Here is a 71,795-nt window from a genome sequence, read left to right as displayed (position 1 = left end):
AAAAAGACAGCAGATAAGAAAGGCATTCCAGGTAGCAGCTGGCAGTATTAGCGGTTATGTCTCCTACTGCTAATTGGAAGAGTACCAATAGTGAATTACCAGGCAGGATATTGGCACCTGGTGAATCAGCCATAGCATTTCCCATAGGATATTGGGCTTTCAAAGGCTGTCCCTTGTCCAAATACTTACAAGGGCTCATCCTGTGTTCAGACATATTATGAATGCATAATCCATAGTTGTCTTTTAAAGCCAGAATGTAAAAGTCCTGTCAGAAAAGAAAAGGATTTAGAATAATGTCAGAAAGGTCTAGAGGTTCATAGATTATTGCTGGAGGTGAAGAGGTGTAGCCTATTGCTACAATACTAAGCATTTACAAAACCAACCAACCAAATAAAAAGCCCAACAACAACAACCAACCAATAAACAAATAAAAAACCCCACCCTAACAAAAAACCCCAGCCTTTAACAGAAATACCATTTAGTTTCCAGTTCCAGGCCATAAAGCAACCTTTAAGAAACTGAAAGTAGTTTCCCGAAGTTTCTTATCTCTGACCATGCTCTGCCACCTTACTTGGAATGAAAAATCTAGCAATAGCTAGTGGCTGGGATTGTCAGGGCACTATGATGCTGTAAGTCAAGGCTCAAGTTGAAGTGATGATAAATTGTTTCCCACCCATTGTGCTTCCTCTTTATTCTGCATTGTGTTTAGTGGAAACAAGCACGAGGGTCAATTTCTGGCTTTTCAAGGCTTTTTGTTTTCCTAGGGGCAGAACAACAAAAAGAACTATGATGGTGATTTATGTATTTTTAGTCTAGAAATTACATACCCAAGTTCATTTGGACCTCTGAAACACTAAAAGATAAATATGTATCTGTAAGTAGTAAATAATTAATTGCATGTTTTCAGGGAACCACTGATGAAACTGAATTAATTTTTAATTTCAGATTATTTCTAGCTATATGCATCATGAACTTACTGGTTAATTTCTCTGTAGTGTCTACAGGAAGGCTACAGCAGAAAATGCAGCTGGCATTTTCATCAGAGCTATGGTGTTTTTCATAGATGCTCGATGTCACCGAACCAAGATTTGTATTCATTTCTGTTTCACTCACTGTCCAATGTGTTCAAGCAAAATAGACTCTGTATTAAAAATCACTTTCTCTCTGTAGTAATGTCATCAACTTGTGAGAAAGAAAGGATATGTTCAGACTCCTTAGAGCATCTTAAGGCCTGCCAGTAAGATTTTGCAGAAGGAGAAACAAGTAAGCCATGATGACTCTTCCCAAATGCGTATGTCAGAACAGCATGAGTCAGCTTGCTGAAACTTTTCACTTGAGGCCCTCCATTTCCAGATGGACAGGAGTCCATCAGTCCTTGGGTCTGTTGCCTGTATACTCATATAAATACACAGTAACCATGTCCTGCTGGAAGTCACTCCGTGCACAAGCTTTGCTTAGGGAGGAGGTTATATTTAATCATGTGCTCTGGATGCTCTTTCAAGGCAAGCATCCTAAAATGTCACAATATCTGGAAGTCCAGCTACAGAATAGGGATGATGATGATGAAGGTTCCTCTCTTCTGCCATGAAGAGAAAATGAAGCCTTCTATGGTCATCCTTACAGCTCATAAATCCTCCTTGCTTTGTCCTGGCTGTGCAAAGCAGCCTTCTGCAGTGGTAGAGGCTACCTAGGAGTCAGTGCTCTTCATCCCCTGCGCAGCTGAAGCCAGGTCCAACTGGGAGCCATAAAACTTGTATGCAGATCTGGTATCTGCATGATGCAGTGGTCATATATCACTAAGAAGCAGGGGCAGATGTGCAGTGTGCTTCTGTAGCTCTCGCCTGGCAGTGCCAGTTCTTCTGATCTTTTCATTATGTGAAAACTGATTATATCCCTACGATACATTCACAGCTCTGAGCAAGCCAGGGAGTGTGTAAGCAAAGCCAAGCTACTCAAGATACCTGGAGTAATAGAGCTGATTTAGTACAATTCTGTGTCCAGGCTGGTAAGCAGCATTTGCTTGACCTCAAAGGTCTCCATGCTACTATGTCTCCGTGCCTTGTAGTAGCCAAGGAAGGCAATGTGCTCTTATTTTTAATCTTTTCTGATAGCATAAGCCATGCTTCTTGTGCACACGCCTGCCCTGTAATTCTAGTCATTGGGAACATAAGAAAGAATTAAAAAGTATAGTTGAAAAGTGTGAAACAGGCATGCGAGACAGTGAGATAATCACATATATTTTCTATTAGTCATTATCACTCATGTATTACCTGTGCTTTGGCCATTTTAACAATATTCTTGATCTCATTGTATACTGCAGATGCTGGAAAGTGTGGACCAAAGAAATAGGCTGTGTCCCATTCTAGTTCTAGTTCTAGTTCTAGTTCTAGTTCTAGTTCTAGTTCTAGTTCTGTAGGAACTTCTTACAAATTTAGTTACAAAATGCTAAGGAATTCCCTCTAATGACAGGAAAACCACTTGGTTCCATGGTTCAAAAATTATGCCTAGCCAGATTTTTCAAAATTACTCTTCCCAGAAGCACTACTATAACTGGACTGACCAGCAATCAGAAGCTTGGGCTCTGTTTTGCTCAGGAAGCTCTGTACATGTGACTCCCCTTATGAAGGATAAATTGCAAAAAAATTTGAAGTGAAGGGAGCTGTATCTGGACCGTGGGTTCATCATCACCTTGTGACACCTGATAGCAGATGGAGGTACCCTTTCTTCTCTCTCCCAGTGGGCATCAGGACCCAGACAAGCAAGATCCTTGTCAGGATTTTGGTTATGGCTGTCTAGACAGTAAGCACACCCCTGATGGTGGGGTGGCATCTGTCGTTGTTTGCCTAATTACACAGCAAGTAACCAGAGGCTAGAGCTGGGGGCTCAGTGAAGTCTTTCCTGAGCTGCTGCTGCTTTCTGCACCCTTCAAAGTATGACCTTTCTGAGCACAGCAAAGCACATTAAGTATCAATGCTGCTCCATGCAGGATTACAGAGTTCGGGAGAAAAAGTATCGAGAGTGGTAGCTGTAAATAAAGCCAGCATATATTCAGAACTGTCTTTTCAGTACAGCCTCACAGCATTTATTCTGTGAAGAACAGTTGAAGCAAATGTAAAATCTTCAGATCCATGCCAGGGAAGAAATATGAGACAGGACTTTGGGACTTCATTGAAGATATATTTTCTGCAAAGAGAGACAAAAAATAAAAATCACCATGACTGTCTTCAATTTACATTAATCTTTTTCATTGCCAAGGTAGTTGAAGAAGGCATCAGGAACACAGAACAGCTATTCTGGGCCACATCAAGGTCATTCTTATGTAGCAGTTGTATTTGTTACAGAAGTTAGTTGGGCATTCTTAAAGAAAGGGCAGAAAAAGTAAAATGACCTTCCCTATGCTGAACTCTCCCAGTTTCTGTTAAATTGCAGACTAGGCACTTCCTGAGACAGTGGTTTTATCTTCATAAATAATATCTGGTGGATTTTTCTTCTGGGAATGTACCTAATTCCTTTTGAAACTTTTTTATGCTTGTGACCTCCACAACTACCCTCTGGCAGTAAGTTCCACAGCCAAGTTGTGTGCAAACAAAAGAAAGTTCTTTTTTGACCAGTTTAATCCTCTTTTTCACAAGTTTTTGAAGCTATCTACCTTTTGTGCTTTGAGAAGCACTTAATAAGAGTCCCCTATTTTCTCCCCATAATTCATGATTCTTTATGCATTAAACATGTTCTTCCTCAGCTGTTTTTATTCCAGTCTACAGTGGACTATTCTATTTAATTTTTCTCCCAAAATGATCTTTGGTCATTCTGATTGCCCTTCTCTGTACTAATTCTAGTTCTTCTCTACCTTGAAATACAAGAGTTTGTGAAGATGAGTGAGTACATGGGAAAAGGCAGCATGAAGATTTGTACTGTAAAAGCTCTCTTGCTTCCATCAGACTCCCCTGGAAAGGCTTCAAGGGACAAGAAAATTACAAGTAACTGTGAAGTTAACCTTAATATCACAAGAGTTTCAATTCAGTCAGAAAACTAAACTTTAGAGGACTCCTTCTGTCCCACTATTCTCCCCTAATCCAGAGGATTCCCCTAGTATTAAGCTGGGGAAGGAAGTTAAAAATGCAGTCTGTTCAAAAGCTGAATACAAAAAGATTGTATCATCTGGCCATCATATGGAACATGTAAAATGGACAAACCTAAACTCTCTGAAGCTGTCTTTCAAAAGTGACTGAGCTGGTAACTTGTCATGTAGCTGTATGAAATGTAGGTCACTGAAAATTGCAAATGTATTATACATATTTGTGTTCATAACCTGCTTTGAAATCTGTTATGGCCTCTCCTCATTATGAGGAAACAAGGACATTGTCACATTTGCAGCTGTCAGAGGCTTGTGTTACAAAGCCAAGAAAGGTCAGCAAGGTCTGACTAAATACATCTCTACTGGCCAGGAAATGGATTGTGATTTCACTGCCTGTTTAGTGTTAAGCATATAAATACATGAGTTGAAGTACTAGAAATACTCCTAGAAGAGCTAGATATTATACAAGTTTTCAACTCACTATGCTCTTTTTGAAATAGATAAATAGATTTTCCCGCTACTGTTACAAATTTTAAGGTAGGAGCACTCCCTGACAAATCCCTGAATTTGTTAAGTATGGTGCTAAGTAAAGAGAAACACAAAGGGACGGGTAAAGTAGATGTTTAAATGTAGATTCTGTTCTGCCACAAATAGATCAATCTGAAATGAGTTCCCTGGTTTCAGGGCAATACTCGCATGTTTACAATGCAATAGTGGCAAAATTCAATTCAAAGCCATCTTTTTATGCAGCCATATAAAACTCAATATAAACACAAGAAAAAAAAAATCTCCTTCTTCTCCATGCTGATCCCAAACTCTCTGAGATATGGGACCAGACGGGATCCACCCTAGGGTAATGAGAGAGCTGGCAAATGAGATTGCAAAGCCACTCTCTATCATTTACCAACAGTCATGGCTTACTGGTGAGGTTCCAGATGACTGGAAGCTGGCCAATGTGATACCCATTCACAAAAAAGGTGCAAAGGAAGATCCTGGCAATTATAGACCAGTCAGCCTGACCTCTATACCTGGCAAAATAATGGAACAGTTTATATTACGTGCCATCATGCAAAATTTGCAGGACGGCCAGGGTATCAGACCCAGCCAGCACGGATTTAGGAGGGGTAGATCACGTCTGACTAACCTGATCACCTTTTATGATCAGGTAACCCGCCTAGTGGACGCAGGGAAGGCTGTAGATGTTGTTTTTCTGGATTTCAGCAAGGCCTTTGACACTGTTTCCCATAGCATACTCCTAGACAAACTCGCTGGCCGTGGTCTGGATAGGAATACCCTTTGCTGGGTTCAGAACTGGCTGGATGGCCGGGCCCAGAGAGTGGTGGTGAATGGTGTCACATCCAGCTGGCGACCAGTCACCAGTGGTGTCCCTCAGGGGTCTGTGTTGGGGCCAGTTCTGTTCAATATTTTTATTGACGATATGGATGAGGGCTTAGAGTCTTTTATTAGTAAATTCGCTGATGACACTAAATTGGGAAAGAGTGTAGATCTGCTTGAGGGGTGTAGGGCTCTCCAGAGAGATTTGGAAAGGTTAGAGGCATGGGCAGAATCAAACGGGATGAACTTCAATAAGTCCAAGTGCTGAGTATTGCACTTCGGCCACAATAACCCCCTGTACCGATACAAGCTGGGGACGGAATGGCTGGATAGTGCCCAGGTGGAAAGGGACCTGGGGGTGCTGGTTGACAGTCGATTGAATATGAGCCAGCAGTGTGCCCAGGTAGCCAAGAGGGCCAATGCCATCCTGGCCAGTATCAGGAATGGAGTGGCCAGCAGGAGCAGGGAGGTCATTCTTCCCCTGTACTCGGCACTGGTGAGGCCTCACTTGGAGTATTGTATCCAGTTCTGGGCCCCTCACTTTAGGAGGGACATCGAGTTACTTGAGCGTGTCCAGAGGAGGGCAACGAGACTAATAAGGGGCTTGGAGCACAAGCCATATGAAGAGCGACTGAGGGAGCTGGGGTTGTTCAGCCTGGAGAAAAGGAGACTCAGGGGCGACCTCATCGCTCTCTACAACTTCCTGAAGGGTGGCTGTGGTGAGCTGGGGGTCGGCCTCTTTCTCCGGGCGATAACAGATAGAACAAGAGGACACAGTCTCAAGTTGCGTCAAGCGAGATGTAAGTTAGAATTAAGAAGGAAATATTTCACAGAAAGAGTGGTCAGATACTGGAATCATTTACCCAGTGAGGTGGTGGAGTCATCATCCCTTGAAGAATTCAAAAAAAGACTGGATGTGGCACTTGCTGCCATGATCTAGTTGAACAGTTAGAACATCGGCTGGACTCGATGATCTTATAGGTCTCTTCCAGTCTTGAACTTCTGTGATTCTGTGATTCTGTGATTCTGTGATATAGTTTGACTCGGTTAATCAATGGTTCATATTTTTCCAGCTTTAAAGATCAACTTAAAAGATTTAAAGCATAAAATATTCTGGAAAAAGAGAGATAGTTAACTTCAGATCATAGTTTAGTTCCTGTTTATTATACCTTTTCCTTGCAATAATAAGTGGGAACTTCTTTCAAGGGAATTAAGTCCCAGTCTCCAAAAGCTCTTTCAAAGTGTATAAGGATATTTTACACCTCATTTGCTCTTGTCCCTGCAGACACTAGTTTTCATCTCAAAGGTATCACAGAATCAATTAGGTTGGAAAAGACTATCAATTACCTCTACATCTCTCTCTGCCATCTGACTGGGCACAGGACTGGTTTTCTGACTTTGACACTTAAATTGCATATTAGCAGTAAAGTTAACCTGTAAGTAGACCTGTGGTATAGTCACACACTTGGAAGCTTTCTTGGAATGTTCTTCAAGAGGCCAGTTTGCTATAAACTGACTGATGAACTTGTATGTTGAGTGATGTCCTTTTATATTTCACTCTTAGTATTAATCAACATGAAATCAATGCTCAGATTGTTATTGGCATGTACTTTCTGGAGATATAATCAGAGGGAGTAGAGCATTCAGCTTCCACCTTGCTGGGAGTAGACAGTAATTACCTCTAAGTCACAATCTGAAAATCCAATGCTAAGTGATATTGAACCAGACAAAAGCTCTTATTACAGCAATAGTCACAAGCACCCAGCCTTGTGGACCTGAGGGAAAGCACCACTATCCAAATGTATAATTTTTGAAAACTTTTCATGCATTAAATGAAAAATCAAGCAGAAATATAGAATATTCCCAACATGTATTTTGAGGAGACATTTCAAGGAATGGAGTTCTAGAGTTCTGTGTTTAAATTTCAGTAGCTTCCAGATCAAATATACTACTCAGTCTATAAATGAAAAACCTTGGGGGAAAACAGATCTAATAACCACAGGTTCATCTGGTTTCTAGTAGTCAAACTGGACTGCTTGCTATCTTCAATGTACTATGGGGCAGGCAGAAAGAAAAATAAGAGATTGAAATTTTTTGGAGATTATTAAAATGATGGTCCTTTAAAGAACAAAGACTATTTTTAGGGATACAGCACAAATGGATTTTGATGGTTTGATCTTAAATATGCCTTGTACTCTTGCTTTCTATACTACTGTAAGTCTCACTGATTTCATTAGTAGATGGTTGGTCCTGAGCAACTCTTTTCCTTCATGTTTTATCAAAACAATTGCAACCAGCAGAACTGTGGTTTTGGGTCTTGCAGATTTGAAAAGAGAGCAGCTTTTCTACCATAGCCCTTGAGTTTTGCAATGTGGTCTCTCACATTTGATCTGTAAGAACTGATAAAAATGAATCACCTTATGTGTGTAAGCTGATCTGCTGAAATTTGTACACATTTGCACAAGTTTTTGACATGCAGCAAAAAGCATAAGCCAGATACATAAGCCAGTCTTACATTTTACTTTAATTCTTCATGGCAACAAACAGGGATATCTTCTCAAATAAAGGTTATCAGATTGTATTAAAATTGGCACATTATCTGCTCTCTTTTGTCTTGAAATGGTGAAACTGATCTGATTGAAATGCAAAGCAATCACCCCTGCTCCCATCCAGATGGAAGATTTCAGCCCCAGTTAGTATTTGATAAAGTGGATGAGAATGAGATTGTACTGTGGCAGTTGCCAGGTAACCTTGAGGTAGTGCCACCTATAATGCCAGCCAACTTTATAGATGACATATGTATTACAGATACAATATTGATTTTATGCAGTTACATGTAATTAATAATGAGAAAAGTGTTCATTTCATTTATTGTGCCTTTTCTGATCTTTGTAGTTGAAAACATTATCTTCTTAAATACCTAAATACCAAAGGGGCTACTTTGAATAATTTCTTCATTTGGGAAAAAAACAATCCAGTTATTTCCCATGCCAAGGGTAAGCTGATCTTTACGGTGCAGAAGAACAGATCATCATTGACCCATTAATGAATAGTTATGTAGCTATCAGAATAAGAGGATTTAGTCATATTGCTTTAGCCATGATTTATAAGTACAAAGTATATGAAATATAAATATTTTTTAATTAAACTCCCAAATTTAATTTGTTTCCATTCAGCCTTGTGCCAGATATTTTAAGCTAATTTACTGTTATTGGCCATGGAATGAAGACACATCTTCCTACCAGCACTATAGGGAAAGGCTTTCCCTTCAGAACCAGAAGCAAAACCTTTAGCTACCATAACCCTTCCCAATACACAGGTTAACATACCTCACATATTCCATGCAGTTGTTGGATGCTTCAGTGTATGTACATACACTCTCTGAGGAGGGCAGCAGCAATTCCTGTAATCTTTTCCTTCCTTTCTTGCTTCTTAAAGGCTCTTCCTGTGAATTGCAGTTAGCCACTGCAGTACTTGCAAAGCTGTGGGCACACCCCATTGTACCTTACTGCCTGAGATGCCAACAATATAAAAAGTTATTAAGGCCACTCTTTATATAAAGCTCACGTAATTTCATATAAATACATTTGAACACTCTAGTGGAGTCAGGTCTGGTTCAAGAAAATTCCAGCTCAGCAGAAAACTTTTTGTGTTGTGTGCGAACAGTTTTCCTTGTGATTTGTGTCAGAATTATGAGAAAGAACATCTTCAGTGCAAGCTGCATTATTGGTGGAGTATATACAAGCAGTTAAATCACTTTTATCTCCTTGATGTTCTTGTGATTTGTTCTTTTTGTTTGGTTGGTGTGAGATTTTTCCATTTACAATTGGTGGCAGAGCAGATGGCAAAGGCTTAGCTTGGTCTAATATGTCCATAAACTAAGCAAAGCTGTCAGTGAACCTTGTTTCCAGCTGGCCTATTCCACTTTGAGAAAGATTTTTCTTCCACTGGAATCAACCTCAAAAATATAATTTTAAGAAGAAATTAGTATCTCTACTAGGAGCAAAATTTAACAGTTCTGATGTTCTCTCTAAGTTCACTGTAGAACTTCTCCTTTAGGAGAGGAAGGCAATAATTTGGGATTCTCTCCTCCACAAGGCAGTGGTTTTTGGTGAAACTTGTAGGAATTCTTCAGTTTTGCTGTTTCTGCTCTTCTGTCATTAAAAGGTGTTTTAGGGAAGTAGGGAGTGGCAGGAAGCTGGCAAAATCATAGAGACATCAGTTCTGCATGAGTTCATTAAGCAAGTCACATGATTAAGTGCAGTCTCATTAAGTTCTCTTCAAGTTTCAAAAAACAAACAAACAAAAGAAGCAAACAAAATACCTTAGATTTTTGTACCCATTGGATTTGAGCTAATTCCTAAGTGTTTTCTGAAACTGTAACTTCAGAAATTATTTCTGTGGTTATTTCTGCTGCCAGGTGTGCCCACTGTGTGCCAACACAAACAACCTTGCACAGATAGACAGCAAAGACAGGCTTTACCCCAAAACAATATTTGAACAGGAAACACAGGTAAAACATACTTCAATGTTGCTTATTTCTTAGCTAAAGAAATTATGAAATGCACTGCTTAAAAGATTTCCAAAAGTCCACACACCAGGTCTGAGGCAGAGCTGTGAACACAAAACTTCTGAGCCACAGTTCAGTGCATTCACCACTGCTCAGTGCATTCACCACAGCTCATCCTTCCTTTCCAGAGGACTACCATGTAGGAAAATATTATTCAAAGCTGCTGACAAGTCCAGCTAGCTGTTTTTCTAACAAATGAAGGAGTGGCAGTTGGCAAAAGGTGATAATAGTACTGGGCAGCATAGATTGTAACTGCCTGTGCCATACACTGTATTGAACATTTTATCTCTAAATGCTTCCTTAGAGAAGCACAAACAAGAATACAAAGGAAGTGGAAATCTGACACCTGCTTATAATTTATAATACTCATTATATTTTTGGGACAACCATTTTTGGCAAGGTGAGTTATTTTATTTATAGGCAGGAGCTGCTCATGATTTGCATGGTAATGCATTCACATCTGCAAAGCCTATAAATTAGCCTCCAGCTCATTACAGCAATGCCATTGTCCTACTTGCCAGTATGTAATCTGATCCCAAATGTTTCAGATGTCCACAAAATAAAACCAGCCTGAGGGAAGAACTTCACTGTTTCAGTATTAGCACACCAAAAAAATCTTCCTCCCCCTCAAAAAAAGAAAAAAAAAAAAAAAAAAAGAAGAAGAAAATTACTGGATGGGAGAAAACTGCTAAGTATTTCAAAAAGATGAGCCCCAAAGCCTAACACACAAGAAACTGGAAACATGTTGCCATGTTTAAGGTGCTTATGCCAGTTTGGCCAAAAGAATGAATTTATTGCAGCTTTTTGAAGGGTTCCAAATAAAAGCAGCTTCATAGAAGATTAAGTCACTTACTTGGCTGTGCATTCTGATTTTATCCTAATGTGTCATACTTGAGCACTTGTATTATTATTACTGTTTCAAGTCTGGTTGTGCACAGTTCTCTGAAACAGAAGCTGATGTCCTTTATTTTGGTGAACCTTATAAAGACAATCCCTACTTCCAAGTAGTCAAGAGTTTACAATTATGTCAAGATTTTGCCCCTTCATTAAGCCACCAAAAAGATGAAACGCAGCATGGACAAAGAAGGCTTGTGGAGCACATATCCCCTTCCATCCAGATATGCAGATGTCTCCTATGTTAATTCACTTTGTCAAAGGTCACTGGATGGTCAAAGATTGCTGTACCCCAAGTTCAGCTTCTGAAACATCTGAGGATCAGCTTTGCTGTGGTGGGTATGAAGAAGAGGGCTCTCCATTAAACTTGGATAAATGCTGGTTCACTATTATATCTTCCATCTGGCACATGAACATACCCGTCCTTAAAAAAGAGAAAACTGAAACCCTTACAGTCACAAGCCCTGCCTACATCATTGGAAAGGTCTTTAACAGGGTGACAATGCTGCTGTCAGCAAGATCTCACCCACTGCCCAGACTTGCTTCTGCATTACCCTACTGCTTACCTCCTCTGGCTTTTTCATCTCTTCCATCCAACCTCTCCACCTACTCTTCCTTGACTGTAGAGTCCTTGAAAACCTCTCTTCTTTGCTGGGCGACTCTTATAGGTAAATGACTGCAAATGAGAAGAAGGCCTGAACTAAGGGAGCTTCAGCAAAAGCTTCAGAGTGGGAGGGGGCAAGGCACAGGTGACTGCACAAGTGGGATGTTGGATTCAGGATCCTGATATGCCTGCATGCAGGATGTGCACCAGTATATTAAATTTCTGTATTGAATTCTGGTTGATAATAATAATTGGTTATTTATTTATTTACTGTAGCTCTCTTGTTTGTCTCAGTAGGTGGGAGAGCAGCAGAAAAACAGGGCTCTGCATGAGTCATATCCCAGAAAAAGCTCTGCTGAGAATACAGCTCACACTCTTCTGCAGTGTAGCCCAGGTGATAAGCATCAGTGTTGCTATTCTCTCCATGTTGTTGGTCTCATATTGCTATGAATGATACTACTCACTGTAATGTAGTCTAATATTCACTGTGCTGTATTCAAATGGAGCTGTAGAGGCAGATATTTAGGGATGTCCCCATTTCATTTTCTTCTTCTCCATGCTAACATGAGAGAAAGGAATGCAGCATAAAGAAAAATAAATACTTGTTTAGAACAAACATAGAAACATAAAACTAAAAGGTGCTACTTCTAAATCCAGGATTTTTGTAAGGTTTTCAATGTTTCTCTTTTCTGATTTATGAACAGAGATAGCTCAGGGATGACATTTGCTCGGTTTCTCGGCTGTTTTGGCTTGTAAGGTTTTCTGTGAGCTGTTTAGGTGGCCTGGAAAGGCCCAGAGATGGCCTTGAAGAGCCCGGCGCTTCAAAGGACGAGGAGAGACTTCTGATCTTGTCTCGGTCTTGGTGTTTATTAATTGTTTATCTAAAAGATTTTCTTTCAGCCCGACAGAGGTCTGCACAGCAAGTCAGCCATGGGCACACTCCCGAAGCCCCCGGGCGGTCACTTATCTTTATACCCAAAGTTACGTGTACAATATTTATCATTTTTCTCCAATACCTTCTACCCTTATTAACCGGTGCACTTCTAGTAATAACCAATCCCAAAGTGCCACCACCACCACAGAAGATGGAGGCCAAGAAGAAGAAGAAGAAGGACAGGACACACCCCAATTCCTCCATCTTACTTCTTTAGACCCCCCTGTACCAAAATCCTAAACCCTGTGTTTTACACTTTAACTAACTTATCCCTTCACCATACACCCAGTGAATTCCTCCCAGTCCTCATACAAGTGTCATCTCCTGTGTAGGATCAAAGCCCTGCCACCAGACACTTCTGGCAGCATTCCAGGACTCCCGAGCCCCCCAAGGGTGGTCTCGGCCTCTCTGCACCTCCATCCTGAGGTGCTGAGATCCCACAGATTTTGACCTCACTTCTGTTCAGTTGTACTTTTGATCTTGCAAAGAATTGCACAAGGCTAAATCCAGCTATGGGCCCAGAGAGGGTTTATACATCTCTGCTGCATACCCCACTGCATGAGTGGGCAGTGCCCACTTATGAGCCACAGCCTGTCACGCTTGCAACAAGCAGCCAGCTGACAGGTCTTTCTTTTAAACATAGGATAGTCCTTGTGAACACTGTGGGACCTTTCTAGCAAAGAGCTGGGCACAGACTGAGGGAACGAGAAGGCCTGGTGCTCTCCCTGAAATCTGCAGTTCTAGCACATGTTTAAAGGCAGCCTTCCTGCTCACAGTGGGAATCAGGCTGCTCAGTGCTGAGTCTGAAATGAACTTCTCACACAGGGTCCCTGGAGTGGTCACTGCTGGATGTGGATGACTGCACACGTCCAGGGTGCTCTGAATGTGCCAGGCTGGGGATGGCAGCTAGCACTGATCTGGGTACCTCTCACCCTCACATCTGTCTCACCCAGAAACTGAAGACTATTTGGGGCTGCTGAAGTGCCAACCATATCCAGCCCTGCATGTCCCACAGGGAGTGAGCAGGCTCTGGATGTCCTTGGAGCTGCCCTCTTAGGCTGAATTTCTGCACTGGTCATTCATTTCACACACTGGCCTCCTCCTGGCCTTCATCAGACTGTACAAACAGACTGTGAGTAGTTCAAAGGGATTTCAGTATTTGAGTGGTTTATCAATGCTTCCCATGTTTAATGTGCTTCTGTTCTAGGAGAATAGAGTACGGGATACACTTGGTGTTGCTGTTTAGATACTGCACTAAGAAGTAAGGTGCCTGTGGCTGCACAGAGCTGATTCCTGTCCCATTTCTAATGGCATTCACTCTCTAAACATGGCATAATCTCCTTTACAATAGTATGTGTGGGAAAAAAATTTAGTAGCATTTTCATTCAGACCTCCTGTGATAAAGACTCCTTTTCTATTTCATCTGCCTATTGTGCTTTAAACTTTTACTGAACCTATATTTTGTACCTAGTTTCTTCATGCTTTGTACTACTGAGATCCAAGTAATTATTTCTTCACAAATGGTAGCAAAAGAAGCACGAAAATACTAGAAAGAGGCATGCTGTAAAGAGTTTAAAACATACATTTTCCTCTGTGTGTATTTAGCAGTTTCCATCTTTGCCATATGTTCTTTTCCTCATCATTTTGCCTTTTAGATTGTTCTTTAACACTTGCCTGTTTTCTTGCTTCTACAACAGAAGGGGAATTGATCTTTCATTTGTTCTGCAAATATTCCTTATTGTCCCAGGTTTTATAACCCCATCTGTTATTGAGTGATCAATTAAAGTCTCTTGTGGTCTCACTTTTCCAACGGATCATGCTATACCACAGACTATATTTCATAGTAATTGCTATCTACTGTATGATGTGTAAATGAGAGAGAGAGGAGCAAAAAGACAAGGGTATTTTTCCCCTGCCTACCATTCCTCTCTTTCTCTGTAAGCACATATCTTCAGTGCTTATTTTTTCATCAATGACAGCATTTAAACTAAATCCCTCATCTCCACTCTTTTCTACATGGGTCCAATGCTTGTACCTCAGTGTTTGCTACTACAAAGCACAAAAGCTTTGAGCTTTTGAGCTAACAAAATAAGCTCACCAACACTTGAGGGAAATAGGTAGATGCTGTCACACTTCCTTGCAAACATCCCCAAAATAGAAACTTCTCTGCCCAAGCAGTATTTCCCTGTTCTCTCTCATCCATCTCCCGGCCCTTTCTTACTGCTCTCAATAGTTACTCTTGGTCATGTATGTCTTAACTCTGTGTGTAGCTTTAAAATTACTTCTCCCATATTTTTAGGCATATACAACACCATGTTCTGCACAGTCCTGTTTCCTCTTCCTGCACTCAACTGTCTGTCACAGTAAGGAGCTTAAGAAAGACATGCTTTTAAAATTAGAGGTGCAGCATGGTTTCTGCAAGGGGAAGCTAAACCACACAAGTGTGATCAGCCTGGTGTGAAGAAGGTGAGTTGTCTGCAGCAGGACGAATAGATGGAAATTTCTACTCTCTGTCCAGCACAATGGGAGAGAAAACTCAGAATTATAACTATTTATATGGTTATGCTTTTCTTAATAATAGAACAAAGTGGGTCATTGCCAGGGAGAAACACAGAAGCAGTTCCTGGTGGAACAAGGCTTGGGAGAAATTGCGTCAGAAGCAGCACCCCTGATTTGCCCCTGAAAATAATGACTCAAAGTATTGACGTTCATGCATGCTGTGTTAATCCAGTGTCATATCCACATGTGCTGCTAATTTAGAGTTATGATCTCTCATCTGAGTATGTGCTTAAAGACCAGACTGTATCTCTGAAATCAGGCCTCAGTGAGCTGAGCTATTGGGTGAGTCATTTATAAAAGCTCAACAGAGACTTCAATGTGGAGCTGTTCAATCAAAGGTACTCTGTCTTCTTCTGGAAGTGCAGGTGGTGATTACATTTACCCAAAAAGCTCCTGATGTCACTCCTGGGAACCAAGATGCTGTTTCACAAGAGCTAACTGTACTGAGGCTGGAAAGCACAAAAATGGCAATTCTACAATACCATGAGGGCAGCTCTGAGATGCATGTGGCTTTTATGGAGAAGAAGGAGGAATGGAGACAGGAAATACAGATTGATGCAAGCAAATGCAAATGTTGGTGGAAAGAAAAATTATATATCTATCATGCCAATTTTTCCATGAGATTTTGGAATGAAAAACTCTCGGAAATAGGGAGTTAAATGCATACATACATATATACATACATACATACGCACATACATACATACATACATACATACATATATATACACACAGAGGTCTGTCTGGGTGTGTGTATATGTATATAAAGGTAAAATCTCAGGGCTAAGAATGGGCAGCAGTATAGGGGCTCCCATCTCCCTAAATGAACTCAAGCCCGTGGACGGAAGGCAGTGCCACACTCCCACTGGAAGGCATGCAGGTGCTAGGCCGTGCCTTGCACACACCAGTGGTGCAGGTGTCTGGATGGAAGCTAACTCCTTGACCTGGGTGACCCTTCATCATCAGTGGTGAGACAATCAGACACTTCATTTCAGCCTCAGTCTAAAACATCTGAGAGAGAGTAACTCCACTTTAGGTCCTTGGCCTGCAGTTTCAGGGGAGATGAGCACCTAAAAGCCAGAGAGTCATAGAATCATTTAGGTTGGAAAAGATGTGCATGAACATTAAGTCCAGCTATTAACCCAGCACTGCCAAGTCCACCAACAAACCATTTTCCCAAGTGACATATTTACATACCTTTTAAATACCTCCAGAGTTGGTGACTCAACCACTTTCCTGGGCATCATGTTCTAGTGACTGACAACCCTTTCCATGAAGAATTTTTTCCTAGTAGCCAATCTAAACCTCCTCTGATGCAACATGAGGGCTTTTCCTCTTGTATTGTCACTTGATACCTGGGAGAAGAGGCTGACCCCCACCTGGCTACACTCTTCTTTCAGGGACTTGTGAAGAGCAATAAGGTTGCCCTGACCCTCCCTTTCTCCAGCCTAAACAGTCCCAGCCTCCTCAGCTGCTCCTCATAGGACTTGTGCTCCAGACCCTTCCCCAACCTCCCTGCCCTTCTCTGGACTGGCTCCAGCACCTTCTTGTAATGAGGGGCCCAAAACTCAACACAGGATTTGAAGTGTGGCCTTACCAGTGCTGAGTAGAAGGGTACAGTCCCTGCCCTGGTCCTATTGTCCACATTATTTCTGATGCAGGCCAGGATGCCATTGGCCTTGTAGACCACCTGTCTTGTTGCCAGAGGAGCAGAAATAAGGATGGCTGAAAGGGCCTCACTGAGCATGGCCAAGCTGCTCAGGAGGCTCCGGGGTGCTGGGCAGAGTGTCCTGGGACACAATAAGCCCCTCTGCGGGCAGGGGATCTGGGTGGGAGGCCGCCCTGTCCCCTGGATCGCATCCCCTGTCTCAGCTTTCCCCAGGTGTCTCTGCCCCAGGATCCCATTCCCGATCCCATTCCCGAGCCCAGCTTTCCCCAGGTGTCTCCTGCCCCCTGGCGGCAGAGGCGCCGCCGGCCCCGGCCCCGCCCCGCTGCCCCAGACAGCCGCGGCGCTGTGTTTAAATAAAACAGCGTCAGCGCAGGAGAAATCTTAGGTATGAAGGGGGGTTTACGTGAAGAAAGATTTCCAGTTTTGCATCTGATCTTGCACAAATGTGATATTTTCCAAGACACATCTTCTCTTGATTTATCAGATGTGAATACAAAAGTCAGAAGAAACACAAGCATGCTGCTCTGCAAGAATTAACAAATCTTTCCTGTTCTTGAGTAAACTGAAGTTTATCTTTCAAGAAAACAAAGTTAAAAGCCAGAAAAACCCTCTGGCCCCTCAAGCATAAGTACACACTGTACCTTGGGTTTTCTTGGAGTGATGGTTCAAGTGAATAGCAACTTCAGGAAAAAACATTCACACACTGTACCAAGCTCCCATTCCTACAGGAATAGTTCCAGTGTTAGCCAGGCTATTGCTATCATTTTGTAACATCACACAAGAAGATGGCCAATTTGCAACCTTGGAAAAGGGTTTATGAACAAAATTGAAATCAATAAGGAGATCAAGGATGACACGGTTCTTTATTTGATGATTTCTTTTCTTACATTTTGGACATGCAAATGAGAGAATGAGGCAAAGGAGGAAAAGTTGCAGCAACAAGTTCATAGAACTTAGTTGTCTGGAGACCCTCATTATTCTGTGGGTATGATCTAAGTGAGCCTGAGGTCTTTAGAGAGCTTTGGGGTAAAATCCCTGCCACCTGGGGTTCTGCTATTTCCTTTACTTGATGCAGAATTTCACCCAGTACAACTTCAGGACAATAGAGAGATCTTCACACAACCTAAGTGTAGAAAACTTGAGTTGGCAAGCCCATATGCAACTTTACAACTGTCTGGCAACCATGAGCACTGCATGCACAGGAGGACTCTTACTACCCTTTTATTTCTAAGATTTTAGGTCATCTCAGGCTGATGGAATCACACAAGTTGTCCCTTGCAGGAATGAGAAAGGGTTAGTCACACCTCTGCAGGCTGAACTGTTGCCCTAGTATTTCCACAAGGCTTTTGAAGTAAGCTACACAGCACATCAATTGCAGAGAGCTTATTTCATCCATGCCAGCCCCAGAGGAGTCTGTAATATAAACTGAGTTCAGTTAAGGGCTACTAACAAGAACTGGTCAGAAAAAATGCTTTCTTATAAATTGTCAGCTTTTGAGCACACATGAGGAAATTGAAGTTAGATCTGGAAACACTGATGGAGTGGTTGTTGTGGGTTATACAAATTACATCCCATGCCTGTCCTGTTTTATGGGTTGAGTGACTACCCTGTTTAGGTGATGTTAATTGGGTGGCTGTGATGCCTGAAGAGCGATTAAGTAGAATTGGGGCACTTGGACGTGGAGGAAAGTGAGCATAAGACGCTGCTGAAGGACAACACCCATGAACCACAAAGGAATTGGATTTACAACAGATATTCAGTCTGTGGACTTAATTTTTCTGCTTTTTTTTTTTTTTTTGAGAGGTAAACAGGCTAGAAAAAAACATCCACATAAAATGGATAAAGGAAAGCACCCAGTCCCTGAGGGGATTCTGCAGGGCAGAGAGATTCCCTTGGCACTGTGCTACCCACTGTGTCCCACTCCCCTCCCCTCACCCCAAATGCACTCTTGGCAACCAGCCTGCAGATTCCCACTGGTGTATTTCAAAGCCTGTGAGAGCCCAGCCATACCTGTCTGGGCTGGACCTGATCCCTGACCTTCTCTCAGTGCTACTTGGTTTTCTCTGATAGCTAGGTGAATGATTGCCAGCACCAGTAAATGATTTACTACATGTAAAGCACTGCCTGCTAGAGAGGCATATCCCTTGTTACACTGCAGAGAAAAAAATATTTCTATAGGGCCACAAAGATTAAGAAATTAATTTTTTATTTGCATAATAAATAAAGGTAAGGGTAGTGGTGGTGAAAGTAGCTTATGGTTCTTTTTAACATGGCCAAAGATAAAACTGGGGAAAGTGTTCTTATTTTCATTAGTACAGAACATGTAGCTGTGTTCACAGCTGAAGATAATGTACATTTGTCAGTGCAGCTTGATCCAGAATGCCCAGCTACATTCAGGCTGGTTTGGTGTTTAGGAAAGCAAACCTCCTGTTTGTTTTAGTATGTATTAGGGCATCTTTTCCTCAGAATCGCAGCACTACTTGTTTTTCATGCGTGTATCATTGCAGCCCCACAGAGCTGACTCCTACCATCTGGTCTCTGGAAGATGTGGGTTATACAGCCCAGAGGTGAGAAAAGCTGCATATGTTGCTGGAGCTGCCTGTTTTGCTGCAGGAGACACTGGTTTGTTAGTTCTCTAGATCTCTTTGCTAATAAATCCAAGTGTCATTGGGACTGAAGGCAGACAACTTCATTGACTGTGTTATAGGCCCTCACTCATACAGAACGGAATCTTTGGGGTATTATGTTTGAACTTCAGCTGGATTTCCTAGTTGTTGAAAAGCCAAGGATTTAAGGAGAAAAGAGAAGATGGCATTTCTTTCTTCATGGTGTCACTGGGAGTAGGAGGATAGGCCATAGGCAACACAAGCCACGTATGCCAGAGGCGGGTTTGGAGGCTGCCCTCAGAGCTTCTCATCACACCACTGGAGCATCTGGGCACTGAGGCACGCCAGGTCTAGGACAGCCTTGGGAAACCAAGTGATACAATTACTAAAAATTGGAGCCAGCTCTATGCTCCTGTCAAACTGGGGGAACTCCCTTACTTTTGACTTTATAATGAAGACAGCACTTTCCTGAGTGGTGCATTTCATCAGTGGATGAAATTTACTCTCATTTCTTTTCCAACAGTGCTCAATTTCTGAAGAAAGTACTTTCTGCAGAATATCTGAGGAAAATACTCTCTGCTTCTGAGCAGAAATCTCCTTCTGAGGTGACTTGAGTGCTGATAGTGAGACTGCTGGAAAATCACTGCTTGGTACTGCAAAAATGAAGTTCTGTTGTAGTGACAAAAAGGGATCATAGTGCCCAGTTCTGCCATTGCTTCTCCAGCATGCAAAACCTGTGTGCTGATGACATAGGCTTGCAAGTAGTTCTGGCAAATTTTATTTATGGCTCTACTTTATTATGAATTTGGAATGAAGTCTGAACAGTGGGAATGAACATCAAAAGGATGTTGAGAGAGCTGGTGAAACTCCACATGATATGAGGTACCCTCATTTTTTGCAGCTTGCCTATAGTGATATCATCTTATTGTTCTGATTTTAGTATCTCAGGCCATTCCCTAATATTTGGCAGCAGTCAGTACTCAGATGTCACTCCTCACAGGACACCTCCCATGAATATCTCTTGAGGAATTGGCATTGGGCACAGTTTAATTATATGTGACATAGGTGTGACAAATCCCATTTTATACAGTCCAACAAGAACTCACATGCTCCCATTCTCCATGAAGCACATGTAATCCCCCTCACCCACTATTATTTTCAGTCCTTCATATCTCAGAGATTCGTCTTCTTGATGTCTTCTTTGGTGAGGCCTGGAAGCTGCTCCAGGACTCAATCAAATGTGTGTGAGTTGTGTGCCCAAAACACACATTTCTCTAGTCCTGTCATGAGCACATGTCTGCTCAGACAATGAGTTTGCTTTGATACTGGGCAATGGAGTGACACAATGGAAATGTAGATATCTTATTGTGGAGAAGTGCTTCTCCTATGACCAAAATTTTGGGTGCCATTCATGCCATGTGATGGGGAAACATTCTTTTTGGTCATCTGGCATCTTGCAGTGCATTTCCACACACGGAATGGGAAAGGATCAGGGCAGATGGGTCCTGAGTACCACTGCTGGGCTCTGTCCAGTGCCCAGAACAGCCTGCTTGAAAGCCTGAGCACAAGTGCAGTGAAACGCTCATTAGATGGCCATTAGGAAACATGCATTTGTTTAATGCTGAGTGTGACATGAAACAAATTATGGTTTCCTACTTAATAATGTCATATTCCCATCCTCAAATGACACCTTTCTTTAAGGTGTCTCTTTTTTTTGTCAACCGCAAAGGCAATTTTTTGCTAGCTTTAGTACCTGCAGTGGCTAACACCATCAGTATTATCAGTGTTGGGCAATGCTGGTCGGTCTATCAGAGAGGAGGACGATGATCTCCAGCCCCCACGAGGAAGGCAGGGCTGGTGGAACCCCGAGAACCGCAAGGGTTTTCGCTGCGGTTGCGTTTTTTTGCGGTGTCTGTGCCACGACGGCGGAGAGGCAGCGGGTGCGGGAGGGTGGCGGACAGCGGCAGGAGAAGTGCGAGGCTGAGCCCGGGCGGGCCGAGGGAAGGCCCGGGGCTGAGCGGGGCCGGGCCGAGCGGGGCCGGGCCGAGCGGGGCCGGGCTGGGCCCCGCTCCCTCCGCGCTCTCCGCCGGCCCCACCGGTCGGGGCTGCCGGCGGCGGCAGGCTTAGTCAGAGGAATGTGGGTGGAACTCCCTCCTCCCCGGCGCCTTAAAACCCCGCTCGGACCGGCCCGCTCGCAGTCTCCCATCCCGGCGGAGCGTCCCCGCCGCACCACACCCGCGACGCCCGGGCTCGCTGGGCGCGCCGCCGGCCGGGCACGATGGTGGTGTGCGGCCTCGCCTGCTGGAGGTGCAGGTGGCTCCTGCCCCTGCTGCTGGGCCTGGCCATCATCATGGGCATCATCGCCCTGGCGGGCCGCGGCTGGCTGGAGTCCGAGTCGGAGCCCTACGTGCAGCAAGCGTCGCTGTGGGAGAGCTGCACGCGGGGCGAGGAGGACCTCAACTGGAACTGCGAGTCCCTGATGGACTACGGTGAGTGAGGGGCCCGCCGCGGAACCGGGGCAGCGGTGCCAGGCTACCGACCTCCCCTAACTCTGCTGGGGAGCGGCTGCTTTCTGGAATGGAGTATCCTGCTTTTTCGGGGCTTAAACCAGCACCGAAACACAGGGCTAGGCTACTCCTGAGCGACTTTTTTTTTTTTTTTAATCGGTACAACACTGAGAAGCCGGGGTGTTGATACTTCGGGTTTTTCTCAAGTTATTTTACAACCAAAGTAAGATAGCAGCTGGCTCCAAGTCTGTGTGTTTGCTGCCCCTGAGCTCTCATCGGGCTGAGGTGCCAGAGCCTTACCTGGCCGCTCCCTCCCTGTGCCACCGGATTCCCTGGTCAGACGGCCAGTGTGGAAACCTCCATGCAGGACCATGCCTGGACAGCAGTGAAATGGTATTTCCCCGACCCTTTAGGGGAAGAGAGCACCTTAATTTAACCCTCCTGGCCAAGGGAGTGCAGCTATTAAAATGCCTCCTGATCCGCAGCTTAAAATGGTCTGATGTGGGTTCGAAGGCAGGAAAAAAAAATGCTCTTTCCTTTGTACCTCTCTGTTGCACTGGGGCCTAAATCAGGGATAAGTGTGCCTCTGTTTTAACTTGTTTAGCTGCTTCTGTATCTGGCATCCCCACTGTAACATTCTTACTGCACACTCTCAGTTTCTAGGTCTTTTGGGGGACTTTTTGTTTTATTGCTAGGACACGTGGGTCTGATTACATCTGCTTTTCCCTCAAACAAAATATTTCTGGACAAATAAGCAGACCCGCCTTAAGATCTTGGATGAGGGTTCTTTAGGGACTGGGGGGCTGGAAGGGTGTGTTTCAGCTGGGAGAGCTGGGACTGTTTCCCTGCGCAGATCCCTTGCTGCCTGAGCACGGCAGACTCACTTCCAGAAGCTTTTCATTGCAGCACTCATGCGCAAGCTAAATCCTGAGTATGCTGTAAGAGAAGTGGCTTTGTTTCTCAGCTGGGTGATGACTTCAAGCCTTACTGCAGGTAGAAGAAATCTGGCTAGTGAGATGAAAATATCCATCTACCCCATCAGACAGAGAAGAAAAGCTAGTGCAGAGTTGCTGAAATTTGCATTGCACAGGGGAAAAGTGCTAATACAGTGCAGCCACTGGAATTTGTTTTCTCCTGTAGTGACATAGCTTCACACGTCCCTGAGTACTGATGGGTGTGTGCTTTGCGTCAGCCCTCAGCACTGTGGGACAAAAGCAGTTTTCTGCACTTTTTTCCTTGTTAACAGGCTGACACAGAAGAACAGCATCCTCGACTTCACTTGTTTATGTCTTGGCTTATTTAAACCAAACTTATTTAAATCCCTGGTTTATTTATGTGAATTTGCCTGTTCTCAAATTTTCATAACATCAATGCCACTGTCTACTCAAATAGTATTTGCATCTAGAGACAGCATGTAACACATGAATTCAGGTTTGATTTGTTTTGTTTTCTTTTCTTCTATGCTAATGCAATTACTGTCAAAATAGGTGAGGGCATTTACAAAGGAAAAAATGCCTAGCAGGCATTTATAGCACTGAAGCAGGAAAATAAAGGTTAACTAATTGAGATGCATAACTTGTGTTTTGCATACAATAATCGCTGTGCACTAACCATCCTGCATCTCTCCTGATGAAATGAAGACTTCAGAGTGGATCTCCATTAACAGATTTTGCCATTAGACAAATTCTTAATTGAGCTGTGGCATGTGTGTGAGGAAGAGGTAGAAAAAAAAGCAGGCAAGTCACTTATTTTAAATGAGGGGAAAGGGGCAGGAAAAGACAAACAAAGATTTGCAAATAGGTGTCTCCTAAACTGCATAGCTCCTTAATGCACATTTGTAAATACCACATGAGAGGGAAAAAGTGAAAGGGAAAAAGAAGAGTAGGATGTCATGTGGCAGGGAGACAGGGAAGGGATTTTGTTTGGAGTTCTGTGCTGGTTTGTGTCTGGGAAGTGCCTTGGCTGGCAGTGTCTATGTATTATCAAAATGTTGCAACGCAGAAGTGCTGCAGTGCACTAGAATATGACTCAAGATGACTAAGTCTGGACCATTGCAGGATTTAACTGTTGACTGTGTGTTTAAAACATATCAGCAAGCCATCAGCTATGACAAAGATTATTCGCACTGTGTAACTTGGAAAGGATGATTGTCTTTATAGTGATGAGATTGTAAGTTTAGGAGCAATATTTATGGGTGGCTGCACCCTTCTGGTTCTGAATGACTGGACCCAGTGACCTTGCTTTGAATTAACACTGTAAAAGATGGGTGCGTACATATGCAGTAAAGGTAACCTCATTAGGTTAACTCAACACTAAGAGCCAATTGGTATTCATTTGTTATGTACCATCCAACAAAGAAAAAGGGAAGCATTTTTCTGGGTCCTTAGTAAGTGCCTAAAAAAAAAAAAAGGAGCCCAGCCTTTGTGAATCATGTTTCACTGGAGCTGTGCCACTGTACCTATATTCCTAGAGGCATGGACTTTGATACCACAGATTATTGGTGAAACTGAGTGCATGTGAAGACTTCACTGAGGGGCCTGGTAAATAAAGGAGGAATGCGAGGTGTGTGCTTACCTTTTAAATGCACCTCTTTTCAGGCACACTGTTGTCTGATTTACAAACACCAGGATGCATTCAAGACAAACTAACATCGTGTGTAGTGTCAGGCAAGTGCAGGCACTTGGGAAATGCTGATGGGAAAGGTGTAGCAGTTGGCGTTCCTGCCTACACCCAGAAAACACTTACTGCAACTTCCTGGTAAGAGATCCCAGTGAAATGTGAGGCTGGTGTCTCTGCCAGTGCACTTTGCTGGCTCCTGAGCAGGCACACTTCTGCTGCTAACAGTCCAGAGACTAAAAGCTGGAAATGTGTAGGATTGTGCCTCTCCTCAGCTCTCAACTGAAGACTTGCATTTAATATTTTGGTAGTTTAGTAATTGCTTTTCTTGTGCTCCTAAAGCCAAAACAGATTGTGATTCCCAGTGTTAATTTCCAACCTGCCCTCCCAGCAAACCTTGGATTCTGGGGTCCACTGTGCTCATGGTGGGTATGCACATAGCTTCCTCTCACCAGTCATGCTACCATGGAAGTTCACATATTACCTAAGCAAGAAAGTAGTGCTGACACTGCTCTTTTGCTTGCAGTCCACTACTCCTTTATGACATCAAAAAAGTCCAATATTTTTGGACATTCTGTGTAATGGGCTCTTGAGGCCAAGCAAGGATTGCTACTGCCATTTACATACACAAGAATATTACAGCTGCATTGCAAAAACATGGCCAGTCTCTGCAGGTTGTGATAAAAGCTTCCACTTATTCACGAGCTAACAAACTAGCTTCGGCTCCTGGAAGTGAATGAACAAATATGACAGTCTTGTTAGTTCAAATCCTGTAGCAGTTCATCTTCCTGCTAGACTCTTTTCACAGCCCTTTTATTGATTTCTAAAGAGAAATCTAGATTTAAATTTCTTAGCCTGTAGAGATTCCACCTCCTCCCTGGTGACACTGAGGCATGGCCAGATGAAGTCAGGAAACACACTTAATGCTAAGGCGCTGTTTCTTGCTTTCCTTTAATTTCATCATATTACTGGTGCGCATCATTAACATTTAGTAATCATGACCCCTCCTAGTTATTTGCATGATAACATTTGCAGCTTAGTTCCTTCCCATAGTAATCATTAATGTAATGTAATGCTATGTAATAAAACTCTTAAGCCTTCGTAATAATTACAGACCTTCTGAACAGTTGTTTTTTAAATGTTCTCTCAACATCACCTAATAGATAAATACTCTTCTGCTGATTAGATGCAAAGAACTTGACTATTCTCTGAGGCCAAGCTGACCTGGAAACACTAATATCCCCAACTATTTCTCTGCTTTTCTGCTCTCCAATTCTTCTGCCTTTCTATTTATGCAGTTCCAAATCACTGTGGTGTTCTTGGTTGATTTCATAAACATACATAATATTTATGTTTATTTTGCACAAGAAATACTCTCTCTGACAAATGAATGGGTCTGTGAATTTTCTATTTTTATGGAAAAGCTTAAATTCTGGCTAAATATCTTATGATTACAAGGTACTTTTAAGCATAAATCATATAGAAAATGGGCCTAATCTGTCATTCTCTGACTGTGAACAGGTCTCTCCAGCTCTTATGGCAGCAAACAGTGAGAGGGTCAACCTGCACCTCTCCCCTCCTGGCAGCTGGGAGTTGTAGGGGGAGGATCTTTCAGAAAGACAGGAGAGCCTGTGGGGACTCTGTCAGCTATCAGAAGCCTTTAGGAGGAAAAGGAGCTGGGAAAGCCTGACTTGATTGGTGTGGGGATGAGGGAGATCCTTCATGGAAAAGCAGCAAATTCAGTTTTGGCTCTGCAGCAGCCCCTCTGGTGAAAACTCTCCCTGCTGGTGGGGGTGGCAACAGGTCATGTGGATAAGGAAAATCCCCGGGCTGCACCCTATACTTGGGAAAGGTGCACCCTCCCATCCCAGTCTCTCCCATCAGTCACTTATCAAGAGACTTATATATATACACAATGTAAGAGAAATCTCAAAAATTAAGTGTAAGTCCTGTGATTCCCGCAGGGGTTCAAGTGTCTGGCTGACGGTTCAGTGGCTGACTACACTCACCCAGCCCAGAGCACACCCATCTAGTGCTGTGGGCAGCACCTATGACTCAATCTTATCAGGTCTTGTCAGCATCAACCTGCTGCAAAGAGCTGTTGGAAAAGATAATCCTGCTGAAGAAAGAGCAGAAGGTCCTGGGTCACCACTACTGAGCTCTGTCACACATGAGCACAAAATCACTGCGTTTCATGATGGTGCTACCTACTGCTGCCTTGTTTCTGAAGACCTGAGGCAAAGTTGAGCTTGATATTAATCTTCCTGACAAGATATTTCCTGCAGCTATATGTGTTGTCATTTTCTTATTGCCAGAGACAAGAAAATCAATCACTGTGAGCGGAGCCTGGGCTGACCCGTATCCAAAAGCTTATTATGCTTGTAAAGACAGGACAGATGATATGAAAATGGCAGAGAGAGCACTGTGGGCATTCTGCCTTGTACTCCTCCAGCTGTGTTTGTGTTGCTCTAAACCTCAAGGTGTCTAATGTGCAGGTGTATTTGAGTTCACAACTTAAATTTTATCAAACAGATGCCAGATTTGTCCTCCTACATCTTGTCAGCATAAATAATGCATCTGAAAGGGAATATGCTATGGTAACTTGGTGTTCCTTCTTGCTGTGTTTTTTTGGTTTTTTGTTTTTTCCTTAATAAGGCAAATATTGATAAAACATTGTCTAAATCATCTAATCTGAATGGGCTTTCCTGAGCTGGCTGTGTGTAATGGTTACATATCCCTTTATATTATTTATCACTAAAGAAATCCTATTGTGGAGACAATATTCAATACCTGTGTTAGATATGGCAGAGAATATTTTGTGTGAAAAGATTTTATCAAACCACTGATGTAGCTCTACACTCCAGACGTCATCAGTCTCCTCCCCACTTCTTCCCCTCAGCATTCCCTCAGGGAAGGGGTATGAGACATGAGACACTAGTTGAAGAAGAAGAAATTTGAGAAGTTTTTACTGTCTTGAGAAGCTCCAGGAAGGGAAAGGGGAAAGAAAGACTTTTCCTTATCTTTTCTGTGTCAGTTTTTTTTTTTGCCTTCAGGTAGCAGTGGTGCTAGTTGGAAGTTTTGGCAAGATTTGGTTGATGTATTTTACTGCTGTATTTTACTTTTGCTGTTGGATTAGAAATAAAGAAACCGGTTCAAACAGATCTAATTAAAATAGCTGTAAAACAATGCTTTGCTTTCAGACAGAAAATTGCAGAGAAAGAATGGAGACTACATTGAAAGCAGGACATCTCCAAAGTCACTTCAACTGTGTTGGAATGGACAGCTATGATGAAAGGGATTTTTTTTTTTCATGTTCTGACCTAGATCTCACTGGCCTCTTTATTTCTACATTAGAGGGAGCTCAGGATCTGGCCCTACCTCTGTCTGAGTGTGTGAAAGTAGAAACCCACAATATGTAGATGTGGGAATTGAACTGTGGTGACAGCTGACTGGAAAACAAAGCACTAGCCAGTATGGTTTAGCCCTTTTGGGCAGGTATCCTGCCTCCAGGGCAGGAACACTTTTGCTTGTAGTTGTTTGCACTGGGCTCACCTAAATTGCTTGGTTTCTGAAGAGGACAAGGTGTGTGAGGGCTTTTCACAAGGCCATGTTACTGACAAAGCAGAATCGCTGGCTGTTTATCCAGGAGGTTTTCCTGCCACTGTTGCCTTGGCCCTGCCTGTGCCGGGTGGGTTCTGGATGCTGGGGCTGCTCCTTTGGAATACAGCCCTTGCTTCATGCCTGAGCCTCTCCAGCGTGCAGTAGCTTGATACTAAGTAGCTTGATACACCCTGTTCCAGCAAAAGTCAAAGTAATGATTCAAAGAGGATTCATCAACTTTTACCTCAGATTTTGCTGTTTCTCCTCCACCTGCTACATTTTAGCTGTGAATAGATACTTATTTTCAAGAACATTCTTTTGTCATCTTTTCAGCTATTGCAGGTTTATTTCTTTTTGGTCATGCTTATTTTGCTCCACATGCCCTATTCTTGTCATAAACAAACAAGTGTTACGCAGACAGCACTATTATTTCCCAGCAGTTATCTCCTGTGGCTTTCACACTTCCCTGTGCATGGAAGTGCTTTTGTAAACTTGAATATTGAACAGGAGCTGTAGTGATAAAGGACATTGTCAGCAGTTTTGTGCCCTATCTGCTCAGATGTCTGTGGGTGTCTTACACATATAGTTTGAAGGTATTATCTCTCTTGTATGCTGCACTCTATCCCCTTTTCAGCAAGACAAGTTATCAGGCAGGGAGTCCTGTGCTGCTCCAGCAGTGATGGTGCCCCCTGCTCTGCAGCTGTGTGCTTTGCAGGCATTCAGCATTGCTTTGACATAAGGACATGCTTCTGACAGTAAAGGGTTTCAATAAAAAATGAATGAAGGAACCCAAAGAGCTGCAATGACCTACAGGAGAGTACTGCTGTGTGTAATACCTTCCTTGTTTTCTCTTCAAGGGTGGGGGAGAGCAGCAGCTGCCACATACCTTGTTGGCTTTGTGATCCTGGTCATCTGTTTCGCCCTTGCAGTCATCGCGTTCTCGATCGAGATCCTTCGCTTCAACTTTGTGCGAGGAATTGGAGGCCTGCTCTTTGTTGTTGGTAAGGCTGGGCACAAAGACAAGGTTATTTTAGATGTGAAACAGCCATCAGCAGAAAAACATGCTAGATGGAGCCTCCCTTATGAAATTAGCCGTCTTTGTCTGGTTTATGACTCATTTTCGTGGGAAACAAGGGAAGGCTGAGTTGCGCTCTGAAAGCCCAATGGGTAGGGAAGCTCCAATGGTCTTTGTCAGTTCTTACTTTCCCAAAAGCAATTCATGGGGATGCCCAACACCTTTGACCCTTCATGTGACATGCTAAGACTTAAAAGCTGTGGGTGCTTCCCACCTTTCTGATGGGAGGAGGAGGAGCAGGGCTCTGGGAGGTAACTGGCTGGGCTGGGTTGCCGGTGCTGGCTGTGGGACAGGGCTGGTCACAGCATGCAGGTATGTGCCTTAGCAACCTGGCAATGGCAGCTGAGGTGCTGCAGCAGCCACATGGGCGTGGGGATCTGCCTGGGACAGAACTCACATACCTCTGTAACAATGCAGATCTGATTGCAGGTCTGAAGCTAATCCTTACATATCTTAAGTATGCACTTATCTCCAGGTACCTTTTCTTAATGGGAACCGTAATATGTTCACTCTAACTTACTCCTGGTTTTCTTTCTTTTCTCTCTCTAGCTGCATTCCAGATCATTGGCTTGGTCATTTACCCAGTGAAATTCACAGAAGACATTCCACTGACAGGAGATAACATGTTCAGCTGGGCCTATGGTTTTGGCTGGGCCAGCACTGTTGTTGTAATAGGTTGTGCTTTCTTCTTCTGCTGCCTCCCCAACTGGGAAGATGAAGTCCTGGGAAACATCAAGCCTACCTATTACTACTCCTCCCCAGAGAGAGCACCATACTTAAACTGAAAGATTAAGTCCAAGTACAGTCAACTGTCAAAACAGAGGAACACCTCTGATGTACATTTGGTGTGATTGTAGGAGACTAAAAAAAACTCACCTTATTTTGCCAGTGTATTTCTTACTGTGGCTGGCAATAAATTAGGAAAAACATTGGCATCTTAATCCAAATAGCTTTTTCCCAAAGTATTGTTTACATATTTTCATGTCAATTCAGTTTGGGTGGTTTGCTTGCTCCTTCCCCTCCCAATTAATTGAGTCATCCTTATTTTATTCAAATATTTTCTTATGAATATAGATGATAGTGTTTTAAGTGTAGAAAGGAAAAAAAAGATTTTAAACAACCCATTAGTGTGTCCTATGAGATAGGTTTTTTTCTTCACCTCTGACAAAATTGCTTTGAATGGAGCTAGGAAAAAACACAGCCTTCCAATGAATGCTTTTTGTTCTGTCAAAGTCAGTCCCAAGAAAGAAACTTCTGTGATACTATCATAGTCATCTGCTGCCTAAAAATCTTCTCATTCCTGTTACTGGGCTGTTGTTGACTACTAGCTATTTGAATTAAGGGGAAAATAAAATTAAAATTTATTTTCCACCAATTGGTGCTGTTGGACAAGGTCTCCTCCAAAGCGTGGAGCTGGCGTGTGTAACATAAGAGTGGCTAATGTAACATTGGTGGGTTTGTGGCCACAGCAGGACTTGTGATGGAATCACATATGTGTGTTGTAATGGATTCAGATGCTAAACTACATACATTTTTACATGGTATATGAGGGATGCTGATTTAGAAAGTATCTTTGAGCGGAAACATAAACTCTTCTATTAGTCCACCTTTGTAAAGTTGCAGTGTTTTAATTATCAATATGCTTTGGAGGGAAATTTTAGCATAAGGTGTTAAAAAACCTCCAAAGGTTTCTAACACTGTAGGTACCTCAGAGTTTAGCAAACTTAGGCTGCTTTGTGAGTGAGTAGGGGTAACAGGTAGAAATAGAAAGGCAGTTCTGTGAGCAATATATGTATGTAAACTTCATACAGACATCAGTGTTGGAGTAATCTGGCTGGCTCCTCATTTGTGTTTCTGCAGCCAGCAGCTCCAAATAAATATTCCAGCGAGGTGTAGCCATGTCTGAGTTGGTCATGGACCTGCAGCATCTTACAGCAGATTTAATTACGGTCTGTAATCTTTGTCAGGGCTTTGTTCAGCTGGGGAAGAAGGAAGAAGTTCATTTTTTGAACTACTCTTCCAGCTATGGGGGAAGTAGCTTTAGCAAAGACAGACTGAGGAGGATATAGGTGGGGTGGAAAGCAAATGCTGCATGTTTCTCTGTGTTATTTCTTACTCTCATGAACCTGGTACTTAGGAGAGGGTAAGTGGTGGCTATGTGTATTCATGCACATGTACAAAATAGAACTTAGAAAGCATTAACCAACAGACTGTAAAGCTAAAGTAATTTACAACTGATCTTTTGCAATGCCCAGTATTTCTTGTATTATATATTGTATAGCTTTCCATTTTGTAACACCTTTTTCAAATTGATAATGCTATATATTGCATGTGATCCTGATTTAGAGAGGCCAGGTGATTCCTGAAGGTCCCTTCTAGGCCTGTATTTTATAACTTTACAGAGCATAAATGTCTGCAGATTTCAGAATTGTGTTGTGAGCTCAGTTGTAGCATATACAATCAATTGTATTTATGATTCTTGCCAAATAAGAGAGTTCCGTGGCAAATATGTCCTTTTAAAATTTTTTCCCTTTTCTGTACAGTACTGGCTGGTGGGGAATACTGTGTAGATTTTATCATAAGAAATGATAGTACCTACTTCTATTGAATTCAAAAGACAGCAGAGAATCTCAAGTGGGGAAAACCCTTGCCCAACTAAAGCTGAAAAAGAGAGGAAAATGTAAGAAAATGGACACCTTTCCTAATGACAGGGAAGATGGTATGGTAATATGGTAATCAGGATTAGCATAATTTAAGTCTTTTGTATGCTTTTTTTATAAGCATTGGCATAACTTGTCAGAAGAGGACTAATGTAAAATAAACTTGGCTCTGAATGTACTGGGAGGGGTAGAAGCATAACCAGCATGTTGCACAACTTCAGTGTTCCAGAGAAAGCTATTGCAAAAAGTTATTAATTACTTTCAAGTGATATTAATGTATGTGACACTCGTTTCGAATGTGGTGGCTTAATTAAAGATGTTTTAACTGGTGGTTGTAGAAACTTGGTGATGTTTGTGGTTCATGGATTAATTTCATAAAATCAAACACATAAGCCATTCTTTTCTTCTCTTAACTTGAATATCCAGTGTCAGGTTAATAAAATGAAGTTCAAGACCTCATGTCCAGGAGGCAGCAAGTTCATTTTCCAGTCAAATAAGCTTCAGAATACACTGCAAAACATGTCTGTGCACTTTCATTGAAGTGTTAGGTATAGAATGTACTTTCCTAAGCCAAAACCTCTTAAGTGCATCACAGATAAGGGGGAACTCTAAACATTTTACATACACAACAGTCTACAGGAGGCCTCGCGTGTGGGAAGCCTGTTCTTTATCAAAAATGTTCCAGGTGTCTTTCCTGCAATGATCAAGAAATTTGAACCGTGAAAAAAGGTGGTGTACTAGCCTGCTATTTTCAGTGACAGGCTGCACTTTTCCCATGGTTAGAAACCTTCCCACTTCTAACCTCAGTTTATGCATGGCCCATATTATAACCCTGTCCTAGTGATGTTTTTTAAAGAGAGCAAATCAGTCAGTCACTGCTGTCTGACACCAGCCTGTGGCTTCTCATTTCTGGAAAAACAGGTTCATCATTCTCCTTTTTTTATTTTTTTTAATCGATCCTCTTCCCTTTTTTTTTTTTTTAATCTATACTCTTCCCTAAATGTCTTAATTTTAAAATTCATTTACTACCCTGGTTTCTGGTGCCTTCCCTGTGTTTCTTTTTGGGTTTTGGTTCCACATCTCCCCATTTTTAATTACTTCTAATTTTAAATAAACAAATAGGAAAAATATTTTGGTTTCTTTTAGATTTTCCTAAATGCTCTCAAGATAATTGCAAGGTTTCTATAATGCCTTTCTTTCAACAGGAAGAAAACTTGTACTCCTGTTTATCTATCAGTCTGTATTAAGCTGCAACCTAAATCTTTGCTCACTAAAATCACCTGAGTATCTCCAGTGAGCTTGGCTGCAGGGTTGCTCCTTCTAATCCAGTTTGTGAGAAGAGAGAGCAGTTCAGGGGAATCTGAGCACGCTTGGCCCTTGTCTTAGGAGCAGTTATGAGCAATCAAAAATGTGCATGACTGAGTGCTAGGGAAGACTAATTGACCTGAATGGGATGATTAATGCTTAAATCTCATGGATATGGGAAACAGCTGCAACACCCCGCTGGGATTTTGTATTTTTAGCTGATGTAACAAGTGACTAATTTTTTAGACAATCCATTGACAAGACAGAATTCTAAAAGATTATTCACCTGACCTTTACATCCTTCACACAAAGGCTTTTGGATGTAGAATGCATATATAAATCAAGGGAGTGTTGTAACAGATCATTTGGGAGGGGGGAGGATTGTTATGGTGATAAGCACTCCAGAAACAAAAACAATCTTGTATTAAGAGAAAATGTTGCACACACATACAAACAAAGAGAGTTGCTGAGGTCATTGAGCACTTACAAACTAATGATGAACCAAACACACATATCTATGGAAACCAAAATGCTCCAGGAGATGCACAACATTTGAGAGCTGAAGTACTGGTCCCACAGCTCAGAGCAGCAGGGTTCCTGGCAATATGAAACAGCACCCTGAAAAAGCAGGTTAATCTGTGCCAGTAGGCAAAATTGCACAGGTTTTTAAATGGACTTAGGAAATGATATTCACAACCAGAATAAAGTTTAATCAAATCTGGAGGATGCATTTGTCAAAAATAGGGATGCTGAGTTTCTAAATTTGATTCCTGTAACAGGCATCAGTACAGAAGTAGTGAAATCCATGTGCAGTGGGTTCACAGAACCTGGTAAATGCCAGTGATACTGCACAGGTGCAGCAGTTTATATGCATAGATCCCATGTCCTGCACGTGTGCTGTGTATTTATGAGATAATTCCAATGACTCCATGATGCAGGTCTGCAGTGGTACAGAAAGCAGCCTTCTGTCTGGGATTCCCTGGTGTCCTAAGGCGTGGGCAAAGCTGCACCACATATGAAGCTTGACATCTAGAAATTCCAGGCAAAAATCTAATGTCCTCAAATTTGGCCTATGTAAAATTACATTTAAATTACTTGAGAATTTTTAGAATAATCCAAAGGATTTTTTAATTGGGATTTTTGAATGCATAAATTTATTAAGGCTTTTTCATATAATACCCTATATATTTATAAGGTATTTATAATAAAGACTGTAGAAGAACACACAGAAATGCCTGGAGCTTTATAATGTAAATATTACAGCTATAAACAAGATAAATAATAATTTGTGATAAGAACTATGCATTACATAACATAATTAATACAGAGAAATGAATTCTCTTCCTCATGGGTCCATCTTTGCAGGATTGAATAATGTGAGGAGAGCTGGTATGGCTGCTGCTTTTTGTTTATTCATGGGAATGGGGACAATATATGCTATTTTTCACAGAGTTTTCATGAATATAGAATATAAGAATATAGAATATAGAATATAAGCATCAAAGTTTGCTGAAACTCAAGTTGATACCTTGGAAATCAGTGTTCACTGAGGTTGAGAGGGCCCAGAAAGGTCTGGAGTGAGCATTCAGATGAAACTGAACATAAAAGCCAGGCAGGTCCTGTCCTACAGTGTGCTGTCCTGGGAAATGATCATGAATTGAAGTAGGCTGGTTTGATGGTCACAGTCCTGAATACACATGGAGGCAGGAGCAGGAGCTGACCTGTGGCCACTACAGTCCCTTTTCAGGAAATAGTCTATTTTTAAGCTCTCTTTGGAGATGATTTAAGCAAACCCTTACAACACGAAATAATCAGAACTTATAAAGAAAAAAATAATTTAGGTGAATTTTTATATATGAAAAATAATTTCTGATTTGAAATAGAAATACAAAACAATGCACAAAACAAAACTTGGGAAAATCATAATTGGCATTTGGTAATAAGACAATAAGTTGAAAATGTTGCTAGGATACTTCAGTTTTAATTTTAGCCCTCTTGACAAATCAATTTCACATCAAACATTAAAAACTGAAGACATCATTTCCATGTAACACATTAGTTTCAGCAAAATCCTTCTTTTGGCTGAAGAATCCCAAAGTGAAAATTTGCTGGCTGAAACCCCTTAAGACATGCTTAGCATGCATGTCCTATCTGTAAATCTCAGAGTGTTTAAACAAGTAGCTATTCCCAGCTGACCCATAAGGCAGAGCAGATAAAAGCCATTTCTTTGACAGAGAACTGTAAGTAGCAATGCTGTGGCACCAGGGAATTCTCTAAGTGAAGCTGATTTTATTCCTCTCCTAAGGCAACTGAGCTTTATGCTTTACAAGGAGTTATTGTTATGATCCACCACAACAGCACAAGGATTTAGTTAGCTTACCTATGCCACAGAGAAATTTTGGAGCCCAAAGAAAGTAGCTTTAGTAAAATTATCCCATATGCAGAACAGGACTGTGCTGTACCACTCTAACTGCTTACCCATGAGTTCATAAAATCCCTGTACACAATGTGCTATGATTCTTTCATTCTATGATTCTGTGTACTCACCAGAGAGCTTGTGCTCCTGACAGCCACTCAAGGAAAATACAGTCATTCCAATGGTTACAAGTGTCCAGAGGCCATCTCAGCTCATCACTGATTAGCTGGTTTACAGGACACCCTTGATTTCAGCCTTTTGACTGGAGAAGGGGGAGTTGACTGAACTGATTAAACTTCTACAGAGCCTCTGGGAATTAAATTCCTGGGGATTAAACCGTGTTCCACCATATAACTTATCGTGTCCTTGAGCAAAAACTAGCTGACAAATCCATGCTCAGGCACACAGAGTCTTTGTACTTTCCTAATCTTGTGTTCTCCTTATTTCTGTTTTCCCAATACAGTCTCAAATTGCGCACATAAATTACAGTCCTGGATGCCGCCCCATGTTTGCATCTCAGGTGTTAGCACTTATTGGTTTGCACATGTAGCCTTGCTAAGGAGAGGAAGAAAGGCCTTTTAAGCCTAAGCCTTTGTCCTGTCCAGGCAAGCCTGCTTTACTGACAAGAGCCACACAGTGCTGCATGTGAGGCAGGCTTCAGAGGCCCTGCAGCAAGCTGGTCTTGGATGACTCTTGCTAAAAATCTTAACAAAACCCTGTGGGAGTTTTCTTCAGCAGTTGGTGAACAGAGGAAATATCCAACATCTGCAGAGCTTTCCTGTGTGACAGATAGAGGAAAGCTTTCCCAAGTGCACAGCAGCAGGACTGAGCACCCACCATTCCCCAGGCCATCATAAGCATCATGGAGCAATCACAGTACCTGGCCACCTCAGGAGAGCTCCTCAGAAAGGGTTGGTGCAGCAGAACTACAAGATCTCAACTGTGCGCATTTCTGCAGGAGGGTGTTTTTATTTTGCAAAGATGTAAAGTCAGGTCTTGTTCAGAATGTATTTCTATGTGATGATTTCTACAATGATGTCTACAGGTCTTTTTCTACCTGTGCTTGCTATGGATGAAATATTAGTCCCATGGAGAACACTATTGCCTTACTGCCCAGGGAGTGACCACAAGGTACAATTTGGCTGACTGAGTTGCATCACTGTTTGGGCTGTGGCTGTAACAATAACTGCAGTGCAGCTCATTCCAAAGGGAAACAGTAGACTGGCATTACCGGCAAAAGAAAAGGACCTATGGTTGTAAATAGGTTAATAAAGATAGTAGTAACAGTTATGAAATTTATGCTCAGAGTGACTTGTTAGATGTAAGATAGCAAACAAGAGAACAGATCATAAAACAATTTTAGCAAAGCTTTTTAAATTCAAGCTCTGGGGACTTTTTGTTTATAAGCAGTGTGACTAAAAGAGAATGAAAATGTTCTTGCTGCAAAAGTCATGATCATGCACCACAGCCAGTCAGTTTATGCCAATCCAGTCATTTATACAGCTTAGCTGACCAGTCAGAGACTAAAGGTGAAAGAAAATACACTGCCAATGATTTGTTAGCTTCTTCTTCCACTTTTCTTCCAAGAAAACCATTTGTGTCTTGGCTGAAAAAGGCATATTTTTATTTCTAACTCTAATGCTGTAGAGTTGTTTGCTTTATCAATATCCTCCTGCTTACCTGGTTACCTCAAGTAATAATGAAGATTCATTAGCAATACTTTTAGGTGAAGAAAGTGCCCGACAATCTAAAAGTTTTAACATTGATAATATATCTTCATTTTTGATAGATGCTGTTGGTGTTAACCAGGAAGTTCTATCCACAGATAATGGAGAAGGAGAACAAGCATTTGCTTTCATGTAAACACAGCTTATACATTGTAAAAGATGAAGCATGGTGAAGGTTAGTCATCACTTCACTTAAAGTTTCTGATCATTTTTCCCTGTTTGCCATAGAAGTATCAGAATTATGTGTGATAGATACAAAATTTTGTTACCTTTGGATGTATGTCCCTCTCTACTGTTCAAGACATCTCAAATTACCCTTTTACTGAATGTGAAGATTGGTTGTAATTCTGAGTTGCTTAAGGATGACAAAGGTGGGAAAGACACAGAAACATTTGTGGTGACAGAACACGACTCACCTTTCTTTCACAACATGATAATGTTCTCTGTGGTATCACCTTGCAAATGCTAACATTTGTGACAGCATGCATCCATCCACAGGTGAGCTGTAATAGAAACTGATGACAAATCCTTCAGTAAGTGCCTACCTGGCACCTGTGGATAGCACAAATGTGGGCTAGGCTACAAGGGAAGATACATTCAATTCTACGGAAATGGTTGTTCCGTAAAGTTTACTTTACAGGGGAAAAAAAAAAAACAACAATGAGATTGTCCCTTATTTCCACCTCAAACCAGAAGCTGAGGTGTCTTCATAGTTGGCTGTAGCTTTCAGCAACATTCAAACTCAAAACAGTAAAAATGTCTCCTGCTGTCCCAGAGGCCTGTTGGATACCAGTGATGGACCTCTCACAGCCACAGGGATATTGGACTGTCTGTGCCACAGGAAAGCTGCTGGCAAGATGCTTCAGCTGGCCAGAATGAGAGATAAGGCAGCCACACCACTGCTAATCTACCAGCAGGCAAATAAGGTATCTGATGAGAGATAAGGCATGGTGTCAAATTTACTTCTTCAAGTCTAATTCTTCATGGAGTTACTGCTTCACTGTGCTGCAGCTCATTGCTGTGGATGTTCCACTTTGGTTCAAGCTCAATACCTCTTCAGGCACAGTGTATCCATGCAATGTAAATTATTAATTTCCTTTATTTAGGCCATTATTGATTCATGAGTATTAATTCAGAAAAGTGCTGTGCAGTTCACAAATAGTTCATAGCTGTCACATTGCACCATGAGAGCTGCAATACCATAACAAATTCCTTTGAGCAAACGAGGTCAGTACTTGGATGCAGCCCTACCTGACAAAATTCACCATGGGAGCAAAGGATACTTTGCATCCTCTGGGCTTAACTGTGTTTCACACAAACCAGCTTTGATTAAGGCCTACAGTGGCTTCCCGACGTAAATGTAATTGGGCCCTAGCAAAATACTAGGCTGTAGCACGTGTTAATTCAAAGGGAGAGTGCAGGGAGCACGGCAATATCGCTTCTGAGCCGACAGATAGGGAGCTCTGCCCGGCACAGGGCTGGGTGTCCTCCCAGGGCACAGAGAGGTGATGGCTCATCCCTGCCTCGCACTCCCAGCAGCTGCAGACAGGCTCTGACAGGCCCCAGGCAGTGCTTGTACAGCCAGATCCACACTCTGGGAGGGTTTGTCAGTTGAGGCTCAGTCAAATCACAATTCAGCTTTTGTTCTCCCATAAGGCTATATCCAGATCATACTATAGTTTTATTTTCCTCTGTACCTATGCTCCAGAAGGAGAAGAGCCAAAAGTGACATTCTTTATTGCCTTAGCTTTACAACAGCTATGGGAATTTCTTTAATACTCATAAATAAGGTAAAAAAATAAGGTATGATTTTATTTTTAAATGGAGCCCTAGAAAGGCAGCTCACAGCCTCCAGGTGGCAAGTCTCAGAAACCTTCACCATGTAGTGCAAACAGTTCCCTCTCGTCTCTGCTTTCTCCTGCCATAATGCAAATCCCTTAGAAGATGGAAAGGTGTAATCACAGCAGCTGGTGGGGATGTCAGGAAGGAAAGTGTTAAATGCTGAGGGTAAACATCTCCTGATTTGTTACCTAGTCAGCAGGGCAGAGAAGATCTCACAGATAAACCCAGCCTCGAAGCTTCTCCCCAGCTCAACTGGTTATTGCTCAGTGGCGGCTCTTACTCATCTGAATCTAGGTGGAGCTCCTTCCCTCCCTCCCTCCCTCCCTCCCTCCCTCCCTCTCTGCTGTGTCTGTCCTGGCTGAAAAGCCTTTCCCCAACATCTGCACAGGCGTTCTCAGGTGCCGGCAGCGCCTTTCCAGGAGCTGAGCAGAGGCGGCCATCGCTCCCAGCCTGAGGCAGAGAGGCCTTGTCCTGCCAGCGCCTGCCCCCAGCCATGGTGAAGTACGGCCTGGACTACACGCGCTGCAGATGGATCCTGCCCCTGCTCCTGGGCATCGGGGTCATCTTCGGCATCATCGCTCTGGCGGGCTGGGGCTGGCTGGAGTCGCAGACCCTGCCCTACGTGCTGCAAGCGTCGCTCTGGCAGATCTGCAGGAGGGGTGACCAGGGCGGGCAATGGAGCTGCGAGTCCCTCATGGGCTACGGTAAGCGCCGACAGGGGTGGTGGGGAGCAGGCTCTGAAGCAGCGGGTCACATCACCTGGGTCACATCCCCCAGGTCACCTTCCCACAGGTCTCCTAAATGTATCACCCAATAGCTGGCATTTATATATGAAGCCACAGGCAGTAGGAACTGTCGCTGAGTACACCGAGGCTTTTGACTAATCAGGTGAAGAAATAAAATGTCCTCACACCCTTGTGCAGAAAAGAGCCTAGAGGATTACATAATACATGAAAACCCATGCATGGTATGGTACCGGTGCAAAAAATAATACAGAATTTTTTCCTCTCTCAGAAGAACCTGGTAACTCTTCTCACTAATCACTGCTTCTCAAAACTTAACGGCTACCGGTGATCAAACATCCAAGCAACAAATTGTGTGGGGAAGCCTGGCATTAGTGTGACAAGCAGGACTGAGTGCCAGAAACAGGGAGGTAAAAATGTAAGATGGCAGCAAGATATTCCCAGGGAGTGTCAGGCGGCAGAATGCTGCCCTGAAACTGCTCCGGTAGGTGGGTCGTGTGAAAGAGTCGCCTTGTGATTATGAAAGAAAGCTTTAAAAGATGAAAGGATCTCTTGTTCATACTAAGTTTTGGAGAAGCATGCTATTAAACATGTTGACCTGGGTGCAATCTTCAGCTTGAAAAGACGTAAACCACAACTGTGGGAGAATAGCCCAAGACAAGGGTCACTCTGGATGTGCTCTGTTTCTTTTTTATATTTCTTTTTTTCTTTCTGTATATTTGCTATTGGCCATGGTTTGAAGCAAGTAATAGTGAACGAAGGGCTGTTAGCTTGAACTGGAATGGAAGTTCAAGAGTTCTTAAAATTTATGCTCATTCAAATTACAAGGAAGAACCTTTTTTCTAGGGCTCAGAATCTCATCTCTTCTTGTTAAAAATAAGAGTAAAAGCTCTTGCTGAAGAAATCTCAGGGATCTTTTATTACAGCACTTTAAAATTGTTCCTGAAGGTTTATTTATGTCATGAAACTCTACCTTCTATGCACAGAATTCAGCTGTAATGAGTTAATTGCAGCAGGCCTCTGTGAGTGTAGGGCTCCAGGCATGACCAGCTCCTCTGAGCATCACCATCCAGCCCTGCTCTCATTGCTCCAGCATCATCTCTGTGGCTGGGTGTAAATCAAGCCAGCAAATGGGCCTCTGCCACATGGCATGTGAGAGAAGGAGAAAGCACACGATGCTTAGTAGAGGGCTCTCAGTCCTGAATTTCCTCCTAAGTTTCCTGAAAAGCGAGCCCTCCTCTGAATCTCCAAGTTAGGCCCTGGAGAATGCTGTGAATGCCAGCTTTAACTGGACAGAAAACACTGAGATGTTTCACCTTGTTTCTCTTGATAACACAAGAGAAATTTCTCCTTACTTCTGGGACTAAGATAGGTGTTTGGCATTTCACTTCCTTCCTTATCCTGCCTCACTCTGATAGTTTTAAATTCTGCAGCTGTATGCACAGTTTCCCTGGAAACTGGACAGCATCTACAGACAAAGCAGGGAGGTCATCCTCTGCATTGACTGTCCTGCAGTGTCTGGGGTTACCATGAATCACATTCACAGTAAGTCCAGCACTTTTTACACTTGGACTTGGTACACATTGTGGACTTGGTACACACATGCAGAATGTTATCCAGTGGGTACATTGGAGAGTCCACTGACTCTTCTGAAAGCATTAGAAATGCTGTTTGTGCCCTCATTAGGCATGCATCTATCACCTGAACTCTTCAAGGTGATTAAATACCCAGGAAGACTAAGCAAATCCTCAAAGTCCTCCTGGACAAAATTTCCTGGATATGTCTGGCACAAGGGAGTCACCTAGCCAGTGGGAGAATATGTGAAGGCTGTATGTAAGCAAAGTATGCAAAGGGCAGGTAAGAGTGGGTTATGCTGCCAGGCTTCTCCTTTGCCAGATTATGCCATTAAAATGCAGACCTTGCCCTTCAGGGGGTGAGTTATCCCTGACCCAGAAGTAGACCTGGCTGCTAAGGCTGCAAACTCATGTCACCTTCCTGATCTTTTCCAGACTTTTCCCTTAGACCCCTTCTTGACAGAGGTGGGATGTGCTCAGATCCAATCCTGTTCTCCATTTTTCCTTGCTCAGTAATGCAGGGTTGGGATTTTTCTTTTGTAACTCCCACTTTTTCTCATGCAGGCAGAGGTGGCTGATGCTGGTCTTGGATTCCACCCAAAAGACCAGGCCATGAGAGCATCTCATTTGTGAGCATGCAGGTCTTCTTGTATTGAGCCTGATTGTACCTGCCTTGTGATGAAATAGAGGCTTTTAGTAATTCTGGGATTAAATTTATCTACTGTGCTCCAGAAAGGTAGTGGAAAACAAGCATTCAGCATCATGTTCTGTGGGATGTTTAACTTTGTGCCAAGCTAAACACAGTGCTGGTTAAACAAAGTGTAATTACACACCTTCCTGAGCACAGAGACAAAGATGTGATGTAAACCTAAAGGTCTACATCTCTGTTCCACAGTTTCCATCTTGTTTCTTCTGACATTTACTCTCAGCTTCCCTGCTTAATCTGCCACTGGCTGGGTAGGTTCTGAAATTTGGCCCTCCTGCAGGGGTGGTTTCACTGATAAACATTGTATGCATGTGTACCCCAGCAGCTGCCAGCAAATATTGTCAACATGACTTGGACAGTGTAGTTATCTTAATCCACTACAGTCATCTTCATCCTATCATAATTAGATGTAATTGCAACATCCTTGCAAGCTGTTAATTATAATGTGCAAATTCAAATCAAATTCTGCACGTGCAATGTTTATAATTTCCCTTGAATCTCGGTTGTTTGGCTCAAGATATGTTTATGCAGTTGAAAGGCAAAAACCCAATGTCACTGAGGTTGATTATATTGGAAGGGAAGAAGGTTGACTATTTCATTGGCTGCATCAGTGCAATTCAGAGGTTTTGATTAAATTTTTTTTTTTTTTTTTTCTTTTTTCTTGAAAAGGCAGTGGAGTAACTCCACTGGTACACTTACCCTTTTGTGAAAGCATCTGCTAACCCCTGCTCTTTTGCAAAGTTTGTGAGCTCTGTGGAAAGTGAGAATATGAAGAGTTTATACACTCTGTTATCTTCTCCAAGACTTCAAATCGTCTGCTTTAAACATATGACACTCATGTAGACCTTATCAAAGATTATTGCTTTTCAAGCACATTTAGTTCAAATAAATAAAACTTTTCTAGGAGAAAATATCCAGTGCATTAGACACTTACTCAAAATGCAGGAAATTTAGGATGAGGGACTGAGAGATTCATTGCTCTTGCGCTTCATTGTTCTTGCACTTGAAAAAACAAAGGGCTCAAGCTGATGACATGCTTGAACACATACAAAGAGAGATTAGGACTTTTTAGATAGATAATGAGCAATTTGGAATGTACCTCTGTGGACATGGATGAGCTTACAAAGAAAATGCACAGGTTAAACCCCATCATGATGCTGGCACAGCACTCCTTTGTTTTTCTTGTTCTTTGGCTGTATTACCTGTCTTGAACAAGGTGTGTCTTGCAGACCTGAGACATTTCTTCAGTATGTAATTTATTCCACTGCAGGCTTTGAAGACGTTTAAACATGTGTAGGTAAATACATAATAAAGATAAATAATGTGGGGAGAAAGAACTGATTTTATTTGTCTGAATGTGATGCACAAAGGGTGAAAAACTTGTGACTACACTTGTCCCTTCTTATCTTCCATCCAGCCTTGCAGTTCTTCCATTTGCAGATGCTGCCATCAGAGCAACTGAAATTTTAAAGTGTATGTTGATGAGGTCATCTTATTTGCATAGTGCAAACAGATTTGGGGGAAAAAAATCAGGAAAAGGCATTTCCATATGGCAAGTGAAATCCACATGTTCGGTTATTTTCACATCATAATATTCTATTATAGATTTCTCCTGGGATGTGTGGAGGGGTTTGTAGCTGTGGAGATTAGTGGAGGGATGAATGCTTTTGCCATCTGGAAGGGACCCCTTTGTGCAGCTTGTCTTCTAGGCAAATAATGGGCAACTATGTTCTAGATATCCAGTTTTATTTTGGTCTATGAGTATGAATGCAATATTACAAGATAAGAAGGCTAGTATAGTGTGATTATAATGAACAAAATCTACTTCAAATATGACAGCAGATAAGTATGGCTACAGGATAAGTGAAAGACGGAAATGTTGCAAAAGTAATATCCTTTTGAGAAAAGAAATATTCTGCATCCCCATTGATGAGATTTCTCCCCCCATTTTGCTGATACCAAGCTTTGTTTCCATGGAATCTTTTGCTACAGTGAAGCACCATTTATTATCCTGGAGAAAGAACAAAATGGAAATCACTTACTAAAAATGCCCAAGTAGTGATACAACAGCAGGGTTACATGGTGTAGCCGGGATCAGTTTCCAAAGTCTGTCTCTTGGTACGACAGCTGCCACTGGCCTTGCACTGCTGGCCACACAGCTCTCCCTCTGGGAAATGACCTCCTCCATCAGAGCAGTGGCTCATTACACCCAGGGCACAGGACAGACCAAGCACCAAGTTTTGCCACTGCCACACTACCTGCGTAAAACTTTCTCCTTCCCCCACATTCCCATCACATCTGACAGCCAGCACCTAATCCTGGCATGGGGAAATTCTTACTTGCCCCAAGATAAAGCAAGCACCCTGAGCAGAGTGACATGGGGATATTTTCAGAGGGACAGGGTGGGATACAGCAGATGGAGGACAAACAAGATGTCCCAGTGTCTCTCTGGTATCTGAGGGCATCTCTACATCAAAAGAGAAATGAAGTAAACAAGTAGCTGTGCTTTTGAAGGAGGGACCAGCTCAAGTCACCAGGCCTTTATTGCAGATTTTTCGTGTAGTCAAGGTTCTGCACTTAACAGCTTTCAGAATTTGGTAATATCCATGTAGTTTTGCAAAAGTGTCTTTGCAGCTGGGAAAGAGGCTGGGGAGGTTTCTGAGCAGATCAAGAAGACTGTGGGAGAGCCCAGGATGGAGCCCAGCTCTGCTCTGTACATGGCCTGGATTAAAGGGCAAACCTCGACTCTTTTGGCACAGGGTGAAATAAAAACAAAAGGCTGCTGCTGTTCCTGCTGTATTGTAGCATAAAATACTTGTATTTATACAAAGTGGTTGTCTGCAGTTTTAATTACAGTGTGTAGAGAAGCATATGATTTCCTAAGACATCATTTTCCTTAAAGTATAATGTTCCCTGGTATTAGGCAGTGAGAAATGAGATTACAAGATTAGTTACTGAATAATGTAGAATAGTCAATAATTATTCAAAGCTTAGAATGAGAAAAAATTACAGTTTTAAACATATAGCTAATGAAAAAATCACAACGGTGTTTGTAAGGAATGATGCAAGAAGGAAAGAAAACATTTGATTTTTCCCCAGTTTATTGAAGACACTCCATTGTTTCTGAACAGGTATAAGAGAAGGGAATCAAGGCCTGAGCATTTAATTACCATGAAAATTTTTATTCCTTATCTGCAATTTCTTGTCTACTTTCCCTTGTAGTTTTAGAGTTTGTACTTTTATAATTTCTGTGGCAGATTCATTTAATCAGATTAGTTTCTAAATAAGAGTAATGCTCTTGAGCAATTAACACTCCAGAGAGCAATTGCACGTGTAATCCCACTGTTTGTTATCCAGCCTTCCCTTAATAATTACAGTAAGATTATGTGGAAAAATAGCAGTCATGTGGAACATTCTCATCTGCCCATCAGGAGACATGAACTGCTGGTGCTGAGGATTTTGAGGAGATCCTCAACACATTTTTCATTTTCAGGCCCTGAAGTCCTGAAGAGAGGATTCCAGTCACTTACTTAGGAGGCATCTCTGCTGACAGCATGTGGAAACTTGTGGCCAAACTCTCAATCCTCATCACCTCATCTGTTCCTCTTGTTTATTGAGGCAGTCTAATACAGCATTTCCATAACATCTCCATAGTCTGAGCAGTGATAAGGGCTGCAAGATGCATTTCATATTCCAGTGTAGGTTTAAACATATTACTTAATTGAGAAGGTGTTAAACAGCAAAAGAAACAAAACTCTCAGAACATTCTTTCACGTTTCTGCATCACTTTTTACTGGCAGCTTGTGCTGTTCTGATGCACTTCAAACACACTGACTCAGTGAGCATTGTAATGCCATGTTTCTTCTTCATCAAGTACCATTACAAAATAACTCATTGCTCAAAAATTCCCAGGAACTCAAAGTAGCTGGTGAAGTGCTGACACTAGCCTGTGTTCCAGAGGTATCTGGCTTCCTTCTGCTAGTACTAAATAACACTTCAGTCCTGCTGAATTACTAATCTGAAACTGAGTACATCTAATGTCACCTACTGTGCTGACATATGCGTGCTGTGCCCAAATCAGGCCCCAGAAAAATAAGAAGTCTCTGTGCAGTTCATTTAACAGCCTCATCAGCAGAAAGCAGAAAGGGACAAAGATTTTCAGGATGAATTGTAAAAGCTGTTTCATTAACAAGAAGAGTAAATAAATTCAATGTATTTTTATGAGTACAAAGCATGACTTCTGCTTATATTCTGAGGGTTTTATTTTGCAAATAGTAAAATTTTGCTTCTATCAGAAAATCAGATCCGGGTTCACAGCTGCTGTCTGTTAGTGGGGAATTCCCTAGTGCAAAAGGTGATTTTCATTAAGGTTTCAGAACAAAATTTGCTCACAGCATGAAAACTGCAGATCAAGAGTGACAACAATTCTTGGTGCACATGGAAATAAGATGTAAATTCAGTGTTCATTAGTCCCAAATGACTTTGGGAATATAAAACTTGAAAAGAACTTTTTTAAAAAAGGTTCCACTCTACTGTTTTGATTAAAAGTCCTAGTTCATAGCCTGTATTGTCATGGAAATCGATGCTGTTTAATTCACATTAAATATTTCAACCCACTCAGGGGTAATTAGGGAGCAAGTATATCTTGCTATTCTCATTAATTGAGCTTATGTAAATGAACCGATTAATCAATACCTTACCTATTTTATTTACCTGACCCTCCCAAACCCCATGTACACATCCAAGTATAAGTAATCCTGCTTTAATTAAAAATAAATAGGAAAAAAATAGGAGGAAAAATGTTATAGCAATAAAGTGTATGAGGCTGAGCTTTAATCCTGAGATTTTCCCAGTGTGTGCAACTGCTTCTGAAGAGAATGTGAGATAGGGGTACTCCCTGACTCTCTTGTGAGCAAACCTTTAATTTCGAGGCAGTGCCTGTGCATTATATTTAATATCTAACTTACTCCCTTGGTGCTGCCTTTGATGATGGCTCTACCCCTTCTGCCCCTTCTGCTTTCCCAGCACTAAGCAGGCATCAGGGAGCAGCCCTCATTAAGGCAGGATTTGCAGAAGGCAGCTTCTAAGTCAAGCCTGTACATGCCTGAGCTTATGATGAGATGAATTTGAACCACTCCCTCAAGACGTAACTGCTCCTCCCCTCAAATTCAACTCACAATCGCTTCTAAGTTTAATTGCTTGCCTCAGTAAGAAAGGAGGGTTGCAGATTACATAAAGGTTTTGCCTGTGTTTGTTTGTGGGTGAAGTCAGGGGTGAGGAATTAATAGATTTTTCCTTTAAAGGAGGTAAAGCCCAGCAAGCCACACTGAGCTATCATTTTATCATACAGTTATGGACAAAACACAACCTTCTGCTAATGTATACTATGTTTTATTGATAGAAGAACTACTCATAAAGGTTCTTTTCCTTAATGTTGTCATCTAAAATCATTATTATGGGGTAATTGTCCTAGTGTCCTAATCCTTTCTCATTTATATGGGACCTGTTACTAGTCCTTGAGAAACTTTGGCCATGTCATTATCCTAATGTGAACCTAAATAGGTCATTCTGTTTCCATGGTTGTCTTTTAAATAGTGGCAAGATAAAAGCTGGTTCTGGCTTACACAAAAATGACTTTCATGAGATAATACTCTGTTATTAAAAGAGAAATCCATATTAACAGCTGATGAATTGTAATAAAGTAATTCTAGGGGTAAAAGAACAGAGTTACCAAAGAAGATGTCACACAGAAAGACTAAAAATACTGTATTCCATTGCAAAAGATATAAATTTCAACCAAAAAAATCCTCCAGTATTGACTACCCATATGAAAGATATACAGAGAGTGAAGTTCTCTGAATGAAGATCCAGATGCAATGAAGAGAGAAACTCAGAAAATAGTACATATGTAATCATACCTTTGATATTATTTTCCTCCTTTTATTCTGTTCATAAATTATCTATGACTAATGTGTGATCTTCTTCTCAGTTGTACAAACTTCCTTTGAAATAATTTTCAGTCAATGGTTTTCAGTCTGCACATGCAGTTTATTCAAAAGAAGCTGCTTTTGATGGTTTCTGATTTATCTTGGCTGTATACAAACACATGCACACTGGTATTTCAATGCCAACTCACGTGATCAGCAAACAATTGCAGAGATTACAGCGTGCATTTGTTTCCAGAAAGAGCACAGAAATTCCCCACAGCTGGCATGTTACAGAGTCAGTATTGCCAGAAGACAGGATTTTGCACTGTGTCCTGTTGCACAGGTAACACAGGAAATCCAGAGTCCTGATGATAGTGGCGTGCATGTACACCAGCAGCTTTGGCTGGTAGAGTTGTGGGTTAATGGGTTTGATGGACCACCTTAAGAGTCATGCTAAGGGAACATGAGTTCTGCTGCAAACGTGCACTTTTCACATGGAAACTTTCTTGAGGAGAACAAGCCAAAGGGAAATGGGTAGAACCTGGCCAAAGCAATTTCTTTTCAAAGAGAACCATGTGCTCTGCAGTGCTCGCCACACCCTGACAAAGAACGCCAGGTTGAGAAACTCAAGTGAGTTCAGCTTTGTTTCCAAAATAATACTCTTTCCCTTTAATCAGAGAGATGTTAAACAGGTTGGGCTCTGCAAACTCAGCCTAGAAATATCCTCCTTACGTACGACACAGAGATGAATTGCTACCACTGCAGATTTTAGTTCTCCTAAGAGTTGCTTTGCAAGACTGCAGCGAGAACTGCTGGGTTTATGTTTCTTTCCCTCAGTGTTATGAAAGATAATAGAGAAAAATGTCTGTTACATTTTCTTTCACCCCTCCCTGGTTCTTGTGAATTAAAGCTACCCTTCCTCAAATTGCTGCACAATTCACTGCAGTGTGAAAATGATCAGTCAGCAAGAACCTTTAGATAATTGGTGGTGTCTGTGACAACAAATACTTGTTTTTCTTTCCAATGCTAGTTGTGTATTTAGCTTCAAGCCAAGAGGAAAATTAGGGAAGTATGTTCTTATTGATCATACAAGGAGCGGTACTTCTGAACTCTCTGGGGTTGCTTTCAGAAAATGTCACCCAAGGAGAAGCTCAACAGTTTATGTGGTGTGGAGTACCAGATCAAGAAAAACATGAGAATGTTATTGTGAGTGTTTTCCCATGTTTCGAAACACATACACCAGGAACTTGGGCATTTGTATTTGTCATGGAGGAAGTAAAGGTTATACGCTATTTTCAAGACACAACAGCCCTTTTTTTGAGGCATGGAACTTTTGGAGCATGAAGATGACAGGCTAAGGAAATACTAGGTTAGGTGGTTCAAAGTTTTGTCTCAACTTACTGCTGAGCAAGAAAGTTTGTTTCTTTTTGTGTGAAGCACCGACAGTGTTTACACTTTCATAAACTGTAAAATGTGTGAAGGAGTAAAATCAGGAAGGCAGGAAACTGGAGATATTCTTAGTCCTGGATGTCTAATTAAGTCCATCAGCTTCCCTATGGCTGCAGCCAGATATAGGATAATCAAAATGTGTTTATATGGTGCAATACAAGAGGTAGTCCTGCTGCCTCCAAACTGAGTTAGCTTTAATAGCAGAGTAATAAATCTGTGTTATTATTGAATTCTGTCTCAGCTAATTATGTAGCTCATAAGACATCATGAGCTCTGTCCTGGCATGGAGGGCTCTTTCTGGTCTCTAAATTAGCTCAAGGGTCTTCTCACAAAGCAAGGAGTTGTACACGTCAGGCATTTATTTCCATTTTCCAGTGGTCACATTTTTCTGTATTCACTTTGGACAGACAGACTCCCACAAATCACTGCTGAGTGACATACAAAGCTCTGCTATCAGAAACACTGTCCTCACTCACTTGAGACAGGTGTGCGGACATGGGTTCCTCTTGCCTGTTTTGGAATTGTCTTGTTTAAGACCAAATTGCTCAGAAAATTGCCAGTTAGAAGGAGTTTTGAAGAGTGACTGGTGTGTAGCTGCCCACAAACCCTTTCAGAGTGTTCACTGGTGTTCTTTCAGCTGATGGAGGAACTGGAAAAGGGAGAAATGGGACTGGCACCAAAGTGTTACAGGATGCTGCTGGTATTCAAGGGCACTTTTGTATAAATGTGTTTCTTATCTCACAAGCACATTTTAACTCTTAAACAGCCAAAAATCACCACCATTTTTCAGGCTGAGAAAATAGATCTCAAAACCTGCTAAATATTTTTACAAACTCAATTTGATATCCTGTAACTTGCTGCTCCCTCTGTTTCAATTTTTGATTTGGTGACAGGTGGACTGGGCCCTTTCCACTTTTAACTCCCCTCACTTTACAGGCCAAGAATACACTGAATTGGTGTTGCACCTGTGAAGATTCCTTGGCCTGGAGTTCACATTTTTAAGAAGAAGCTTTGCAGATAGAACAATTTATTTATATTTTTAGTCAATATTAAAGACAAAAACCCCCACAACATTGAAAGATTGGAAAATATTTGGGACTAAATTAGCCATTTGCTTGTCAGTGTATTTTGACCAATTCAATTCTTCTAATTCTGACATTTTTAAGAAATTTTAAGTCTTGGTTCTATTTGTAAAGAACTAAACTACTCTAGTACTCCTGGCTGGCACAAGATAAAATAAGCATCTGAAATACATAAACAATTGCAATTATTGTTGCACAAAACCTTTGTTACCTTTAACTCTAGAAAGGTAAGATGATTACACACTGTGGTCTTAGAGTAATGATAGCTGCTGCTTTTTGCAAAGGGCAGATGAACTCAGAATACTTTTCTTCAAAAAAACCCTCTAGAGACTCACTCTTCTTGCACTCTACTGTCTTGGAGCTGTGTGCTGTTTTTCTTCCAACGTTGAAGGGGTTTTTTTTCTCTTTTGTAGAACTGGGAGCCAGAAAATTGGCTGTCAGGTGATTGAGCAATGCCTCCAAATGGTGTAAGCATCCTGCAACAAGCATGTCTCTTCTTGCCACATGGGCAGTGCCCAGCAGGCTGGCCCTGCGCCCAATCTGCTTCCATACAGTCACAGCATTTGGAACAGTACTTCAGGAAAAACACCTGGCTGAGCCTGGAGGGAGGGAGCTGCTGGCATGGGCAAGGTGCCACCCCACATGTCTGCAGCCACCAGGCACAGCTCCCTGAGCCCCCAGCCCAGGTGCTGCTCCCACCCCAGGGCTTGGTGCTCTGCCGTCAGCTGCTCTTGGGAAGCAGGGCTGAGCTTTGGCAGCAGGGGAGATGGAACCCCGGGACTCCTGGTGTCTCAGAACTTGCTGGGCAGGCAGCTGTGCTCTGAGTCTGCTCCTCTGCCTGGACCACAAGCAATTGTGCACTTAAGAAGTTCTAGATGTTCTTGTAATTTCACCTTTTTACCAGAAGTATCCAGAACTCTTGTATCCAAGAGCAGTGAGGTCATCATTGCTGAGAAACATCTCTTATGGCCAGGTGCCCCTTTTTTTGCTGTTTTAAAGGGGTAACAGAGAGACTGGGAATAGGAACACCTTCAATGGGGTATATTGAGCAGTATAGAAATTCCTCTCCTTGACTTTTTCTTCTGATACTCTGCCTGAGATGCTGTCCCCCCTCCTGTGCCTCCACACTGCACACCCTACCTCTGAGCCCCCTGTAAACTCCTAGAGAGAGGAGTTTGAGCTAAAACAGTGGGCTACAGAATGAGATGTAAGAGCACAATTGCTGTCCCTTTCAGTCTTCTCAGGCAGCTGCCTGTTTACTGGGAAAACAGGCCCTACAAGCAGACAGAAACTTTGTGGAATAAGAAAGAGAATGGAGATGAAATAAAACAGAAGATATAGTGTGACAGCTAGAATGGAGTAGGAATCATAAAGCAGGGAGAATGTTGAAAAGCAAACAAAAGGGAAATTGGTTTTGATGGACTGAGGGGTAGAAAAGGATAGCTGGAAAATCCTGATCCATTTTTCTTCCCTAATAGTAGGGGTGATGTGGGCCCTGGGGAAAGACAGATCGAACACCAAGCTGTCACTCACTGGGGACAGGTCGTTTGCTTTCATGCTTACCTGACTCTGGTCAAGGGAAAGACAAGACACTTTGCATTTTATTACTTCCATGTCTAAAGCAAACAAATTGATAGGTTACTTACTCAGTTTCAGAGGGAACTTTTACTGAACAGCATGCACTGCATTTAAGTTGAGTTGTAATTATTGTCAGGGTTGTTTGGGCTGTGATAATTTTTTGGCACTGCTGTTGCATATTTTTGGTTAGAAGCCAACACTTGACAAAGACATAGTGGCTTAGATGAGGGGATGAAATCTGTAGATGCATAGCAGACTTTAACTGCTTACTCAATTTAATACATAATTTTAAATGTGTCAGAGTGGCTTTTCTACATCCAGAAAATTTGATCTCTTTGAGCAGTAGTTGCTCTTCAAGTCTTGAAATGTTAAATAAATATTATTTTTCCAGTTGTATTATGCCAATGCAATATGCTTTGCTTTAACATGTTATAAAATAAAAATTTATAATTTGAAAATGAAAGAATTAATATCTGGAATAAGCTTTTTGAATTGAAGTGGTTCTAAATTTGGACCAAAATCAGAGATCCAATTTCCCTACAAAACAGACTCCAAATCCTTAGCTCCATTTAGGACACAGACCTAAACTAGGGCTGAAAGACAGAAATCACTGAATTCTGACATTTATGGGCTATTTCCATACCTTTAAGTTTGCCAGATCGGTTGTGATTTTATAAACACTTTGTTTTGAAGGAAGATTTTATTAGTTCCAGGGACAGTTAAATTCTCCTTGTCTGTGCAAGAGGAAGCTGGTTTTATGCAATCTACTGAGGTAATATTTGTTATTGAAGGACAGTGTCCAGTTTTACACCTTTAAAGCCATTTCTCTCTTAATTCTTAATTGTTAAAAATAAACAGTAAGCTTGCATCCAAGCCCCCATTTCATTCTGCATGAGAAGACCAATCTGGAATTTTATGCATTCTGCACTTAGTGCATGATTTCTTGTGGAACTGAAATGCACACCTACAAGAGGAGAGAAAGCCCCCATGCTTTCTTTCTTGGGAGATGATCCACTTTTCACAGGTTTTAAAATTAACCTTTACTTACTAACCAGAGAAAACCAGCCTTTGTTTTTGTTCCTTTCTAATGCATCTTCCCTCTGATTTCAGCCTGGGGAAGAGCTGCTGCTGCCACATACCTGGTTGGCTTTCTACTTCTGGTCATCTGTTTTGCACTGGCCATCATAGCGTTTGCCATTGACACGCTTCGGTTCAACTTCATCCGTGGCATCGGAGGCTTGCTGTTTGTGGCTGGTAAGGCAGCACGTGGAGTCAAGTTCAGCTGTGCAGATATATCCATTCCAGAACTGATATTTTCCTCAGCTGATTCTATACCCAAGTCTCTGTCTGTGTGCAATTGAGCTCTCGATGAAAAATCAAAGTCTCTCATGGTACTGGATCTATTTTCAGATCCTTCAAAAAATGGATTTAGCTACAGGGATTATGGAGGATGGCTGTGGTGCTGGGTGTTAAACTTTTTTTTGTTTTCTCCTGTTTCTTCAGCTGTGTTCTCCATCATGGGCCTGGTCATTTACCCAGTAAAGTTCTCATCTGAAATTGAGATGACAGGAGTCAATATGTTCAGCTGGGCCTACGGCTTTGGCTGGACCACTGCCATTATGGAAATATGCCTGGGATTCTTCTTCTGCTGCCTTCCTAACTATGAAGATCAGATCCTGGGTAATGTCAAGCCCACATATTTTTACTCTTCCCCATAAGCACCAGGAAAAATGTGTTCATATTCCAGAGATACCTGACAGACTAACTACGTTTTTCACAATATTGTCATCAGATGTTAGTAGAAAAGGCTGGAAACTTTTCTAATGTTTGTAGAAATACAGCACTGGCATCTGCAGTAAAGTTATCTTCTCTATTTTGGATCTTCAGATCTCATTTGGGTTGGTCAGATAAAGCACAAATGTTAAAACCCCTTGGTTTTCCTCATTCATTCCCATGAGGGGAATTTATATGGATTCCATTATATTTTAAATACCTTCACAATTGTAATTAAATTCAGAAAAACTTATTAAACTGGCAATAAAAAAAAAAAACATGTATCATCCTCCTGAAGGAAAGAAACTCAGAAAAATCCCATTTTGTATGTATCATCTTTAATCTGAAGATTTTGCAGAATTTTCAAAAAGTCAAATACATTTACCCAATGACTGCCAAATAGTAAATTAGTCAGCCAGCACTTCATAGCTTTGCTTCTATTTTTCATTCATTCACTTAAGCCAGAGATAAGGACAGAGTAAAGAAGGGATTAAAGCTCCCTACCAGAGCCAGCATCTTGACTTTTCCTCATCCATGTGGAATGTATTTATTTCTAAATATTTGCAAGAGTAAGCAAGAAACACCAGTAAAGCCTTAAGAATCCTGTTGTGCCATTGCTGGTGCCAGTACAGAGTGGGCAGAGGCAGAAGGGATTTCAAGCCATCCCTGCAACCTGCAGACCTGGTTTGATAAAGCTCCTGGTGTGGCTTTCTTCTTGGGTGTCTTGAAATTTTTTTCTGCTGTATCAAAACCTATGACTTTAAAATGCTCTGCTATACTGGCCCAGCTTTTTTATCCAGTGTAGAAAGGTCAGATATGATGTCCCTGCACCTCAGGAGTTGAGCTGGAGCCGTGTGAGTGCAAGTATCATACAGTTGCTAAAAGGCTCCTTTTTTGTTCATGTGCTGTTCTTAAGTATTTTAAAAATGGAAAGTGTATATTTTCATATGTAACTGTAAAATGCATAAGCACCCCTTACCAACTCATACCAAAGCTCTCACAGAGAAAATCACATCATAAAGTGTCTTCCAGCATCCTATACTCCACAGTGCCTCAAAGCCTCAATATACTGCAAACAATGAAGTATACTCAAGATTCTGCTGGTTTATGCCTTGTTAAACCTAACTTTATAACATTCAATTCATTCTCTTAAGTGAAAAAAAAGGATAATATGTGATGTGGAAAAGGAGTCTCATCTAGATCCTTAACTACTGAGGGTTATTAGCTTGTAACACATCAGCAATTTTGTAATTTTGTGTACTAGGAAAAGCCCTGCCAAGTGTTCTTTGTTTCAACAAATTAGAGGTGGAAAATTTTCCAGTTAAACCTTTTTGGTAGCTAAAACTAATAAAGAAACAGGGCTTCACCTGGGTTGTTTGGAGTTTTTTGTTTGTTTGTTTGTTTGTTTGTTTGGATTTTTTAAGCAGTTAACTCCATTCACTTTTATGTAGTGTCTCCTAACCTTGATCAATAAGATTGAGAGATGGGTAGAGTATAAACAATGGGAGAATATATGCAACAAGGAATAATTAGGCAAGAACATGTAAATACTCTTAAAAAATATTTCCTAGCTGGAAGAAAATCAAAGTGAAATACAGTTGAGAACACAATTAGTATAAAATGACTCATAATTCTTTGTGTAATATTATCCATTCAGGAGAAAAAACTTATAATAAATATTTTCATTATGCTTATTGCACCTAATAAAAGATGATATCTATGTATTATTTCAAAAATCAGTCTTAACTTTTGTTCTCTGCTGACAGTAGGGAACTGTGGAAGCCCCCAAAGCTTCCTCTTCTCAGGCACCACCTGGGAGTACCTGAGTATGCTGGCTGAAATTTGATATCCAGCATCACAACTACAGCTTGTGTAATTCTTCAGTCCTATGCTGGCTGTCTCCCAAGACCTTGTTCACAAGCGCATGAGAACAGTGGACACTTGTGGACTGCTCTGTTTGCTTATGGGCTCATGGAGCTGCGTGCCACACAGGTGATTCTGTGCCTTGATGTGCTACAGACAGTAACGCACTCGAGTTCACCGAGTAGGAAACCAGCACGGTGCTGCTCAGGCCTTTTGCTCCACCAGATGTGGCAATCCCCTGAGGAAGCTAAAGAGAACTTGAGCAACCACCGTTTGTGTTTACAGTTTCTTTTGCATTAGCTGGACACTGATGCCTGGAGGAGGGGAAAGGTGCACAAAACAAGGTTTAGGAGTGTGACTCCAACCTTGATGAGACAGCAGAGCATAATTAAAAAGCAAAGAAAATCACCAGTGATCATCCCCCTTCCTCTCTCCTCTCCCTTGCTGATCTTGGCAGTTTCATCATCTCCTCTCTTCCCTTTTCGTCCTCCTCCCTAAAGGTGTCTGAGCAGTGACAAGGCTGGTGACTCTGTGGGACACAGCCCCAGTCCCCATTTCCCACTGCCACTTTGCATTCCTGGGAGAGAGGAGGAATGAAGCAACTTACCAACCCCAGCACAGCACCAGGGACTGTAGCCTGGTTCCCTGCCCCAGGCCCTCCCTGGAAAGGCCTTCCCTTAAAGAACAAGGTGCATGGGTGGGTGGGTATCCAACAAGCAGAAGTATAGTAGTCAAATGAAATCCTGCCTTTAGGGTAGCTTGCTTGCAGTCATGCCAGGCCAGTTCAACACAGATTCCTAGAAAAACACATCCTAAACCCTGCAGCAGAAAAACTGAGAAGGATAAAACTGTTTACAGATGCCAGTGTTGTTTCCTGTGCCTTCTGCAACAGGGGTGCATGGCAAAAATAGCACACAAAATATAATTGGTTCTGACAGAAATAGAAGCTGAATCCAGGAGCCAACGATGTCCCTCAGTTTAGATTATTAACTAACTATCAACTGCTAGATTTTGAACTAAATTGTTAAATTTGAGGTCAAGTGCAGTGTTATCTAAGCAAATTGTTAGATTGATTTGAGCTAAATCACAATCAGAAATCTTGGATTTTCAAGCAAAGGAGAAGTCTCTTAGAGGAAGAGAAGACATCTCCTTAGTTCTTCACCTCTGTTAGCCAGGTTTCTCAATCCAAGTCTTGTCTGTAAGAGAAAAGGACACTGAAACACTAAGATCAGCACAATAAAGGACTTAAAGTTTCATTGTGCCTAACGGCAATGCTAAAGAAAGAGCAGGGAAGAACAGATGTCTGAAGCTTTTGGGAACATTAGGTCTGCTACAACAACAGAAATAAAGATGACTGCCAAGGGCATTGCTTCTATTCTTGTCAAATTAAGAATTAGGGAAACATCCTCCAACAAACATGTTTTATCTAATTCAACTTCACCACTGAAAAGCAATGAAGAAATTGTGTTGAAAACAAGTGGAATGTCAAGCAGCCCTACAGGTACAAACTGAAACAAAAATAATGAGAACTTCCCGCTGGTAAGTTAATATGTTCAATTTAATTTCTGGTGTTTCTGCCAGAGCTTGAACATTGTAGTCTTTTCAATTTTCTCTGCAAATATGTCCATATTTCACTTTACATTTCTCAGGCACCTGCCACTTGGTCTTAAAATACATCCTGCTTAATCAATAATTCAAATGCAATCTAGTTTGCAATTGTATTCGTTGTGCATATGTTGATGTATGAACTACTGACAAGACTGAAGTTTTGACCCCATTGACATCACTTGCAAAACATTAATTTGTTTTCTTGAGTGTAACATTTCGTTGTTGAAGTGCAAGCCCTTTATTTTATGTGTTCTGAATCAACAATATCTCTAATGCATGCTCCATTCAGCAGCTCTGTTTACTTCTGGAATAGGACACTGGTACATATAAGATAAGAAAGAACAGTTACAGCTGACATATAATTTCCAAAATAAAGGACAATTCAATGTGTGTAAGATTAGCATAATTTGGGTCATAATTAAATCGCATTTTGTTAGATGCACAACATGGTCACATGAAAAAGATTAATTTTTCCTTTTGACATATCCCAGTTGCGTGACAGTTGTTACTTCTTGTAATTCAATCTCTTGGAACACTTCCTCACACATTTCTATATCCAGTGGATTTCTCTGTGTTCTGAAGATAAACAGATTTAAGAAAAGAATGAAACAATCAAGCTTGTGATGAAGGAAAAAGGGATTGGCCCATTTGCACTCTCTGTAAGAAAGTGGGATTCAAACCGCCTTGTTACAAGGATAGTGATCTGAACAAAGAGTTCCTTCTGAATCATATTGGAAATTCCAACCTGAGTTTTAAAAGACTGAAAATAATGGGGAGAGATGAAATTAGTTGGGTCTTCCTTTATCTTTTTCCACACTGTCAAAATACTGCTTTTGCCGGAAATTTCATCTTCAAGAAAAAAACTGCTGCTTTGGTGCAGCTCCATAGGAATGTCTGGGCCTCAATTTTACCATTAAATTCTTCAGTGCTAAGTGCCAAAATGCAAACAAGCACCTGCATAACCTTAAGGCTGCAAATGATTCTGATGGGGCCATCAGTGCTGTTTTCATAAATAGTTCCTTAAATGACTTGACATATTAGGGCTCATATGCCCATCTGCACACAGTGGTTAGTTAGACTTCCTGCATACAAAGTGATGCACTATTTTTTTTTTCAATTTTGTTTTTCATTTTTCATGATCAAAGTGAAAATGTGGATGTATCATAGGATTTTGCATGTGACTGCTGGGAGTGAAGAAAATTTACAGGAACAACTTTTAAAATTTCAAACTTGCAAAGTTTTCCTGTATAATGTGAATGTGGTGAGATTAGATGAAACCGTCCTCTCTTGGGTAGCTTTTATGAGACATCCTTTTACTTGTGCCCTAGTTTGCCCAAGCCATCTGTTTTTTTGTAAAAACAGTTTTGTGAGAACCTACTCTAGTATCATAATGAAAGGAAATTATATTAGGTATCCATGGAGAATCCATCATAAAGCACTTCAAATTGCCCTTGATTGTTCAAATGCAGATCAAACAGAGAGGCAGATGTTGTCTGTAGGATTTTTCCACAGATAGTGTAAACCCAGAAGATTTAATTATTGGCTGTAGACCTGGCTTACATGCCCAGCTCCCCATTTCTTACAAAATAACTGGTGCTCTAGAACCTTGACCTCAGAAAACCATGAAACAGGTAAAATGCAAACATGAAAAATGAAGGAAAAATATTATATAAAGTATTTACTTGAAAACATCCATAGTATCACAATTTTGTCCATAGCTGACCTCTGTGTGAATGAGGATGGACAAAAGTTGTGTAAATCACAGTTGGGGCTGTGCTGTTATTTCCAATTTTTCATTCTTGTATTTTCCCATATGGAATTCTTCTCACCTCACTTCTGTAAAGCCTTGCTAATTTTTCATAAGCTGTCCTGATTTTACCATACCCTGTTTTGACAAGAACACACGTGCTTGCCAGGCTCATATCTGAAACTTATACAAAATATTAATGCAACCAGGCTTTTATCCCTTAACCCTCCAACTCTTCCTCTTAAATAAAAAGGCTTGAAGTAATAAAATCCTGCTGACATTAGGAAAATTAGAAGAATGGAGACTTTCTCAGGCTGTTTTAGAATTAACCCTCAAAAGAAGAGAGAACCAAGAACTGAGGTCCAAGAGAAAAACCCAGCCCAGTACAAAAACATTATCCCAAAGTCTACTTGCAGTCCTGACAGCAAAATGGCTTGGGGTGATTAGCAGCCAAACTACCTTTGCAGCCCCATGCTTCATGTGAGTGTGTGTACTCTGTGTTGCCTGGCAGTCTTTCAGTGTCATCAACAAACCTTCTAGGCACTGGTTTCTGAAGGCACCAGTATGCAGAAGGAGGAGCTGCCCATCACATCTGCATCCTACAGTGCCCAGGGAAGGGACTTTGAAGGCGGAAGCCCAAAGGACTCATTCAGCCCTTGTGTGACATTGCTGGTGTCCTCATGGCAGGATGGGATGGTTGCCCACCTGAGTGAAAAGTTTCCTTCTGTTTTAGCTTACAGTCCCAAACAAGTTACTAGCAAGTGGAAACTGCCATTTTATTCATCTGAGAGGTTTTTGTGTGGGGGCAGAGGAAGGTTAGAGATTTGGAGGTTCACAATGGTTAGCCCAGAATTCTGTAAACCAAGCATTAACCATGTCAAGATTTACGACCTTCCTTAAAATACTCCCATGTATAATACACAGGAAAAGTGAGGGAACAGGGACACACCTATTTATATTCATAATTGTTAGGCCTGATGCTTTAACACCAAGAAATACTCTGGGTTAGTAACAGGAGGAGGAGTACAAAGAGGTGAAACTTTACACTTTGTCCTAAGTCACTTTACAGCTGAAGATCTCCTGAGTCACCAAGTGCTGTCTCTGGCTATCAGAGAAAATTGCTTATCATCTTGTTAATTATCTTATCCCAGCTCTGCTTTGCCATCCATCTGTCATAGGAGGCTGATCTGAAAAGCAGTCTGAGGGTAGGCCTCTGATTTCCACCCAACATGTATCACTAGCCAGACAACAAGAGCACCTAAACTTCTGGCCCTGCCTATGGGAATATCCCAGGGCAGCATTGTCACTCAGAGGTGACAATGTTGAGTTTCTTCCAGCACAGCTTCTTGTTTCAACCACAGAAACTTGCATTTTGTCTGCTTTCAAACCATTCTTCCCCAACCAGCAGACTGCCTTCCAAATCTGTGCTCCTGCCTCAGCTGCTGCCTAATTTCCTGTGACTGCCACAAAAGGTAAATTATTGTCATCCCCAGTAGTGTCTTGGGCATCCTTTAAGCCCTTTCTCTTGCCCAGCCTAGAGCACAATTATTTTCAGCTGGCCATGCAGCAGCCACATTTGCAGCACTCCTCACCCCAGCCGTGTGAGCAGGCTGGAGGGGAGCCTTGCTCATCTCTGTGGCAGTGCATGCTTAAAGAGCATCAAGGACAGCATGAGGGAGCAATGGGGAAAAAAAAACAAACAGGAGAAGAAGAAGGATAAAACAAACTTCTTTGGTTCTCCATCTACACAGTAAAGACAAGAAGACAAGTAAGGACACATGAACTGTTTGCTGAAGCTCTTTTTGCAGCGGTGGACTTGAAATTACACGTTCTGCCTTCACCTCCGAAGCTCCTGAGGGCACTTGGGAACCGTGGTGCTTGCAGGAATGAGTCCTTTAAAGGTTAAAAAAAAGTGGAAAGAATTCTTTTTAACATACATTTCCACCTCCTCCTGATGAAGCACTGAAAGCTTGCTCTGGAATCAGCAACAGGAGTGTAACTAACACAAAGAATCAAAACAGAATAGTTCCAAGGAGAAAAGGTGGCTTCAGACATCGTAGTGTTCTATCACCTCCTATATATATTAGTCTACACAGAATATGACACAGATCATGTACAGTGTATGTTTTGGAAAAGGATGGTTTGTTCTAATGGAGTAAACACTGCTACAGCTGGTGTACCAGCTTGGATTAATATTGGAAATTTGGCTTGATATTCATCAACCTTGTGTCATCAAAACAGCTTCAGTCTGTGTGTTTGCAGCTTACCACATTAAAAACCTCAGAAGTCTGATATTAATTTTGCTTAAATGATTGATTCTTTAGGGATTTTTTTTTTTTTTTTAGCTTACTTCATGAACATCATCCCAAAACAAAGTACCTATTTCAGCTTCCTTTTCCTGGTATATTTTTTTCCAAATTTTAGAATAATAAAATTTTGAAATGAAAAATTTGAACCTTCTTCCAAAGTACGTAGGCATGACATTTTAGATACTTAATTTTTATTTTTTACTGCATGAAAATAGTCACAAATGACAAATTTGAGAGTTTAAAGAGATCTAAAGATTTGAGAAGCTGAGATCTTTGTTTGCTTTTGTAGTGAGTAATCTATTTCCCCAGAACTGGTCTGGTTCTATTGTAAATACAGTAGCTGCTTTGCTATTAAAAACAGTAGTACAGCTAATGTAAAGCTAATGTAATCCTAAGAGATTCTTTCAAGTCACCATCCAAACAGAGAGGCTGGCTTTGAAGGTTATCAGATGAGAGATCACAGAGGACTAAGCCAAGTTACAGATGACTGGGCTTGTACGAGGGCTCCTCCACATTTACTCTCTTGGTTTTGAGAGTCCCTGCCAAGTCAAACACAAACAGAAAGACTTTTTGACAGCCTGTGAAAAACATTTTGAAGGCAGAGAAATGCCAAATAACACAGTGCCTCTGCCTTATGCTCCTGACACTAAAAATGTGACCTGTGCCTTGCTACAGCTCTATAGCTGTTTTAGTTTTCTAATGTAAGGGTGCTTCATTTTATCTGTAGGCTGGCCTAGCAATAAAAAAATGAATGAACTAACATGAAGGGGATGTTCAAAAAGGGAGTGCTTGTGTTGTCAGTCTCACAGAGCTTTATCACCGTGCTTCCTTCTTCCCCCATGGCTATGGTAAGTAGGACTATTATCCACTTCTTGCAAACAAAAAATATATGAATTAATATCCCTTAAAGGGCAATTCCCATGAGGCTCTGGGACTGACGAAATACTATATAGATGCAAATAGTAGGCATCTAGAACATCTACTCACATGAAATTAAGCTCAGCATGAAGCAGTTGGTCTGGCCAACAGAAAGTCTCTCTTTGAGCTTTAGGGAAGCCAGTGCATTTCCACTGTCACAAGAGAGTAAGAAATACACTGTGCTGTCCTAAGGAGCTGAATCGACAGAAAACCCTGGGCTGAGACGCTGGTGATGAGACATTCAGTATCAGTTCTTGGGTAGAAAATGCCCCTCAGGCTAGGGCTGGGCTGCTCCAAACCTCCTTGGCAAGGAGACAGGAGGCACAGTCATCCAGCACTTGGTGCTGGGGAGCAGCTCCTCTGCAATCGCTTGAGGGCAGTGAGACAGCTGGCAGAGAAGCCATCACGGCACCGAAATTAAATTTACAGGCTGCTTTCCCATGGCTGTGCTGGGACATAGCAGGGTGCTTTATAATTATGTTTTAGGAGCCTCCGCCCTCTTGCCCTAATTTCCAATTAAAGTTGTACCCTTCCCAGGAGAGATTGCAAACATCCTATGAACAGGGGGAGGAGGCCAGGAAGGATTCTGTGTAGATCAGTAGTAGACAGCAAGCTGAAGAAACTACTTTTATGCCACAACCAGCAGCTACTCAGCCTTGCCACCCAATTAATTTTCTCTTCCAGACTTACTGATGGCGTACTTAAAGCCAAAAAGAAAAAATGGACAACGAGTGGAATGGAAATGTGGTGGGAACGAAAGGAGAGGGGAAACAGAGAAGGCAGCAAAGCAATGGAAAAACAGTAGTGCTTCAGTCTCTATGCTCTTCCTATTGTCAGCCACCTGTGACTGTCCAGAGCGGGCTGCTAGGCTGGATGTACAGCAAGAGATACTCTTTTACTAGTTTGTTTTCCTCACCATACCTAGATGTTAGTGTCTTCTCCATAGGACTCCTCCCTTTATCCCTACCTCATCCTAGGTGACCCAGATGCTGCACCTAGAAACCACTGCTGTTCAGTAATCTTGATCTTTTGAAAGGTAGAACATCAAAACTGAACAGCTAATAGTATTTTAATACACTTTTTTCCTTAAGTTTTGTGAACAGTCTCCTATTTATATAAATCACTGCAGGTTTATTTTTTTTTTTTCAAGTGTTGGCATTTTCTGATTCAGATACAGAATGCAGAAGACCAACATTTTCATCTCCAAAAGTTTGTCATTAAAATTTCCTGGTGGCTTTAAATGACCAGTAAACTGCTCTGAATGCCAAATGGCACAGAGGAAACTTGTGGTTAGACCTGTGATGGAGGCTGGCAGCACCTGCTTTAATGAAGAAGGTGCATGTAGCTGCTAAGAACTCCCTGTTTTATCCCATCTGGATAGGTCTTCCTCCCCTTGTGGGTTATGTTACTTGGTCAGTAGGTTGCAGCTGTGAAGGAAACATCCCTTACCCGACACACAGACCTTCCTCTGACATTCTCTTCTCTTGCTCCTCCTCATTTGCTTCCTCATTTGCTCACAACTCTGCAGCATCCATTCTTTTCATGTGGGTTTAAATTAAGGAAAGACCATAATCCCTGAGTGCCATTTAAGGCAACAACTTTGCCCATTGTAGTAATAATAATAATTTAATATCTCCTATAGAATGTTAAAAGGATGTTTGTCTCTCCTTCTGTGTAATAAAGAGTTTCCTTTTAACTTTAATAGTCCTTGTTTCATCAGCTGTGACTAGCAGAATGTGTTATTATCAACAGATATAATTTATATAATTAGAGTATTTAAGAATTTATTAAAATCACTGCAGTAAATCCTTAGTTTATGTTTCTAAATAACTTTTCCTACAGATTTTTTAGATTTATCTCACAACAGATGGAAATATAAAAAGATTAAAACATAAATAGTAGAAAAGAAATTTCTTCATTGACTACTGTCAATGAATGGAATTTTTAGGGATCAGTTTTATGGAAGTTTTGATTCTGATGAATCACCATGACTTTGTCATTAAGGAACTTCTATGCAGAAAAAAGAAAAGCAAGTAAATGTGGAAAAGATAAATGTTCTTGCAGTTACATGTAATGAAATGAAAAGGTGGAAGAAATGTCCATGCTGGAGGGACAGTGAATGTCCTGTCCATTTGAAGAGTGAGGACCAAACCTTGAGCTCTGTCAGTGGGACTGCAGCCTCTTTGTGTAGGTCAGACCCTGCCTTAGAGCAAAGCCATGCTCAGCACCATCTGTGCTGCTTGTGCCTGGCACATCGGACTCCTTAGTCTTAGTTTTCCTTAGTTTTCCAGTCTGAGGAAAAGTCTTGGGACAAGGCTGTGGGGGGCACTCAGCTGGATCCAGGGACAAAGCTAAATCTGGATCTGTCTCTTTCTTTGGAGTGGGAAGTGTTGCAACATGAGCAGATTATGACCAACGCGGCTGCTATTGCTGAAGATAATATGTTGGGAAGTACTGGATTCTTCTTCAGTCCAGAGTGACATCCATGATGTTTCCTTTGCTCCCTGTGTAGTACAAGATGGATTACAAGCAAAGGGAAGACTATTAATTGTACAATTAGCAAATTATATGCGTTGAAATGTTACTAATTTAGTAACAGCTTTTATAGCAGCACAAACAAGGAGCCATTTCTCACATAAAAGACAAAGTTTTTGCTCGTAGCTCTTCAGGAGTTATTAATGTTAAAGCTTTTTAAAGCTACCCAGGACTAAAAAGTGGACTGGGAAATTATCAGCTGCTCTAATTGGAAATCTCTCAACCATCAATCAAGAAAGTTGTGGGAGTAAAGGACAAATGCACATGCTCTAGACAAGAGTCATTCCAGTTTCAATTAGTTAATATTAACCTACTTTTTATCTGCTCTTGTCTCATTACACTTGAAGTCCTCTGAGAGCAGAAACTCAGGACAACTTGTCCTTCCAAAAAATGACTTTTCCTAGGTATCCTAGTGAAGAAAACCCTGAAACCACACAGAAATGATGAAAAGGATCAGGAGTTACTTCTGTTTTTTCCTTTTATTTTCCTCCAGAAAACACAGAGTGACTGTAGCTGGTCAGGTCAGGAAGTGAACTAGAGACGAAGCGAGTGATGCTGATGGGGAGGCCATCCTAAGAGTCTTTTTAAAGAAAAATGTGTCAGTGAGGGAGCAGCTCAAGAAGAGTTTGAAATGGCAGGTAATCCTGATGTGAAATGCAAAATTTCCAAGTATGGCAAGAGTTTGCTGTAAATATTATTAATTATATTTTTCAGTTGCATCTTGCTACTGCTGCAGTTTGTGATTCATATGGGTGTACTATGGGGAAGATTTTAGTGAGCTGAGTGTGCAACCTGGGCTTTCAGTATGATAGTTTGCTTCAGGAAAGTCATCATCTTTCAGCAATTTGTTGTGGTGAGAGTTTAGGAGGAAAGGGAACCTATGGGGAGGCTAACCATCTTTTGCAGAGTTGTTAAAAGGATGAATATTTGAAAGGTACACTGAAACTGTGGATGTTTTGAATTCAAATGATTTCTAAAGCTGGCAAACAATCTGAGCCTGTTGTTCCTTAGGATGCCAACACAGTCACTCCTCAAACCCAACACCCAAGGCAACAAAACCTGATCTGAAAAGAAAGGAAGAAACTGCTTCCCTTCCTCTTAGGCCTCTCTGTTCTCACATCCCAATTTGCTTACATCAGACACCAATTGAAGCAGCTGAAGCAATACTGCCTTTTATGTCCTTTCCCATGTTTTAGAGAGAGCAGTTGTGACAGCTGAAAATAACTTCATTAGAAGCATATTTGAAATAGCAAGAATATTTTCAATATTTCAACTTTTCTGGATGAGTCTGAACAGCCTGAAAACTGGGAGTAGTATATATTCTAGCAGAAACCAGAATCACTTCTTTTTGCAGACCTGGTTAAAAGTTCAAGCTCTTTATTGCAGGAGAGATGGAAGCCTACCCCTCTGTGATCAGCAGCAGTGGTGCAGTGTCGCAGACATTTCTCCACAGAAATCCTTCCTTTCATATTTCTGTGTCTTCGGGAGCCAGAGGCCCCCGAAGAGAAGGTAAACAATTATTATCAGCTGCTGTGGAATGCAATAGGATTTACCTTGATTGGCTCATTTTCTATGTTTATAATTAAGAGCCAATCACCAGTTCAAGCCAGGGGACTGAGTCCTTGGCCACAACTTTGTTGTGGGTTCTTTTCTATCTCAGCTTAGCTAGCTGCTCTGCAAACCTCTCTCTATATTCTTTTTAGTATAACTATAATGTATTATATCATATATTAATAAATTCAGCCTTCTGATCAAGATACAAGATTCACCGTCTCTCTCTCACCAACTGCGACCCACACAGGTCGCAGTAATATCTGGTGACCCCTCGTGTAAGAGCAAAAATTAATCTGATAAGACCAGAGGAGCAAAATTGCTGCACTGGGTAAAAATCCTGTATGTGTAGCATTTGAGGGTTGCTTTGAAGTGACCTCAGAAAGTGGATTCAAGCCAGGAGCTGAAGAACTGAAGATTTGGACAGAGTTCACAGCCAAGGCTGACCACAAAGAGAATCTTTCTTCTGGAAAACGATCAGGAAAGATGATGGAAAAGAGCAGCAGACCTGTGGAGCTGGCCAGAGCAAGCTGGACTCTTTCAAAAGGTACTGTTCACTTTTCTATCCCTGATGAACCAGCCCTTCGTAGCTTGTGGCTGTTCGTATGGCAAACACATGCCTTGCCAGAAGAGATTCAATTCTCCTCTTCAGAGGAAAAGCTTATTGCCCTCTGGAACTATTGGTGCAGAGAAGATGGTTGCTTTTTGTCAAAAACAGATATCTATGGGTTCTTTCGATGGGCAAAGCTTTTTGGGTTCTTTACTGATATTCTGTATGCTTTGGATGTTTTTGTCTGGGAGTGCATGGACTCGATTATCCAGTGCGTCTACCTGGAGGGACGCGTGTTGCCTTCCATCTACTCAGCATTTATAAAGCTTTTCCCAGTCCTGAAGCGCAGAGCAGCTTGTTTTCAATGGATATCTAACTGTTATGGCCAAGCTCTGTTTCCACCACCCTTGGCAGAAGACCCGGTGGGGGAGGACTTTGGGTTTTTTCCCCCCCCCTGCTTCACGGCGGGGGGGGCTGAAACTTCGCGGCGCGAAGAAGTTTTTTTACTCTTGCTCCGGAGCATGCTCAGATGGAGTGTTCTCCTTCCCCCCCTTCTCTCTCTCCGGGGGGATGGGAGCGGCCGCTCAAGCCAGCGCCGGCCTCTCAGACTCCGCCTTCAGAAACGGGGGCGGCACCGGTCTCCGAGGTTTCCTCCACGGCCCTGCTAGAGCCGTCACTCCAGGAGATCCCGTCTCCGCCTCTCCAGGAGGTCCCGCCCGCGGTTTCACTGGCCTCCCTGCCCCCGCCAGAGCCTGTGTCGGAGAAGGCCGAAGAGACAGCACTTCCGTCGATTGACCTGTTGCTAAGCAACGGCGACGCTCCGCTGTCTCTCCCAGCTCCGCTGCTGCCGGTTTGCACTGCGACGGCGACTGCGACTGCGCCTCCGCAGAGGACCCCAGAGTCAGCAGCAGAAAACGGAGTTGAACCTGCGGGACCCTCGAAGCAGCCCGCGGCTGATCCCACGCTCAGCGCGGTTCCCCCCCCGGTTCCGGCTCCCTCCCCGGTTCCGGCTCCGTCCCCGCTGCTTCCACCGGACGTCCCAGCAGCCGCCCCGGAGGCTGGTCTCTCCTTCAGTGGAGCAGGGGCTGCCCGCCACCTGACTCTTGCGGCAGTCCGGCTGCCGGCTTTCAAGCTCGGCAGTTTGGGGGGTGGTTTTTCGGGGATTGTCCCATGGAGGCCGCCGCCTCTCTTGTGCCCTAGCGGCGAGGGGGAGGGGGCTCCCGAAAGTTTTGCCTTTGGTCCCCAGCCCAGTGGGGGTGGTGCCGTGATGCTGTGGGAAACAAACATTCCCAGACCCGAGATGAAGATTCTCGGGGCAGCTTCTATTTCCCTGCTGCTGGCATGCCTCAGTGGTTTAGGGGAAAGGAAGCGTCTCACTACCCGTGCTGCCATTGTGCTGGCAGCAAGGCTCAGGCCCGTAGGAATGCAGAGCCTTCCTCATGGGTTTGGCCTGGGATGCTGGGCTCAGGAAATTCCTGGGCCGGGCCCACTGCGAGGCCTCTTGATGTTTTTGGGGATTCTGGTTTGTCCTACCGGTCCGGGTCCCCCTGTGTGAGCCAGTTTTGGGGTTCCTGGTCCAGTATGGGCCAGGGCCCCCAGGGCCTTTCCTTCTCTGGCACTGCTCTGCTCGGTTGCTGCTCTTTTGCTTTTCGATAAAAAAAAAAAAAAAAAAAAAAAAAAAAAAAAAAAAAAAAAAAAAAAAATTAAAAATTAAATAAAAAAGATTGAAAATAGGCGGGCAGCAGCTCTGAAGTGCTGAAGCACTGAAGGGCCAGAAAAGGACATTCTAAAAATTGTTCAAATTGTTTCAAATTGTTTAAAATTGTGTTATGCTGTTTCAGGACAAAAAGGACTCTAAGGACTCTCAGATGTCCAAAAGAAACGACTTCAGCTGATGGACTGTTCCTGAAACTCAGCTGCATGGACTTGAATTCTCTTTGCATTGTTTCTTGCAATTTTTCTTATATTGTAGGATTGTTTTAGTGAATTGTTAGTATTCTATATTTTATAGGTGAAGGAATTTCCTGTTCATTCCACATCAGCATTTTTCTTTTATTTTTATACAATTTAGAAAGGTGAGATGTCGCAGACATTTCTCCACAGAAATCCTTCCTTTCATATTTCTGTGTCTTCGGGAGCCAGAGGCCCCCGAAGAGAAGGTAAACAATTACTATCAGCTGCTGTGGAATGCAATATGATTCACCTTGATTGGCTCATTTTCTATGTTTATAATTAAGAGCCAATCACCAGTTCAAGCCAGGGGACTGAGTCCTTGGCCACAACTTTGTTGTGGGTTCTTTTCTATCTCAGCTTAGCTAGCTGCTCTGCAAACCTCTCTCTATATTCTTTTTAGTATAACTATAATGTATTATATCATATATTAATAAATTCAGCCTTCTGATCAAGATACAAGATTCACCGTCTCTCTATCACCAGCCAGCGGCCCACACAGGTCGCGGTAATAGTGCAGTGCCCCAGGGATGCTGGAAAGAGAATCCTTGTGGCATTACAGCACTAGTGTGGCATTAGCAGTGCTGGTGTGGCATTAGCAGTGCTGGTGTTGTCATTCCCCTCCCAGTTTATGGCACAGCAGTGATTAGCCTCGGCTGTCTTGGAAGTTGTGGCGTGACAGATGTTGGTTTGTTCTGGTAACTGAGCAACACGTTGCTGCTGCACGGGGGGATGATGAATCATGAGGGTGTTGTTCAGGCTTAGCAGGGTTTGGCTTGGGGAAAGCACTAAACAAGGAAGCCTGACAAATCTAGTACAAATCCAAGAAAACACTAGTGTTGTCACTGTCCAGGTCAGGGACCAGCCTGTGCCATATTCTATTCACAAAAAAAATCCTCTGGCTGTGCCAGGTAGTGACCAGAAAACAAACTAAATTTTGTGTATGTGTGCAGATGAACATAGAGAGACTAACAGGATCCAGCCTGCAGCTTTTGGCAGAACAATACCTTTAATGGATTTTAGAGCTTCTGCAAGAATGAGAAGCTTTGAAATTTAGTACCAATTTGAGAAACTTAAGCAGATTTAAAGAATGGATTCTTTTAATTTTTTTCTTTTAACTTTACACAGATTTATGAGAGTTTAATATTCCATAGTAAGTGCTATGCAAATATTCCTATTCCCTGCTAATAAAACAGGAAATAATGAATGGTGGGGCTGTCTCAGTTACACAGCTTGGTAAGTCTGGCAGGTAAAGAAGCAAACCAACCCATGAAATGCAATTTTTGAGTGATTATGTGTGTAAATCCATAATTTCACTAATGGGAAGCTGTGCAAATACTGATACATTTGGTTTTGGTTTCAGCTATATGTGAGCTGTGGCAAACCTCTTCACCACAGAGTCTCCATGTGAGAATGTCAAAGTAGCTGACTGAAAACTTGTTCTCTACACCATGTATCATGGGGCTGTATCTCAAACCACTAATTTTATTGTTCCTTTTTAAACATAAATCAACCTTGACTGTGTTTGAGTCCAGATTTAGAAATCCCTCTTGTAAACTGAGCTTGCTTGAACCATAAGGATTTCTGTTCATATCAGAAGCTCTCTGATTCACAAGTGTTCTCATTTGTCAATATTAGAAAAACACTTTTCATCATAAAAATGAGATGAGACTAGAGCTCTTCCTTTCCCAGAATCAGGCAGTGGTTGTGACAGTCTTTCAAACCTGCAGAGATGGATCTTCTTCCAGTTAAATTTCTTCTTACTCCCTTCTCTAGTTGTCATTGCCTCCTGCCACTGGTTACACCTCTCTGATCTGCCTGCAGAGTGACTTTCTTAGTGTTCCTTACCTAGTTTCAAACACAGTCAGTTTAAATATTTCAAACTTTTTTCCACCAAGTCTTTAATTTCCTCTGATTTAATTTCCTCTGAATTAGCTTTGTTGATTTACAGTGACAGGAACTAGAAAACGCTTTTGCAATTGTGATGTTAACAGAAGAGCTGTGAAAGAAAAAAGTAGCTGAGAATCTCTTTTTCTACTGTCACTGGACCCAGAAGAGAGCCCCTCACGTTGCATTATGAAGTGCATCTCTGAAAGCATCTCTATCTGGGCCCTACCATGTTTTCATCAAGGTCTTTGGCAAGCCCTTCTCAGGAATATGTGACTGTGATTATATTTTTCAAACTACACTTAATTCTTTATCTGCTTCCTTCAACATCCCACAGACCTCCTTTAGAAACACTTCTATAAGGTGACGATATAAAGCAATTCTCTGTAGCCCACACATGCAGCTCATTCTCCATTAATGCTTTCTCTGGTTTCAAAGCAAAAAACCATTGCACCCTGGGGGAAAAAAAAGATACCAGAGCACATAAATGGTCAAGATATTTTCAAGTGGACATGTAAGTTATCTACTGAAGCTTAGGATCTCCCAGCTTTATCAGTATTTATAGTATCTGTATTTGGTTTGGGCACTCTATCATTCTAAGAAAAATTTGCCTTTGATGCAGAGAGCCAAAATTGTTTTCCATGAGTCCCAAAACCACAAATGCAGTAAATTGATTGACTGGCACTATCAGGAGGAAGGAGGTGACTGAGCTGAGGCAGCCTTTCTACCTTCCTCCTTTCTTAAAACGGGAACTGGAGCACACTACCAAAGCAGTGTTGGGGAAGATCACATCATTGCTTCTTATGCTGTACCTCCTGGTAAACCTAAGACAGGATTGTGTCTTCCACCATCGTCAGTTGGGTGCATTTAATGAGAAATAAGTGTGAGGAAATATGAAAATAAGGAAAGTTAGGAAGAGACCTTTGACATAGATCTGAAATAAAATTTTAGGCACAGTGCAGCCTCCTTTGACAGTCAATAATTTTCTAGTTGTCAGAGTCTGAGGAAAACCATCTCCCTGATTGAGCAACTTTGGCACAGATATCTGAGA

General features: G+C 41.9%; 2 protein-coding genes across 2 annotated transcripts; both read left to right on the top strand.

The window, feature by feature from the left end:
- The first annotated feature begins 21,405 nt into the window (after positions 1–21,405).
- Positions 21,406–32,032, top strand: LOC132070796 (p53 apoptosis effector related to PMP-22-like). Its single transcript, XM_059467864.1, has 3 exons — positions 21,406–21,735; positions 28,827–28,970; positions 29,594–32,032. Exons 1-3 carry the CDS (start codon positions 21,525–21,527, stop codon positions 29,827–29,829), a joined length of 591 nt encoding a protein of 196 aa, XP_059323847.1. The 5' UTR covers positions 21,406–21,524; the 3' UTR covers positions 29,830–32,032.
- A 7,273-nt stretch (positions 32,033–39,305) lies between these two features.
- LOC132071410 (p53 apoptosis effector related to PMP-22-like) lies at positions 39,306–55,562 on the top strand. The gene is made up of 3 exons (XM_059468989.1): positions 39,306–39,698; positions 53,164–53,307; positions 53,557–55,562. Exons 1-3 carry the CDS (start codon positions 39,488–39,490, stop codon positions 53,769–53,771), a joined length of 570 nt encoding a protein of 189 aa, XP_059324972.1. The 5' UTR covers positions 39,306–39,487; the 3' UTR covers positions 53,772–55,562.
- Positions 55,563–71,795: the final 16,233 nt, after the last annotated feature.

This window comes from Ammospiza nelsoni, chromosome 3 (genome assembly GCF_027579445.1).
Source record: "Ammospiza nelsoni isolate bAmmNel1 chromosome 3, bAmmNel1.pri, whole genome shotgun sequence".
NCBI lineage: Eukaryota > Metazoa > Chordata > Aves > Passeriformes > Passerellidae > Ammospiza > Ammospiza nelsoni.
The sequence above is the reverse complement of the archived record's forward strand: the minus strand, read 5'-3'. Positions and strand labels throughout refer to the sequence as shown.

Bases quoted from the DNA above. Each gene is read 5' to 3' on its own strand.
- LOC132070796 (XM_059467864.1), top strand. From the start codon at position 21,525: ATGGTGGTGTGCGGCCTCGCCTGCTGGAGGTGCAGGTGGCTCCTGCCC. The intron at 21,736-28,826 runs GTGAGTGAGGGG...TTTCTCTTCAAG, and splicing joins CGAGTCCCTGATGGACTACG to GGTGGGGGAGAGCAGCAGCT. The intron at 28,971-29,593 runs GTAAGGCTGGGC...TTCTCTCTCTAG, and splicing joins AGGCCTGCTCTTTGTTGTTG to CTGCATTCCAGATCATTGGC.
- LOC132071410 (XM_059468989.1), top strand. From the start codon at position 39,488: ATGGTGAAGTACGGCCTGGACTACACGCGCTGCAGATGGATCCTGCCC. The intron at 39,699-53,163 runs GTAAGCGCCGAC...CTCTGATTTCAG, and splicing joins CGAGTCCCTCATGGGCTACG to CCTGGGGAAGAGCTGCTGCT. The intron at 53,308-53,556 runs GTAAGGCAGCAC...CTGTTTCTTCAG, and splicing joins AGGCTTGCTGTTTGTGGCTG to CTGTGTTCTCCATCATGGGC.